This window comes from Pleurodeles waltl, chromosome 4_2 (genome assembly GCF_031143425.1).
Source record: "Pleurodeles waltl isolate 20211129_DDA chromosome 4_2, aPleWal1.hap1.20221129, whole genome shotgun sequence".
In the NCBI taxonomy this organism is placed as follows: domain Eukaryota; kingdom Metazoa; phylum Chordata; class Amphibia; order Caudata; family Salamandridae; genus Pleurodeles; species Pleurodeles waltl.
This window is the reverse complement of record NC_090443.1, coordinates 631,912,710-631,984,798: the sequence shown is the minus strand read 5'-3', so window position 1 is coordinate 631,984,798 and position 72,089 is coordinate 631,912,710.

Sequence of the window (72,089 nt, the reverse complement as noted above, 5' to 3'; positions counted from 1 at the left end):
AAATAACTGGACTTTGCCATGGACATTCCTCCACCATCACCCCTGACCATTTTACAACCCCCATAACTAATTTGCACTTAAATAAACACCCTTGAATCACAAAACAATTTGGAGTCAGTCTGTGCTTTCACAAATGTGTATTTGCAATAACTGAGGAAAATAGCAATGTCCATTGTCTTGTCAACATACCTATGTCACACAGCTCTAGTCCATGAGGTAACATAGCAGAGGTCACACAGTGGGACCCACATCTGTGAAATGGAAAGGCAAAGTGACAGGTCAGGGTCCATACACTGGGTGACAGTGAAAGACATATGATAGGTCTAACAATTGTATGAGATGTAGGAGGCAGTGATGTCTTCTTACCTGTGTCTCACTGGAAGTATTGCTGGATCACGTTATTTCTGTTGTCTATGATCTCTTCTTCTGCCTCCTCTTCTTCACTGTCCACAGGCTCCACAGCTGCCAAATACCTCCTTCTGGACCATCCTCCTGCAGAAAAGGCACCTGTCGTTGCAAAGCCAAGTTGTGCTGCATACAGCGGGCCATGATGATCTGGCACACCTTCTTTGGTGAGTAGTACAGAGAACCACCTGTCATATGGAGGCACCGGAACCTGGCCTTCAGGAGGCCGAAGGTTCTTTCTATAATCCTCCTAGTTTGCCCATGTGCCTCATTGTAGCATTCCTCTGCCCTTGTCCTTTGATTTCTCACTGTCAGTAGCCATGACAGGTTGGGGTACCCAGAGTCACCTGCAAATGTCGAGGGACAACTGTTAGACACACACTAACCCATAGGGACAAGGCCAGACCCTGACAAGTATTCACACTGTATAGGGTCCTTGTCCTCACCTATTAGCCACACACAGTGCCTCTGGAGTTGCCCGATCAAATAAGTGATGCTGCTATTCCTCACAATGTAAGCGTCATGGACTGAGCCAGGAAACTTGGCATTCACATGGGAAATGTACTGGTCGGCCAAACACACGATCTGCACATTCATTGAATGGTAGCTCTTCCGGTTTCTGTACACCTGTTCACTCCTGCGGGGGGTCCTAAGGCCACATGTGTCCCATCAATGGCCCCTATGATGTTGGAGATATGTCCCAGGGCATAGAAGTCACCTTTCACTGTGGGCAAATCCTCCACCTGAGGGAAAACGATGTAGCTGCGCATGTGTTTCAGTAGGGCAGACAACACTCTGGACAACACGTTTGAGAACATAGGCTGGGACATCCCTGATGCAATGGACACTGTTGTTTGAAAAGACCCACTTCCCAGGAAATGGAGTACTGACACGACCTGCACTAGAGGGGGGATTCCTGTGGGATGGAGGATAGCTGACATCAGGTCTTGCTCCAACTGGGCACACAGTTCCTAGATTGTGACACGATCAAGTCTGTAGGTGACTATTACATGTCTCTCTTCCGTTGTCAACAGGTCCACCAGCGGTCTGTACACCGGAGGATGCCGCCATCTCCTCACCTGCCCCAGCAGACGTGCCCTATGGACGAGAACAACGAGCACAGAGTCAGCCAACACTGACGTAGTAAAAAAATAATTTATTGCACACATTCGTTAATCCGCTATGTGCCTGTCTCTGTGTGTATGCAAGGCCTAGATATGTGTGACACATTTAAAAATAATGCCATGTGGCCCCCTGAAATGGTGGCTGCCTGACCTGTAATGTGGGACAAGGGAATATGACATAACTGCGCTGGCATTGTACATCGTTGCGGTAGGCGGTCGATGACCGCAGCACAATCCTGCATTGGTTAGCATTGGGCCGTATGGGTCTCAGGAGCCAATGACGATGTACGCTGGCGGTGACAGTGTGCCCAGCCGCGGACGTGACCACCATTTTCTGTCTATTCACTCACTTGATACCTGACCTTCGACAGGAGAGGACCTACACTGCAAGTCCTGCTGTGACCTGTGTCTGGAAGTGACGATGGCTCATGTGTCTGGGGAAAGGGCCCCTGCCTTCACTTCGGAGGAGTTGGAGAAGTTAGTGGATGGGGTCCTCCCCCAGTACACTTTACTCTACGGTCCTCCAGACAAACAGGTGAGTATACTGTGAACATGCTGTATGGGCAATGCCTGTTTGGAGTGGTGTGGAAGGAAGATACGGGGGGACTGAGGCCTGCATGAGCGGACAGTGAGTGTATGTGCGTCAGGGCAAGGGTGGGAACTTGGGCCAATGACTGTGATGGTCCAGACGGTTAAAGTTTTTCCTTTTACCCTGTACTATTCCTGTAGGTCAGCGCCCACCAGAAGAAGGATATTTGGGGGCATATTTATATTCCGTTTGCGCCGAATGTGCGTCAAAAATTTTGACGCACTTTCAGCGCAAACGTTGCCCCATATTTAAACCCTGACGCCCGATCCGGCGCACCAGGAAAATGGCGCTATGTGCGCCAGTTTTTGGAAGCGGCACCCCGCCCTGCGTTAATGACATGCAGGGTAGGCGTTCCCGTCCAAAAACAGACGCACATAGCGGTGCGTCGTATTTATGCTTCCGGGCAAAAATCACTCCCGAGCGGCAGGCGGCGCAAAAAAATCACGCAAAGCACGAATATCGTGAAATTTTAACGCCTGGGTCAGGGCAGGCGTTAAAATGGGGCAAACACACCTGTACTTAATCAGAACACACAGAACAAACAACAGAGCAGCAGAGCAGCAGAGCAGCAACAGGGAGACATGGAGGTGCTTTTTCTTCAGCGTGCACGTAGACGCAGAGCCCTGCAGCAACAACAGCAGCCACAACAACAACAGCAGGGACCCCAAAGACAGCGCAGAAGGCAGGAGAGGATATTCCGCCCAAGAACAACCCTGCATGGCCTCAGGGAACGAGACATCATCCAGAGGTACCGGTTGAACTGGCAGGCCATTCAGCAGCTGCTGACAAATATTGAACAGCAATTGGCCCCCACTTTAGTGACTCCACGCACTATCCCAACAGAAACAAAGCTGCTTGCCGTACTTCACATGCTGGCAAGTGGCTCCTTTCAGACAACTGGTGCCCTGGTTGGTGGAATCTCACAACCATCTTTCTCCGCATTCCTGCCTAAAGTCATGGATGCCGTCATTGGACTGACACCCCGCCACATCTGCTTCCTTAACACAGTGCAGAAGCAGCAGGAAACTAAACAGGGGTTCTACGCCATCAGTGGCTTTCCGCACATCCTTGGTGCAATCCACTGCACACACGTACGCCTTGTGCCACCTGCTGCGAGTGAACACCTCTACCGCAACAGGAAGCACACACATTCTATCAACGTGCAGGCCATAGTCGATCACCAAGGACTGATCAGCAACATTGTGGCTAAATATCCTGGGAGTGTACTTGACGCATTCATCTTCCGTCACTGCACCATCAACCAACACTTCCAGGATGGACGGTATGGCAATGGACTACTTGTTGGTAAGGACAAAAATCTACTTATATACTCACTGCACAGAAACCCTCTAGGATAAACAACCCATACACCACAATAGCAACACCTAGACAGGAACACACTGAGGTACTCACATCACTAGCCATGTTTCACAAGTCACCATTGAACCTCTCACACATTGGAATTTACTCTACAGCTTAGTGTGAAGACATTCATGACTGTGGTTGCCTAAATGTCACCTTGTAAATTGGAAGTCTCACAATAACCTGTACACTAATACAATGCATAAGTTTTAAGGGATGGGATGGCCTGGGTATGTTCAATTGAACGTTTCTAATACACTTTCATGTTTCAACTCTGCATGGAACTATCATCACACCCCCAGTGAGGACACACGGACACCTGTGTCACAAGTCACAATACAAGGGAGGGCACACTGTACTTGAGAAACCAATACATCCTGCTGACAAACAGTTAGCCAACAAACACTTGCTCAGCCAAGGAAAAAAAAAATTCCAAAGTTTCCACCAACAACCATAGGTTGTCACATTAGTACACAAAATAGTCACAGACAACACAACACAACTACTTCCATCAAAGATACGTACAACAGTGCCTCCTACATCTAATTGATACCATTCTGTGTTTCTCTTTCAGCTGATCAGGGGTATGGCATCCAGCCTTGGATAATGACACCATATGGGAACCCAAATACTGCTGCTGAGCGGGCATACAATGACGCCCACAAGAGGATACGCAGCATTGTGGAGCGGACCTTTGGGATCCTAAAGTCAAGGTTCCGCTGCCTTGACATCACTGGCGGAAGCCTACTATACTCCCCAGAGATGGTCTGTAAGATCATACTCACTTGTGCCATATTACACAATATTTGTGTAAAAAGGAACATTCCCCTCCTTGAACCGGACCCAGACATGCCTGAGGATGATGATGAGGAGGATGCTGGCCTGCAACAGGAGGGGGAACAACCTAACATGGCAGCAGGAGTGCGTAGGCGCCACCAGCTTGTGAACAATTTTTTAACTTAAGTTATTATAATCACTTGTATTCCACACTTGTAAATAAACACAGATAACAAACACCACATCATGCTTTGGCCTATTCATTTCTGACCACCTTTAGTTTGAAATAGCTGAAGATGAATGTCGTCTCATTGATCAAGAATGCCATTAAAATTCATCACACCAAAAATAAACATCACAACTGTATGCACAGAGGGTAGGATGTGACATGATACATTACCATACACAGAGCCCAACAAGAGTACAAATGTGACAATTACACATGCCGGATCCAAACAACTGAAACAGTCTCTCATCCAGCCCAAAATTGGAGATCATTTGAAAGTCACATTACACGTGTTCAGAGACTGGGTGGGACCATCCATGTGTACGTGACCATGTCATCAATGGCTTCTCTGAAGTGTGTGATATGAGCAATACACAATAGCTACAACATCAGCTGCCACTAACTCAGGAGGAGACCTTGAAGTTACAGTGACAACATACACCCAGACAGGTGATAGTGGATCCACATTCCCACACACATGTACACATATGTCATACAATCAATCTAATATTTGAAAGTAGACCATCACAGTTGTGTACCAGTTTGAACCTAGCAGGAAGATTGTAACATGACACTAAACCAGTTTATGCAGAAAGGGACACAGACAACCAAAATATTCTTCTCATTATCACATCGGGAACGCTGAGAGTCTTGCAAACATAGTCATAGGAAAATGGTATGCAAGTTAGCTCCAATTCATCATTACTGCAAACGTCAAATGGGCTAATGAGATCAATGAATGGTCAACAGTCATTCATACCATATGGCCTTACATTATCCCACTGCTGCAGGTTTGCCATGATATAATAAATATACTCCATGGATACAGTAGCTATTCTGGATGGTCAAATCCTAGGGTGCTGGGGGCCTAAGTCCACCTCTACCGCCCCCAAAACATACAAGAATCATGTACTTGTGAACTAAACACATGCATAAGGCACATGTGTGGCCTCCATGTCACAAGTCCAACACAAATCTGAAACACAAAATCATAATGGGACATGCTCAGCCCCATAAAAACTGAAAGTGACTCTCCCACTCCCTGTTAGGACTACAGATAAAAGCATCACCATCATAAATGTGGACACATTTTGGAGACGGAATACATAATGGCATCCCATCCATCATTTCAAAATAGCCATCAGCAATTACACCAAATATGTCGTCAAATATGGTCAATACATTAGTTAACGTATCCCAAACATTACAGTGTGAATGCCTTCTATACATAAAACAACGGACATGTGTCATATACAAACACATATGTGTATCACATCGCACCGTTTGACCATGACAAATCACCTTTCCAAAGCTAAAAACATGAAGACATAAGGATAAATTTGCTCCATATTCTACGCATACAGCATGGCCGTCATAATTTGTTCACGTACATGTGTGCACACAATGCAGAGTCAAATACAAATGTATCCACAAGTGTCTTAATATTTCGCCTTCAAAGTATAATTTACATCCACAATATTTTTGACTCTGCATCATGTGCACTACTGTACGTGTAAAAAAAATGACGCCCATGCTGTATGCGTGGTAAAATTGACGCTACATGGACAATATGTTGGTCATCTCATGTACATTATAAATTATTAATATTCATATCATATTTTTTCACTCCGCATCATGTGCTCTACTGACGTGTAAAAAAAATGACGCCCATGCTGTATGCGTGGTAAAATTGACGCTACATGGACAATATGTTGGTCATCTCATGTACATTATAAATTATTAATATTCATATCATATTTTTTCACTCCGCATCATGTGCACTACTGTACGTGTAAAAAAAATGACGCCCATGCTGTATGCGTAGTAAAATTGACGCTACATGGACAATATGTTGGTCATCTCATGTACATTATACATTATTAATATTCATATCATATTTTTTCACTCCGCATCATGTGCACTACTGTACGTGTAAAAAAAATGACGCCCATGCTGTATGCGTGGTAAAATTGACGCTACATGGACAATATGTTGGTCATCTCATGTACATTATGAATTATTAATATTCATATCATATTTTTTCACTCCGCATCATGTGCACTGTAATGCGTCAAAAAAAATGACGCACAACTGTGTATGCGTGAAAATATGACGCATAACGGGAAAATAAAAACGGCGGCCATTTTATGCAGGAAGTGATGTAATAGGATATCCTGTTTACAAAATCTGTACTGGGAGTTATCTTTCACTTTCACTTTGCAGTCTCAGATTTATCTAGACTGTGTGGTTGTGTGAAAGGTGTTGTCCTGTGTTTTACTGCTTTTGTGTCCTGTGTGCCTTGTATTTTGTCTTAGTGTCAATCTATTATTGTTGTATAACATTGTCTCAGTCTGTTTAGTGTTATTTTGTCTATACCTGTGATAGTTTGTATTGTCAGTGGGAGTCTGTTGTGGGTAGCATAGTTTGGGGGGTTAGTTGGGCTATTTTTCACCTTCTTCTTTTTCTTTCACACCTCTACCTTTCCCCATTTCCCACTTTTACTTTCATATTTATTTTGTCCATTATTAGTCCTCTCAATATGTCAGGTAGGCCTCGCCTGTCCAGGATGGGTGAAGACGAATTGGGGGGGTTCATATGGCTAGTAAGCCATTTCCTCCCACTAATGCTGGAAGCTGGGGGCCGTGTGATACAGGGGTATCACACGGAGGCGAGGAAAATCCGGTGGGAGAATGTGCGCCATTACCTGGTCCGGGTCTACGGGAGTCTGAGAAATGTACACCAACTCAAGCACCGCTGGGCAGATCTGATCACCAGGGAACAGGACCTGCTGGACCACCTGGGACTCCAGATTGGTGGCCATGTTGGTGAGTAAAAATCTATTAAATGGGAATGATAGAAATCTGTGTGTGAACATGTGATGATTGTTAGCCAATCTGCAAAATAAGTAGCTGACTGTGTGTAATGCTAGGGAAACCTAGGCCCATGGTTATACACATAAATCCCCATATTTTGCAACACATGTACACGCAATAACAGCATTAAAATCCAACATCTATTTGTATTTTGCTAAGTCGCCCCCTCTCTGAGTCACAAAATGTTGCAAATGCTGCGCTACAAAGGTATACATATGTGTCCTAATGTGTATTTGTTGCAGAATGTGTATGAAGACCTATGCTACCAGTCCGATGGCTCATTTTTGCAACACATACCAGATGCCTGTAGCTGCATGTAATGTAGTGTTGCATTTGTGTCAGAAAAGCAACACGTGAACTGCTCTATTTGTACTCCACTGGTCATAATGGCCAGTGAGTACGTCATGTAGAAACAACATACCTACATATGCAGACGCCATAGCTAGACAGAAAATTGGAAACACATGATGATGCTATACATGTGTGTTGCCTTCACGTCACATGAAGTTAGTCATGTTGTTCACACCTATGTCACAAGTGTGTCTGGTTGCTGTGTGTTGAACCTGTCCACATAGCCTATTTGATTGTGAGTGGTCATGCAGTCCTCATGGAACCAGTTTTGGAATGTCTCTCTGGGATGCACATGCTGAGATGTATGGTTAACATTATTGTTGGGGCATACTAATGGAGGATTAACTTGGACGACACATGACTGTCCTGGCCACTGCATGAGTGTAGTAGGGTGTGACACTGGAGCAGGAGACTCATCCAATGATAATGTTGAATACAAAGTCATCCATGCAGGATGAGCATGTGGGAAAGTCTATCATTACCATGTCATATTCACACATTGTCATTGTAACAGAAATTATTTGTCCGTTCACCCAGTCTGAGTATAATCTTTGTTTCATGCTTTACAGGTGGACCAGCCCCGTACACCGTGGGAGAGGTGGCCCATTTTGACGACCCCGATACCTACAGTGAGTGTCGCCTGAGTGCTATTTACATTGTTTGGTAATGAAGCATGATGGATTACTGTGTGTTCAAGAGAATTCATGATTTGATGTGCTGGCCATTCATTGGCTTTGTTGTTTTAGTGTGATATCAAATTTGAATAATGTTTCTGTAAAGCAATACCTAGTCATCTCTCAGATTGAGGGGTTGTAGCCCATTCAATTAGGGCGGCAATTGGGAATGGTATGACTCATTTGGAATACACTGGTCAATGTTAGACTTGGTCTGGGACTTGCCATCAACTGAGTCTGCATATCAGACTGACAGTCTCCCAGATAGCTTAGGCACATGGCTTTGATGACAAGTGTTTCTTCCTAGTTGAGGATGGACTGTGTACACTGTAGGTCGGATCTTCCGGGGCCATGTACTTCCACAAGGTGAACTCGAAGTGTATGTGACTTGAGTGCAATGGCCTAGGTGTTCAGTTGAATCATGTGAATGGGTGTTCTACCTCCTCTGTGTGTGTTGTTAAACATGCCTCACTAATAGTATGTTATGTTGGGCTAAGTCATATCATTTTGACATGTGTGGACCTGGGATGTGACAAGGTTGGGCTGACTACAACGTGTTGCTAGCCCTTCATAGGTGTTGTGTGTGAAGGCACATACTTTTTGAACTTTCTGTACACTCCTGGGTGTGCATTGAACATGGGATTGTTGGTTGTTCTTCCCACACCACCCACAAAGACTGGGATGTTACTGTGAAACAGGGTACCTAGGACTGTAGCAACCAGTATGTTACACGTACTTGACTCCTTTTGTGACTTGAGTTAGTACCTAGGGCCAGAGTGAGAAAAATTTCTTCACGTTGCAAATGGCATAAATATATGTTTGCGATTGGCAAACGTCTGTTTCCTATTCCAAAATGTATTTGGTGGTCATGTACATATTAGGAAAATGCTTTTCAAAATGGAAATGATAAAGGGGTTTACCAGACCTACTTGCAAATCACAGTGGTAGGCAATCCCATTTGCAACCGAGTACGTGGTTGCAAAGTGAGTAGCTGTTATCATCCAATTGAAGTGGATGGTAACCAACTTGCTGACTGGAAGGGGTCCTCATTGTAAACCTTCAACTTTGTGAGTGGACCAAAATAATCCTGCACAAAACAGCCAGTGGTCTAAGGGACCAATAATTACCGTGAAAATTTCCAAGTTGAATTGTTGTGTTTTTAAACTAATTGCAGCTCATTTTCCTTTCAGGTAAACGGCCTACACTTGGGGAAAAATTACTTGCTTCATTTAAAAGCAGTCACGTCTATGGATTTCTGCTGGTCCCAGCAGGCCTCCATCCCCGTGAGTGCCCATAGTCGCTACGGTGGGGCAACTTGGAACCCACATCATTGATGTTCATGAGGTGGGTTTTCGGGACCCCATAGCGACTCGCAGACGGTGTCAGAGACACCGTTCTGCTTTGCATAATTGCTAGTTGTTATTTCAAGATTCCTACATCTGACCCCTAGTGTGGACATATGATTCTGGGCCAGGGGTTCAATCTTAGCACACAACTAATTCCAAATGCCATTGAGTGAGGAGTGTGATTGTTATCACATAGAATGACATATGTAGTGAAGTCAGTATGCGGAAGAGCTGGTGCCATAATGTCTCATGCCTTAGGTATGATTTGGTTGAGTAGTTTAGGGTGATGTCATCCATCATGTAGAGACATGTATATGCTAGGTGTGATATGCCCTTAGGTATGCAGGATTCACATGTACTTCCTCTGAGCCTTTCCGTGAACTATGTTGTAACAATTGCTGCAAAAAATACATTTCTAGTAATGGACAAATGACCCATGGTGGTATTCAACTCACTGTAAATTCAATGCTCAATATTTCCCTTTTCTCTTCACAGCTGCAAACCTGAGTGCCGCAGAGCGCAACCATTTCGAGCGCCGTGCAATGAGGTACAGGCACATCCTGCAGGTGCAGTGTGGGTATCGGAGGATGGCCCGCAGATATAATTCGGATCGCGCCTCCGGGGCGTGGTATGCCACACCACAGGCTCCCCCAACGGTGCCACCAACAACCACCGCCACTACATCCACCAGGTCTGCCCAAGGGGACACAGCAACGGTCCAGGCATCTTCATCCAGACCTGGACCCAGCCGTGTGTTGGGAGCAGGGCTGTCCCGTGGCCACTCCACTCCAGCAACAACCTCCACCTCCACCGGCACCCAGACCAGCACTGACCCTCCTATTGACCCTGCAGCCTTCCAGGCATTGTCCAGAAAATTGGACAGGTTGATCCGCAAGGTTGACAACCTTGCGGAGGACATGAATGAGGTGAAGAAGAAGGTGCGCTCCATCCGGCGCACACTACAGAGGGCAAATCTGTAGTCATTTTGCCCTCCTGAACTTTTACCCCTCCCCTCTCACCTCTTTCCTTTTTCATACTGTTAGTTGGGTTTGGGGGGTTAGTTATAGGATAAGTATAGGAAATTAGCTTAGTTAGTGTTAGGTAAGAGGGTGGCGGGTCCTTATTATTTCTATCTAATATTTTTGTGTGGGTGGGTGGGTGCGGGGCAATGTTGGGATTCCTGTTTAATAAAAAAAAATATATATATATATATATGTTTGTTTAGGATAGTATAGTATGTGTGTAGGTTAGTAAGTGTTGTCCTGCATGTGTCTTGTCTCTTAATGGTGGGTGGGGGGTTGATGTTTAGATCGTTTCGTTACATGTGTAGAGTAAGTTTAGCTTAGGTTAGTTAGGGACAGTTGTGGGTTAGTAGTAGTCAGGTTAGATCAGTGTAGGTTTACCTTTCCCTTAGTTGCCTCTTTTATTACTACTTTGAAATAAAAAATTTGTTAACCCTTTACCTGATGCGTTAGTTGCTACCTTTTCATAGCCTTGACATCAGTGTAGCAGAAAGTTTTAGTATGACATTTGTGTTCCATGCTCGCTATCCCCAGGCTAATGAGGTTTAACATGCCAGCTACCCGTGTGCTAACTTGGTAAGTATCCACCATGTGGGAGAGCCAACATTGGTAGTGTGCATTGATCATCAAGGTTTGGGGTTGGTATGTATCCTACTTCACAAAGAGTGCTTCCCGACTTGTTATTGTAGGTAAATAGATAGGTCGGACAGCATTGTGAAGTTCAGGGAGAGCTTTGTAGATGAGGATTTGTTCACACTCTTGTCTTGTTGCTGTCATTGCTGACCTACATCATGTGTGTACTGATTCAGCATGACTTTCCTTCATGGAAGTATACGGAAGTAAGGGTGATTGATGCAGTGTAATTTGTTTATCATTCCTTTCATTTTACAGCATAATTTCCAATTTTAGTATCGCATGGTGCCTACATTTCTCAGCCACCATTAGTTGTCTAGAATAGCTGTAGATGGTGCATCATTCTGTCCAACACAGCATGATTGTGTGTGCTTAGTCCCTTCATCAGTTATTTTCCTCAGTATAGTAAAGCTATGATGCAATCCTGGCCACTGCACAGATGTTTCAGTATACATGAAATCAGGACAGTAGTATAGAGAATCGACATGGTTGCCACACAGCCACTTTGGAGTTATCTACTGCACAGTTGAAGTGTGAAATGACACAGAGACACAATAGGTGTGCAAGTGATATTTATTTGTAGGTGGTGTAATGCAAAATGTCCATTCACAATGTTAGCTGAGTCCGTTCTGGTGCATTCTTACATGGTGATCCTACAGACGGGGTGTGGATGATGCTCCTGACATGCTGGGGTGAGGTCACAGACGGTGCAGAGGAACATGAATTGCCAAATGGTAGGAGAGAGACATTCACTGGCAATGGGGACAAGTCATACAGTGGATTGCCGAACAGTCATTGAGGGTAGTTGTAGTGAGACTGGCATGTGTCAAAACGTAGGACCTTGGTCAGAGTAGGCCATGGTGCAGGGACTAGGGCTTCCGGGTACTCTTGCGTGTGAATGTTATCTGTTCCATGTCTTCTTCTTCTGATGTGTGTGTTGCCTGGTGTATCCTTGTTGTTGTTGGTTGTGAAGGGGCAACACACACCTCAGTGTTAGAAGACATGGAGGCAGACATCCCGGGGGCTGATTCCTGTCAAGTAATGAAGGGCAGTACTGCAGCAAGGAGGGCCTGCTGTTTTTTCAGAATGGCAGCCACATCCCGATGGTAGGCAGCCAGGTCGGCCCTGAGGGGTTCTATGTTGCATTTGTGCACACGTTGACTGGCTTGCAGTTGGAGTTGTTGTGTCAACTGGATGACAGCTGTGCAGATTTCCTTCTGTGTTTTTAAAAGTTCCTCCAAGAGCGATGTTCTGGCTTGCATTGCAGCTGCCTGATCAGCAGTTGACAACATGCACGAACGCACCCCCTCAAGGCTGGCTGCCATAGTTTGCATCCCCAACCGCACCTCCTTGGCCAGCTCCCGCTGGACCCCAACGACGGTTCTTTCGAAGCTGGTGCCAGTGTCGTCAGAGTCCTCAGCTGTGTTGGAGCTGGCAGGTCTTACAATTGGGGTGGCGGGTGGTTCTACTGTGGTGGCTGCTTCTTCTGTGCTCCTCCTTGTGACTGAAGGTGGGGTTCGGAGGCTTTCAAGGACCATGTCAAGGGTCTCTTGTGGGAGGTTGATGGTCTCGTCATCCATGTCATCAGGGAACTCATGGACAGGCATATCGGCAGGAGATCCGTGTTCCTCTGCAATGAAACAGGGTACAATTAGTGTGTCTGTGTTGTGACAATTTTGCTTTAAGATACAAGCCTTTGGATGCCTTAACTTTGTACTCTGTGTTTGTCTTGCTATCTGCTGTCCGTCATAGGGCATTGTTGTAGGCCTATGGCCCACCTTTGTGTCACATGTATGATATGGATCTTTCAGACATGTCTGCCAGGTCGCCTCTAGGTGTTGCTTTGTAATTATTTAGAAATAGGCGTTTTTTTGTCCTACTCCTCACTCGGTGTTTCACTATTGTTATGGAGGAACATTTTGTTGGGTGGGCTCTCATTATCCTACATGTGATTCTTGGCTTTCTAGGCAGCAGGATAGCTAATGGTGTGGGGGACTAAGTTTGACCCACTTGTATATAACTCTGTCACCCAGATATTCAATTTAGCTCAGACTAACTAGCAGTGCCTCTGGTCTCCCACATCACAGGAATGTTTAGACATCCGAGCGCATGACATCTTTGGAACTTCTCAGGGAAGTGGTGGTCACTCAGGTCCTACACATTTCTATCTTTTCCGGTATGTTCCCATACACAAATGACAAAGACAGTATTTGTTTGATATGAAGTTTCATTGTACAACTGACTTGTAGGAATTTAGGTGTGAGCACCAATAACCCAAACAATACACACTGTTAGAATTGAAATAGTCCGCAGGAGACTAATACATTAGTACACAACTATCATGGTGCCTAACAGTTTCTACTCTCCCTCTGCTTGTTCTATGTATAGCACAGCATGTTAAGTTTGGAGCTTGCCTGTCTGAATCACAGGGGAGACATCATCCCTCATATCAGAGGAATGGGCTGGGATTTGGTTGTGCATCAGCAGCAAGGCAGGCAACATCTAGTTGTGAATTTATGTTTGGAAACTCCCCCATGCGTGTCTTGGGACGAGGAAGTGAATTTAAAAGACATATATCATGGTGATGACAAGGTTTCCCTACGCAGGAATGCCAGACCTTCAACCCTACCACATCTATCAGCAACGTACCAGACGGTATCCTTGACTGGGGCACAGAGTGAATATGTTCTGGCAAACTCCAGTGCAGAAGTAGGCAAAACAGGGTGATTTGACTAATTAACAACACCCTAGGACTGACTATTTGCTACATTAACTGATAGGAAGGGCAATGTGAATCATTTAGTGCAAAGTGCTCTGAGGCTCTTAGATGTGAGCAAATGAGTATAAGTACATTCAGGGTAAGATGCACAAAGGCCTCCAGCCTGAGGCTAATGCGCAAAGTTTACGTTTCACTTGCCACACTACACTTTGACTGACTGTGGGTGTTGTGACTGCCCTGCCAGCACACTTGCCTCTCAGGCCCTGCCCCATACACTTTTTATTCACATTGCATGAACTGTACATGTTACGTGGCATTACCTATGCATGTCAATGTTAGGATGTGGTATGGATGTAAACATTGTTGATGTTTGTATATGATGGGGTATAATGTGTGTCTTACTGGATTGGCCTGTTTATCGTATGAATGTCCTATTTTTTTGTAAGACTGTGCAGATGTGTTTCAGTGACCAGTTGCCTGTGTCCCATCCTCAATGTTGTTGTCTGAGCAGTATGACATTAGTGATGTAGCCTTGTTAGCCAGGCATGTGAGGGACCCTGACGTATGCAGCATGTGTGTGTCGTTAGTGCTGTGTGGCTCCTATTGCTGTTTACTTAGGGTTATGTATGTGTCAGTTATGGACATTCGGCATTTGAGTGTACTGGTACCTTTGTCTTATTTCTAGGAGTAATTGCAGATGTCATCCTCACCCCCTATTTTAGGTATGTATGTTCCAGGGTGGGGTTCCTGCCATTTGGTGCTATAGCTGCACAGAGATGAGAGGTGTTATTGTCAACTGTGGTGGCAGTTAAGTTGCAGTTGTTGTATTTGCTACAGCATTACAGGTAGGGACCTAGTTGATGGGGAATAGATTTTGCAAGACAAGTGCCTGGATGTGGATTTGAGGTAGTGTCCTTCCCACCTGTCACTGCTTTCCCTTGGCTCTCTTGTTGTAATTACAGGATGTCCCCGTGGGACTGTTGTTGTTGCTGTATTTTGTCGTGCCCCAGCTTCGGTCAGTACTGGGCATGCCCCCCTGCCGTGCCCCTTTCCCCATGCCACTTCATATATGTGCTGACTTACATGCATTGTGTAGTAGGTATCCCCCCCTGCTTACAATCCTCATTATTGCATTTGAATTCCCCATGCGACTTACCCTGCATGTGCGTTGTGTCGTGGTAGTCTGCGCTGTCCAGTCCTTGAATCCCTGTGACGATCTCCTCCGGGATGACGGCTGCGACCATCTCCTCCATGTGGTCCAGGGCCTCCTGTTGTGCTGGACTCCCCCCTCCAGTCTGCATTGCTGCCTTCCTGTTCCTGGCCATTTTGTCTTTGGTCCTACGTTTGCAGTCATGCCAGCGTTTCTTACACTCTGTGACTGTCCGGCGTTCTTCAGCCACACTGTTAATCTTGTCCACAATTTGTTTCCAGATGGCCTCTCTCCTACTGAGTGGCAATTTTGAGGAGATGAAAAGTTGGTGCTGGTGTTCCGTCACCTCTTTCACCAGGATTTCCTGCTCCTCTGCACTGAAGCGACACTTTCTTTTTTTTTTTTAAATGTCCTGGTTCCTGTATGCTTCCTCCTGGCTGGTTCCTGGTCTGCTCTCATCCTCCTGGGGTCTGTTGGGGCATCTAGGATCCATTTTGGGTCTCCTCTCCTGAAAGGGCAGTTTTCGCGCAAAAATGTAACGCAATAGCGTGAAAAAAAACGGCGTTTTCACGATTGCGCTGTCGTAAATCGACCCACAGTGATGTGCGTCGCATTTACGTTGGTTTCCTTTACGACAGACCGACGCTGTGTGCGTCACGAAATAATGACTCCCACCTGTTGGTTGCGCCGCCGTACGTCAAAGTATAAATTTGACGCCCGCATGGCGCTTCCAAATGGCGTTAGACGGCGCAATTTGTTTTGATGCAAAACTGCGTTGGCGCAGTTTTGCGTCCAAAAATGTAAATATGGCCCTTGGTGCGCCATCGCCAAGGACGTCTGGACCCTGGGGGTCCACCACAGACGGAGCAACCACTGCCGGAAAAGATGGGAGGACATTCGCCGCTGGAGCAAGAAGACGGCGGAGGCCCAGCTGGGGATGGCCTCCCAATGTGGGAGGGGTGCCCGTCGCACCATGACCCCCCTGATGTTCCGGATCCTGGCGGTGGCGTATCCGGAGTTGGATGGGCGCTTGAGGGCATCACAGCAGCCACAAGGGGGTGAGTACCATCACATCCATCTGACTCTGCGCGCATTAGGAGGTGTTTGGTTGGGGGAGGTGGCCAGTGGGTTACCCTAGGCCAGGGTGAGCTTTGTAGGCAAGGACCCTTTGTGAGGCAGGCTATGTGGCAATCCAACCCCACCAGTGGTAAGAGCCATCTAAACCTAGTCAGGCTCCTGTGACTTCCGTGTGTGCAGCAATCGGGCATAGGCCTTTTACCCCATGTCTCTGTGATTAATTAGGGAACTCTAAGTGCATGGCGTAGTGCAGAGGGTTGCTGTGTCTGTAGTGTCCGCCAATGGTAGCGGTATTGCATGCACTGAACATGCCTTTCTTCTTTCTCTCCCCCTTTTTGTGGTCACCTGTTCTTGTGTGCCTTAGCATCATCAGGCAGAGGAGCAGTGCCACCAGAGCAGGAGGGAGCTGCATCCCACATGGCCCTGGAGGGCGAGACAACGGAGTCTGAAGTCCCCACTAGGACTGAGGGTGAGGGGAGCGCCACAGCGGGGACAGGAGCAGAGACCAGTGACACCGACTCCTCCTCTGATGGGAGCTCCCTTGCGGTGGCAGGCCCCTGTGTGCCCACCACATCTGCAGGTACAGCCACCACCCCCCTACCAGCACCGCCCTCCCAGCAGCCACTCACCGAGTAGGGTGGGCATCTCCTTCGCCCCAGGCACCTCAGGCCCTGCCCCAGTCAGCCCTGCTGCCCTCAGTGAGGAGGTCATTGACCTCCTGAGATCCCTCACTGTTGGGCGGTCTACCATTCTGAATGCCATCCAGGGTTTACAGAGGCAGTTGCAACAAACACATGAATACCTGGAGGGCATTCATTCTGGCCAGGCAGCCCAACAGAGAGCATTTCAGGCTCTGGCCTCAGCACTGATGGCCTCCCCCCTACAACTTCCTCCACCCAGACCCAATCCCCTGTACATCAGCCTATCCCAAGCACACCATCAGACCAGCATGCACACACATCAACACACAAGGGTGGCTCAGGAAAATATAAGCACCACACATTCCACAGGCTTCACACAAGTATCATACCCATGCACACATACCAACATCCACTGCCTCCACTGTGTCCCCCTCGTCCACGTCTCCCTCCTCCCTCCCTGTCACGTTTCCACTCATACCTGCATGCACTACGTCCTCAGCCACTACCTCCATCACAGCACACCCATCACCACACACCGCTCACGTGCACTCACCACCCAACTACCATTCACACATCCCCTGCGTCCTCTCCAAGTGTGTCTGTGAGCCCTCCTCCCAAAGTACACAAACGCAGTTACACACCCACCCAAAAGCCATCCATCTTACAACAGCCTCCAGCACATGCACCTTCACCTAAAGTCAGCAAACGTACACCTCCTACATCCACTACCTCTTCCTCCACTCCCAAACCCCCTCCATCTACCTGTCCCAGTGTGTCTAAAAAGCTTTTCCTATCAAATGCTGACCTCTTCCCTACTCCTCCCCCCCCGTCCATCCCCTAGGGCCCAACTTTCAAGGTCCCAACCCAGCACCTCAGCCACCACATCACCGGGCACAGTGGTGCCAGCAATAGCGGGATTATGGAGTGCGCCAAGCAACAGGGCTGTCAGTGTCCCAAGGAGTGAGGGCAAGGACACTCCCCCACCTCCAAAACAGAAAAAGTTGCCCACATCCCGGAGGGAGAAGGCGAAAACACCTGCCACCAAGGGCTCAGGCAAGACAAAAGTTGAAAGTGGCAAGACAGCTGAGCCACCATCCAAGGTGGGGAAGGGCCTGAAAATCAAAGGCAGGTCCACGTCGTCGCCAACCTGCACAGCGGATAAGACCGCCACCGCCACCTGCACGCCGCCACAGACACCGCCACCAGCACCCCAGACACTGAGCCCTTCACCAGCACCGTAGACACTGTGCCCTTCACCAGCACCGTAGTCAGTGAGCCCGACACCAGTACCTCCGCTACTGACACCGCGGCCAGCACCGCAGTCAGTGAGCCCGCTGCAAGCACCGCTGCTACTGACACCGCCGCCAGCGCTGCAAACAGTGAGGCCGCCACAAGCACCGCCGCTACTGACACCGCCCCCAGCACCGCCAGCGGTCCCGCAACCTCCTGAACCAGTGGCACCACCGCAGACATGGCTGCCATCCCCAGTGTTAAGTCGTACAAGGCTGGTGGTCAGTTCCAGGAGCCTGGGCAGTTTGCATGTTGCACCACCATCAATGGAGTATCACATCCACTACCTCAGTCCTTGGCAGGATGAAGCACTCTGGGCTCAAAGCCCCCTCCAGATCCAGTGGAGAAAGACATCTACTACCTCAGTCCTTGGCAGGATGAAGCACTCTGGGCACAAGTCCCCGCCAGAGCCAGTGGAGTATCACATCCACTACCTCAGTCCTTGGCAGGATGAAGACTGTTATCCACTTGAGAGACTGTGGCTTTGTACTCCCCAGGATAAAGCAGTGGGCAACCCACCCACTGGAGAGACTTGAGAGACTGTGGCTTTGCACTCCCCAGGATAAAGCAGTGGGCAACCCACCCACTGGAGAGACTTGAGAGACTGTGGCTTTGCACTCCCCAGGATAAAGCAGTGGGAAACCCACCCACTGGAGAGACTTGAGAGACTGTGGCTTTGCACTCCCCAGGATAAAACAGTGGGCAAACCACCCACTGGAGAGACTTGAGAGACTGTGGCTTTGCACTCCACAGGATAAAGCAGTGGGCAAACCTCCCACTGGAGAGACTTGAGAGACTATGGCTTTGCACTCCCCAGGATAAAGCAGTGGGCAGCCCACCCACTGGAGAGACTTGAGAGACTGTAGCTTTGCACTCCCCAGGATAAAGCAGTGGGCAAACCACCCACTGGAGAGACTTGAGAGACTGTTGCTTTGCACTCCCCAGGATAAAGCAGTGGGGAACCCACCCACTGGAGAGACTTGAGAGACTGTGGCTTTGCACTCCCCAGGATACATCAGTGGGCATGGAGCCTCCTCGTGGAGCTGGCGTTGTGCCCTCATCCGGCTAAGGTGCCTCCTCCCCTTACCCCTGAGGTGCCTGTTTCATTTCGATCTGATGCCCCCGCAGTGTTCTCTCCGTTTCGAGTCTGGTATTGAGTGTGGGCCTCACCCATGCATTGTGAGCCCAGTGGTCCACGGACTATGAATGGTGCACTACCCGGACTTGAATAGTTGGTGTACATAATTGTTTATACTGTATTTAAAGTTTTGACTAATGGATTTTTATTGATTACAATCGTTACAATAATTTCCTTTTGTCATTGTGTTCTACTGGGAGGGTTGGGGGGTGTAAATGTAATGTTGCAGCATGTATTTGTGTGTATGTTGTAGTGGGTGAGTGTGGGGGTGGGGGTGTTGGTGTTGCGTTTGTATGTCACTCTCTTTTCCCTCCCCCTCCCCTGTGTTGTAGGTGCAGTACTCACCGTGGTCGTCACCGCCGTCTTTCGTGCTCCTGGTAGAGGAGAATGAATACTATCGCAGGGAGTATTCGGAGTTCTGGCTCCATGGCATCCTGGTTCCTCGTGGGTTGTGTAGAGGTGAGTGTTTCCCCTTCCAAGTCCTGTTTCTGCCATGTTTCTGTTCACGTTGAATCCACCTCGAAAAAGGTGGCAGATTGGTCTCTCATAATAGTGTGGGCGGTACATTGTCTTCTGCCTGTCTGTTGGCGGTGACTGCCGCTGCGTTTGTTTCCACCACCGTGTCGGTCAGAGTGGTAAAGTGGCTGTCTATGTTGGCGGTTTCCGCCATGGTCGTGATTCAATTTTTTTTACTGCCGGCCTGTTGGCGGTCTTACCGCCGCTTTAACAGCATCTGCCAGGGTTGTAATGAGGGCCTTAATCTTCCCACGTCAATGTAAACCATTTGGGGAAGGTGTTGAAAACTGAAAAGATCAGATTTATTAGACCCACATTAATTTAAGCAACTTTGGGAAAGATGTTAGACAAAAAAAAATCTAAATTACTATTATCACTCTATTTTGGAGAAGGTGTTTGCCAGTGAAGGGAATGTGTTGGACCCCAGAGGGTTTAAAATTGCTACTCCTATTCCAAAATAAAATATCTTGGGAAAGGTATTATACACTAAAGAAAAATAATACCCCATTATAAACCATTCTATAAAAAATAACCTTAATAAAATACAATAGTTCCAATGTCACCCAAACATATATATATATATATATATATATATATATATATATATATATATATATATTAACAAGTAAAAAAATACTATAACCGGCTACATCCACCAAACGAGGCTGGTGCGAACACACGGTAGTGGTACCCGTTATAAATGTGAAAAAGATTTCTGCCACTTCATTAAAAAGCAGAAAAAGAGAGTCACACCCAACATGCCCACTTCTCAAGCACAAGGCTTTATTTAAAAAAAAAAATATTCCAGAAAGCAAGCTGAGACAAAAAGAAAAAATATATACTCCTAAAACGGCAACGTGTTTCAACACAGAAGTGTCTTCATCATGGCCAAATTGAAAAAACCTGCACACTTTCCCACCTAGACTGTTAAACCCCTTGTTAATAGACATAGAAAAAATACTACATTATACAGGATAATTCCAAATATACCATTAGGGACACCAAAGTAAATAATAAAGTGCATTTAAAATAAAATGCTCACAAAAATTAAAACATTATTAAAGTGTCCAGTATATTACTGGAATGATGCTAGTAATATTAATCCCTCTACTATTGAATCATATCATAAATTCCAGATAAGGACATACGATAACAGAATTAATTCCACTTAATAATACTGAATATATAAGAAAAGTGAGAGCAAATCACCCATAGTATATCACTTAAATACAAGATTTTTTTTCTTCTGTTTTTTATCAAACCATATTGCATTTTCAATGTCACATAATTGAAAATTCAAAAACAGAATAACAATTTAAGGGTGATGCTGAAACAATTTAAGGATAATACTCATAATGTGAATATCTGAATATCAGAAAATAGGAACCAATCATATCTAAACTTTAACTAATTAAAAATGTTTTACTAGTATCTGAGTGTTACAGGTTATAATCAATGCAGGAGCGCCTAACCGGAGAGAACAGAGAAGGATAGAGTGCACATTACCATTAATTCATACTCACATTTGTCCAACATGCACAAAAAGTTCCTCATCCTCATTGAGGTCCCCCGGTGTCTTAGTCCCATGAAGAACAATACATTCTGATTCCATTATCCTAAGGAGCCTCTCCCTGTCCCCTCCACATGAGTTCCTCTCAATTCTATCAATGCCAAGGTATGCCAAACAATCAGCATCTCTATTACGCATCTTTGACCAATGTCTCGCCACCTGATATGAAGTGTCATAATTCTTGATGACCCTGTAATGTTCCAAGATCCTCTTTTTAACTGGGCTAATAGTGCTGCCAACATACCGTAAACCACAAGGACATTGTAATACATAAATGCAGTAATCTGAGACACATGAAATGGCTTTATTCATTCTTCTAGTCTCACCAAAAACTGTTTTGTACATCATATCATTTCTGCTATTTCCACATGCCTTACATCTACCACACTTATAAAAACCCCTCTACTGATTGAACTAACCAATATTTTTTTTCTCTTGGTCATGTAGATAGCTGTGAACCAGGATATCTTGCAAGGATTTTGCCTTGCGATATGTGAATTGAGGACAAGGAGACAAAGTTTTCCCTATTATGGGATCATACTTAACCAAATGCCAATGTCTCATCACTATTCTCCTGACCATTGGGCTAGCCATATTATAAATTGTAATCATCCTCATTTCAGGGATTGAATTATGTTTCTTTTTTGTCTTCACCAATAAAGCGTCCCTATTAGTCTTAGTTACTTTCTCACTGGCCATTCGTAATACCTTATCTGGATAACCTCTTGCTTGCAGCCTCTTATTCACCCTACTCTCCTCCTCTTTATACAGTTCTAGAGTACTGCAGTTCCCTCTGATTCTGAGAAATTCACAATAAGGATTACTACTCTTCAGACTAGTAGGATGATGACTGGCTGCATGTAAAATACGATATAGCCTTGTCTGTAATGTATTATCAACAATTTCCAGTAAAACATACAAAAATTCCATTCTTGTTGGATGTATTTTCCGAGTGAATCTCAAATTAAGAGTATTTTGGGAAATATAATCCCAAAAAATCCTGACGCGGTCCCTCCCAATTAAAAAAAAGATCATCAATATATCGCATCCACATCGAAATACATCTAGTCCATTTTTCATTCTCCTCCACCCATACCCGAGTGGCCTCCCACCAACCCATGAAGATTCCAGCATAACTTGGGGCAAAGCAACTTCACATTGCAGTCCCGACCAACTGACGATGCCAAGTATCCTTGAATAAAAAGAAATTGTTATTTAAACAAAAATACAACATATCTAATAACAACATAGAGAGATCAAATTTGCTAAGTGGTCTATCGCGAAAAAAGAATCTACACGCTTGGATCCCCAAGTCATGCTGGATACAAGTATTTAAGGATTCTACATCTAAAGTAACCAAAAAGAAAATGTGATTCCCAAGGAATACCCTCAATCTTGGAAATAAAATCCATGGTGTCCCCACAATAGGAGGGTAAGGCCAACACATATGGTAGAAGGAAAAAATCTAGATAGATAGACGTACGTTCCAAAAGACTGCCATTTTCAGAGATTATAGGTCTCCCAGGAGTCTGATGATAATTCCTATGAACGTTTGGTAACATGTAAAAACATGGTGCAGTCGGCTTTTTAACAAAAAGAAACAGATATTCATCCATATTGAGTAACCCCCTGTCTCTCCAATTAAACAGTTTACTGTGATACTTGTCAATCGATCGATTATAATTAAACACAGTTGTTACCTCATAGTCCCCCGTATTGTTAAATTGTCTTTCTGCTTCCCTACAATATTGGTTCACATCCCAAAGAACAACATTACCCCTTTATCTGAGGGTTTTATCAAAATATTATGATCATCAATTAGACTCTTCAGTGCTATTTTTTTAACCTAGTTCAGGTTCGACTCACTTGCCCTCTTTTTTAATAGTATACAACATTTGAAACAGATCTCGAATAACAACTTCATGGAAGGTATCGATGGAATCATAAGTAGTGGACGGTGTAAACCTAGATTTTAACTTAAAATGTGTAAGCTCAGGTCTATCCAATTCTACATCCATCGACTCAAGAAATTCACGTTCACTCATACCAGAGGTATCCATTTCTTCCAAACCAGCCAAGGCCAATAATCCATCCATATCACTCAATGTTAATTCAGGGGTCACTGAGGTAATAATAGGCGAAATCTTACTTGAATCTATAAGACCCTTCTTAGTTTCTTGCTGTAAAAATAACTTCCTATGTTTCAATTTACGTACAGAAAGAAATAGGTCAATTCCAGTCCTATAAAAGTCAAAATCAGCAGTGGGGCAAAATGATAGGCCTAGTTCCAAAAGGGACCGCTCAACCGGAGTTAATTGATGTTCAGATTAGTTTTTAACTGTTGGGGAAACAGTTGTTATTGGTTTGCCTCATAAATGTGCCTCGTGTTGTCATGCCTTTGGCACTTCCAGTTGCCCCTAAGTGTCCTTGTTCTCCTTCGCTGCTTTCTCCTCTTCCTCTTGGTGGGCTGCCCCGACCAATCTGATTTCTCTGTAAATAACAATATTCTTCCAATGAAGTGAAAGGGATAGAGTCTTTACCAGATATTGCCTGAGTCTCATCATAATCTGAGGAATAATTATCAGACTAAATTCTGACGTTACCAATTCTTGTTGCCTCAAAGACCCAATTTGTTTATATTGTTTAATAGCCTCATCAAATCTACTCACAAAAGTCACAATTCTCCCCTGGGCATAGTCTTGCTTATCTCCCAAAAACTTCTGTTTCTTTCTCTGTTTAATCTCCTCTTCATACTTTTCAAACCTCTTATCCATCAGTGATAGAAAGTTTTTTATGAGTTCTTGTTCTGGATGTTTATCCAAAATTTCCTTCATTTTGATCAGTTTTGATCAGTTCTTTAGTCACCTGTTCTAAATCCTGGGCAGCATATTTGACCAATAACTTTAACATCGACTTACAGGTCTCTGCCATTAATTTTGACCAATCCTCTAGCAGTTTAGGATTTGGGTTTTGATAAGTTGGGGGGATAAGAATCCTCAGACCCCTTGGAACTCTGCCTACTTCAAGGTAATTCTCCAAAGAGATTACTTCCCAGCGTTTGCTTATTTCCTTTTTCATTAATTTTTCATAAGATGTCAGTTGTTGTTTAATTGTCTTGGCCAGTGGTTCACCCCCAGCAGTTGAAACCCCCCAAACCACTTTCGGTAATGTCAACATTTTCATCAAATAAATCTTTTGCAGCTTCCAATCGCTTCTGGCGAGTATCATTGTGAAGGATCGAGAGTAAGGCGCTCTCAAAAGAAAAATAATGATCAGATTGCAAAAAGAGAAATATATATAAGCTAAAAAAAGATAGTACTGAGACAGAATTCTAAATGCTCAATCTACAACCAAGGAATTTTATAAAATTCTCAATGAATTTCGGAAACCTACATGCATGGAAGGAAGTCATCCCACCACTCAAGATTTCACAAACAAATTGGCAACTCACTATACAACCAAGGCAAACACATTGGACTCCTATTTAAAACAGAAGAAAACCATCAGCACCAACCCCTTTACTAAAATACCCTTTAAGAATAAACCATCCCAACCTCTACAGTCCTTCAAACAAATATCCCAGGATGAATTTAGGGATTTGGTCAAAGCAAGCAGACCTTCTGGTTGCCCTTCTGACCCTTGCCCACCACAAATCTTCAAGAACATCCTGCTATCTACTTCTGCTGCCACACCTGTAAGAAGAATCATCAACAACTCTTTAACTTCAGGAACTTTTCCTGCAGACCTGAAAAAGGCATACATACGACCATTATTAAAGAAACCAAACCTAGACCCGCAAGACCCCAACAACTACAGACCAATCATAAATGGACCTTTCCTGGGAAAATTTATAGAAAGAGCAGCATTCCCCCAGATGTCACAATCCATTGAAGACAATTCTATACTTTCAGACTTCCAAACTGGATTCTGCCCAGGAAGAAACACTGAATCGGCACTCATGGCAATCTGGGACAATCTTAAAAACACAGTAGACCGAAATGGAGTTGCTGCACTACTTCTCTTGGACCTCTCAGCTGCCTTTGATACGGTTGACCATGACACCCTAACTCAAAGACTCCACGAAGCCGGCATACAAGGGATTGCTCTCGACTGGATTACTTCCTATCTCCAAAAAAGAGCAAATATCATCCACTCGCCCCCCTTCTCGTCCGAACCCTACCTCACAAAAGCAGGTGTCCCCCAAGGGTCAATCATCTCACCTTTGCTTTTCAACATCTACATGATATCTTTACCAGAACTGATCAATGATTTCCATCTCACATGCTACAACTATGCAGATGACACACAAATAAAATACTACTTAAATTAGAAGACCCCAAAAACATTGAAAACTCACAAATCTTCAGTTGCCTCAGAGCCGTTGATCAGTGGATGACCTGGAGCCATCTCAAACTAAATACCTCCAAAACAGAAATACTCATATGTGGTGACTGGAAAAATTATGACCCTCTGTGCGTCTGGCCTGACGATCTCGGACCACCTCCTCAATTATCCAAGGAAGTTAAAAACCTAGGAATCACCATGGATTCCAAGCTAACTATGGATGCCCAAGTAGACAAATTAGCACGCACAAGCTTCATCACCTTAAAGACTTTACAACGCATCTTCCCCCACCTCGGATTTCCACACAAGGTGCAAGCTACTATCTCACTTGTACTATCCAAACTGGATTATGCCAATAGCCTCTACCATGGATCATCTCTATCTGTTGTGAAAAAACTACAACGTATCCAGAATTCCGCAGCCAGGCTACTACTACATATAAAGCAGCAAGCCCACATCTCCCCTGCCTTGAGAGCACTACACTGGTTACCCGTTGCCAGAAAATGCACTTTCAAGCTGCTTTGTATCACCCACAAAGCTATACATGGAACAGGACAGCTTTTTATCAGAAAGAAAATTACCAAATACATCCAACAAAGAACCCTCCACTCAAGACTGGCACCCCGCCTTAGAACACCACCATACAAGAAAAAGACTGTAGGTGGTACATCCTTCTCCGTCCAAGCAGCCAAACTATGGAATTCATTACCCCCAACTATCAGAGCCACAGATAACTTTCTTGTCTTCAGAAAACTACTCAAGAGTTGGCTCTTTCCTTCATAACCACCTTTTTCAAACAACTATGAACTGCATATGTCTATGTGGATAAATACATTTTTTTCAGATTATATGTATATTTCTATTTATTTATAGCTTCTTTGGAAAATATGTATTGCTACTGTCATAACAATAAAATACACACACACTCTTTAAACCTGTCTGACTAAGTATTTTTTTACCCATGATTCTAATTATGTATTGTATGTGCATATGTGTGTGTATTCATGTGTGTGTGTGTGTGTGTGTGTGTGTGTGTGTATATAGATATATGTGTATGTATGTGTATATGTTGTTTCTGTGCTTGGCATGTTCGTGGATCATTGCATGGCTCCTGGTTTTTGGGTTGTTATACTAGATATCTATTAATTCCTGCTCTCATCTAATCACACTTATCTACTCATCACTCTTATGTCATGTCTCTATCAAACTATCCTCCATTCTCACTCTGACTCATCCCAAATCCCTTCTACCACTTTCATCTTCTAAATATCTCTGCCTAAGCTCTTACCTCCACATCTAACTCACCAAACCTCACTCTACCTCTGTGACCTCCCACACAACCCTACTAAATTCTCCTGCGTTCATCTCACCCTGCTACTATGCTCTCCCTAACCCTTCCACATACTCTTCCCCCTCCACCCCCCTTTATTCGTCCCAAGCCTTTGGGTTGAGTAAATGAAGGATATACTCCCAATTAACACTTCTGGATTTCTTTCCTCCTCCACCCCTCCATTACTCCAGTCAATCTAACTAACAAACTCTCATATCCGCAGCTCAAATTAACTCATAATAATATTAAAACTGTACTCATTATTAAACAATACTAATCAATCACTAATTCTTGTTGGGTTCCGGAGTAGCGTGCTACTCATCAAAAATCGCTTCGACGCCTCGTCAGGGGTAGTAAGCGCTATATAAATACGATTACAATACAATACAATACAATACAATATAGAAAAGTTAAAATGACATATGTCACCGCTAAAACTAAAGCGGTGATGCCTCTGCCGTTATCTGACACCAAAACTTCCATGGATGTCAAGTTCAGAGTGCCAGAGAAATGCGGACCATTAATCCGCCAATTAACATTAAGGTCATGAAAAAAGAAGAAGAAATTGTTCCTGCAAAAAGAAAACATACAATGGAAAGTTCATAAATATGGTCTCACCCGCGTTCTCAACTGCTCCGTGGCGGGCTCCAGATTATACACGCGGTTGTGCCAGATTAGCCGGAATCCTCCAACATCGACTGGCACTACATCAATGGTGTCCTGTGTTTACACCTCTTTCCGGAGGAAGGCACCGACGCGTCTCCACTCTCGCTACAGACTGCAACAACTCCACCTTCCAAAGAGCTGGAAAGACCTCAACGTGACATAAACAAAATCTACACGGAGCGAAATCAAAATCTGTCGTGCAACGCTCCCAATGAACGAGCATGAAACGTGGAAGGCATATTTGAATATCAAAAATCCAACGAGGAATAATGGCTCAACATAGAAAGAATAAACCAAAATAATAACAATGGCACAATTTCATACGGCGGCGGAAGCCATAAATAATATATTAACAAGTAAAAGACCACTATAACCGGCTACATCCACCAAACGAGGCTGGTGCGAACACATGGTGTTGCGTAGGCTCTCATTATTCTAATGAGACTACTGGATTTTGAGCTGCAAGATCATCCACTATGTGGGGGACTGAGTCTGACCCATGGTGGATGACGCTTGTCACTCCAAATCCGGGTTTTGCTCCGGCTAACTAGCAGTGCCTCATCTCTCCCAAATGGTAGAGACAATTGGGCAGCCAAGCGCATGACAAATCAGTACTTCTCAGGGAAGTCGTGGTCACTCAGGTCACAACCGGTTCTCTCATACACAGTACGGTCTCATATATAAATGACAATAAAGGCAGTATAAGTTTTAAAGATTGGTATAATAAAACTACTGCATTTTGGATAGCAAAGCGTAAACTGCAATAACGAGAACTACACAACACAGTAATATTAAAATAGTGACGATGAGAGTGAAGCACAAGACTAAGGCTATCATAGTGCTGTTAGAATTGATGGATTATTCCCTCTCTAAATTATATTTCAAGCACAGAATGTTAAGCTCTAAGCCTGCTTTTCAGGTTCCCCCGGGAGGACATCAACCCTCATACCTGAGCAAAGGCCTGTACTCTGCATCAGCATCTGCAACGGGGCATTCAGCATACAGTTGTGGTTCCCTGGCTGGAATCTCCCTCTTGACGTGTACTAGGACTAGAAAGTGTTTTTATAACTAACACAGCAAATGTTCTAAGAAAATGTCCCTATGTAATGATGTGTATTTTATATGAATGTTGGAGACTAAACTTCTACCACGTTTACCGGCAATGTACCAGACTGTAGCCTTGACTAAAGCACAGGGCGATCAAGAACGCATTGTTTGAGAACACAGTGCTGAACGAAGCTAAACAGTGTGATAGAAAAAATTTAAACAAGACCGTAAAAACTGGTTATTGTAAAATAACAGTAAGAAGCTGAATAAAATATATCTAGGGCAAAGTGCACAGCGGCCTAGTATGTTAAACTAACGTGCATGGAGCTATACTTAAAATGGATATACAACACCCTCCCCTTGTCGGTAGAAAGTGGTTCAAGCCAAAGCTAAAATACCCTAACCTAAGATATATATAAACCCTACTTAATTTTGACAAGTTAAGAGTTCACAATAGCATATTACTTGAGAATTTATAAGTGAGCATGCGGCTTAGAGCTGAATTCTAAGAAAAAAATGTAAATTTAGAACTGTTCTGAATTAATCACAAGTTATGGAAAGCAAGAGATCTTCCACTTTGCTAGATGACAAAACCGGTAAATCTGTGCTAAAAATGACTAAGGAGCAGGTGTGTTCCATAGCCCCAGTATCAACCAAGGCGGCATCCCGTGCAGTGTCCATGAACGAGTTGATGTCAACTTCCTCCAGGAAGGGTAGCTCGTAATCAGCTTCTCTTGGCAAATGCAACTGTAGTGCACATGTCTGGTAATGAACCCTCAATGAGAACATCAACAGATCAGCATCAATCACTGAGGGGCGTTACTGTGAAAGACAAACTTCCAGTGCATGTTCAAAAGAGCACCAACGGCACCGAAACACGGGCTGCACACAATCCAAAACCGGTCTGAATGACAAAGACCAGTCACACCCCACATGTTCTAGGAGTGTTTCTCCAAATTGCTGCATCATGCGTTCACGACACAGCTGTACTGATGGGAGCACCTTCATTTGTCCTTGTTGCAGTGGGACAGCCATTGCGGAAAAACAACAGCAACAGCAAAATGCTGGCTAATAATGCCAAAGTTAGTGGAAATCCCCCCAAAATACTTCCGAAAATTGAGTGAATAGCTGAAGGTATCAAACTGAATATAGAGGAGAAGGTGTGAACAAAACCAATACCAACAGCTTTGAAAAAATGTGTTAATCCAGTTGTGCCGGACGCATTAAATATACGTCCCACGAGTTCACCAAAGTGTCTTGGAAGGTTCGTATTTAACAGGGACTGTATTTCTGCTGACGACCTTGCCACTTGAAGTGCGTAGGTCTTGCGTGTAGATGTAAGGGCCACATGCTTCTGAAACAATAATGCCTTGAGTCTACTCAACTTGTCAAAATTCACCTTGGAAGTAGCAATATGAGGCCAGATATCAGCTTCCTCCCTTAATTTAGTGGGGGGAAACAACACGTTCCTGCAGCATATAACGTCCTTAGAGACCGAAACAACGTAAACTATTCCGGCCCACATGCCACAACAGTCTTCACTATTGAGAAGGACGTAGCTGCCATTTGAAAGCACCTGGAACGTGTGTTTAATCAAGGGGGCTGGAACTCCCTTCAGATAGCAAGCCAAGTTTACCACTGAGGCATTGCACGCCCCATGCAAGTACAGCTGCTTACAAATCATTGATTGGCTGACTGAAGTCTCGCATTCACTACCGCTAAGAAAGACCTCTTTCATGCCATTGAGGCACTTGTACGAGAAAGGAAGCTCCCACACCTCATGGATGTAACTATCTCCCAACTTTTCATATCTGCCTACCAGAACGTGTTTCAAACAAGAAGTGAATTGTAATGTTGAAATGGGCAGATTAATAACCCCGTGTATTAACCACTCTGCCGAAGGAACCTCGGCCACGGTAAAAGGCAGTCTTTCTATTTTCTCAATGTTAAGCATGACATAAGCCGCTTCTTTCTTTGCCATTAGTTGTTGCCGTGTTAAATTAAAGAAAAAAATATTTCACTGGCACTGATGTGCTGCCACGGAACGCGACCCGCCTTCAAAGTTTGAAGTGTCCAACCCAACTGCATAATGGACCTGGTCTGACTCTGTCCATGGTAAAAGGAAGACATATCCGATTGTATAATGTCTATAGCAGAAGAAACAATGTTGTTAATTGTATATATCTGGTCGGACAAAGTATGAATCCCATTCTCCACAACAGCTAATGCCTTTTTCAAATTTTCCTGGTCTATTTGCCTTAATCAGGCTGCAGCCTCTTGTTAAGAAAGTTTCCATATTTCATTGTATACTTCATACAAGAAAAGTTTCCTACGTGGTATCTTGGGGCCTTACAAAAAATCTTGTAAGTCAGTGTTGTTAGACAGGAGATTGAGGTGTGCTTTAACCACATCAAGTGAGGATGATTTTAGCCACTGCTGGCACAATTTTCCTACACTATATGTTGTAATGATATCAGCATGTTCTGGTGATATATAGCGAGGGTTTGGCCTACTCATCCGGAAACCCCCCGAGGAGGTGACAAACCCGTTGGTATCTATGGGCCACAATAATCACCCGCCTGGACGTGTCAGTGAAGCATTAAACGCACCATTCTGGACCCACTAATTGAGCTCGTGTATGGTTGCAATTGTGTACTTTTTGTTGCACAGTTTCATTCAAAAAGATCTTTTGAACAGGAATGAGACATGCTCTAAACAATGTTCCTGTACCCTTGGTCTGCCAATTTTTTGTTCCCCTAACACTTTTCAAATCAATATATTTGGACCAGTATTCATAACCTTCTATTGATAACCGGGAAACAAAAGATTCCGAATATATACATTTTGTGTTGGTCAATAACATATGTATATCCTTAGTAGGAGTTACTTTAACCCCTTCTGTGCCGCAGACGTAATGGTTACGTCCTGCGGCACAGTGTTCGTGTGTCCAGGACGTAACAATTACGTCCTGGGTACAGAGCCCAGAGGGAATGCTAGCATTCCCTCTGTGTTCTTCCCTCCCACCCCCCAAAGGCAGGGATGGAAGGGGAAGCCCTTCCCCGTCTACCCCCGACAGCCCCCGACCCCCCACCCCCTCCGTGACGTCAGCGCGCGATCGTGCACTGACTATCACAGAGGCCTCCGCCCATCGCGCTGGAAGCTCAGCTTCCTGCGCAATCGGAAGAGAAATGCTCAGCATTCATCTTCCAATCACGTGGAGGAGGCCTAAGAGGCTTCAAAGGGAAGGAAAGGAATTTCCTTCCCATTGAAGTCTCTCTGAGCATTTTAGCAGCAGGATTGTGAAGCAATCTGGCTGCTAAAATGGCCACTAGACACCAGGGATTTATTTTCTGTATGAAACTGGCAAGAGAGGAGCGACCCCTTGGGCAAGGGTCGCTCCCCAGGGGGGCATTTTTTTTAAGGCCTTTTCTGCCCCCTCGGGGGCAGATTGGCCGATTACTAGGCCGATCTGCCCCCAGGGGGCCAGAAACCTCTAGGCACCAGGGATAAAAAAAAAAAAAAATTGAGGTTTTTTTTAGGCAAGGGTCGCTCCCCTAGGGGGGCAAATTATATTTAGGCCATTTCTGCCCCCTTGGGGGCAGATTGGCCTATTTTTATGAGGCCAATCTGCCCCCCAAGGGGGACAGAAACCACTAGACACCAGTGAGTTTTTTTTGTTTTTTTTGTGAATTTCACTCAAGGGGAGCGACCCCTTAGGCAAGGGTCGCTCCGCTGGGGGACAAATTTATTTTAGGCCATTTCTGTCCCCCTGGGGGGCAGATCGGTCGATTTTAGGTCAATCTGCCCCCAAGGGGAGCAGAAACCACTAGGCACCGGGGATCTTTCTTATTGCGCCAATGTCACGCAAGGGGAGAGACCCTGGAGGCAAGGGTCGCTTCATGGGGGGGGGGCGGGGGAGCAGGGGGCCAAATTTATTTTAGGCCATTTCTGCCCCTATTGTTATTAGGCCGATCTGCCCCCGGAGGGCAGAAACCTCTAGGCACAAGGGCTAATTTTGTTTTGTGTTTTTTTGTTTGTTTGTTTGTTTTTTTAGAGATGGGGAGCGACCCATTAGGCAAGGGTCGCTCCCCTGGGGGGCAAATTGTATTTAGACTGATTTTAGGTCAATCTACCCCCAAGGGGGGCAGAAACCACTAGGCACTGGGGATCTTTTTTTTGCGCCAATGTCATGCAAGGGGAGCGATCCCGTAGGCAAGGGTTGCTCCCCGAGGGGGTGGAGGGGCAGGGGGGCAAATTAATTTTAGGCCATTTCTGCCCCCCCTCGGGGGCAGATCGCACTATTGTTATTAGGCCGATCTGCCTCCCAGGGGGGCAGAAGCCTCTAGGCGCCAGGGATAATTTTTGGGGGGATTCGTTTTTTTTGTTTTGTTTTGTTTTTTAGAGGTGGGGAGCGACCCCTTAGTCAAGAGTCACTCCCCTGGGGGGCAAGTTGTATTTAGGCCATTTCTGCCCCCCTTGGGGGCAGATCGGCGATTTTTGTTAGGCCAATCTACCCCCATGGGGTCAGAAACCACTTAGGCACCAGGGATTGGTGTGTGTGTATGCGTGTGTTTTCTTTAGGGGGACAGCCCCTTGGGTAAGGGTCGCTCCCCATGGGGGCACATTACTGTTGGCGATATATGCCCCCCATTGGGGGCAGATGGGCCTATTTTTGGAAGGCCTATCTGCCCCTAAGGGGGGGCAGAAAGCCCAGCATAGGCCAGGGAAGTTTTATTTAAAAAATGAGAGGGCCCCACCCCAAATAAATGGGGCCAAAGTTGTTCTGCCCACCAGTGGGCAGATGGGGCAATTACCCCTGATCCATACCCCAGGGGGCAGAAAGTCTACTAGATGCCAGGGAATTAAAATATATATATATATATATATATATATATACATATATATATATATATATATATTGGGGTGGTGGCTACCAACCAGTATGGGCCTGGTTACGCCCCCACCTCAACTGAAGGAGGGAACAGTATTTCAGCTCTTCCCCGCACTCTGAAACATCTTATCCCACAGCAAGCAAGAAGGCATTTGATTAATTTGGGTTTTAGTTTTACATTTGGACCATGAGAGCTTGGCTTACTCTCAAAATCGTCCTACTTGGAATGGTGAGGGCTGCAATTTATGGACTTTGGGACGCTGCAATGTAGAAAAATCCACAAGACCTAGACACATCTGAAAACTAAACGTCTGAGTGATTCCAGGGTGGTGTGTTTCACATGCACCCTGCACCATTTTTGTACCCACAATGCCCTGCAAACCTCCAACTTTGTTGGAAATCACACATTTTTCCCACGTTTTTGTGATGAAACCTTCCGTAATCTGCATGAATCCACAAAATTCCTACCACCCAGCATTGTCTCATCTATACCGGTAAAAATTGTGCTGCACTTGTCAGCCTAAAAATGTTTTTTTGGGAAACTGCCCTTTTGGACCCCTTTTGGTGCCCCCTCAATATGGACATGTTTTTGGCTCTTCCCTTTCACAAGCACTTGACCCACCTACACAAATGAGGTATAATTTTTATCGGGAGACTGAGGGGAACATTGGGTGGTATGAAATGTGTCCCAGTGTGGTGATCCCACACAGAAATGTGGGAAAGATTTGATTTTTTAGCTAAATTTGAGATTTGCTGAGGAATGTGGGTAAAAATACATTGGGGGATCCACGCAAGTCACACCTCACTGGACTCACTCAGGTGTCTAGTTTTCAGAAATGTCTGGGTTTGTTAGGTTTCCCTAGAAGGCTGCTGAGCCCAGGACCGAAAACGCAGACGCCCTCCGCAAAAACAGGTAGTTTTGTATTTGATCATTTTGATGTGTCCAGATAGTGTTTTGGGGCATTTCCTTTCGTGGGCATTAGGCCCACCCACAAAAGTGAGGTACCATTTTTATCAGGAGACTTGGAGGAACGCTGGGTGAAAGGAAATTTGTGGCTCCTCTCTGAGTCCAGAACTTTCTGTCACCGAAATAAGAGGAAAAAGAGTTTTTTTGGCCAAATTGTGAGGTTTGCAAAGGATTCTGGGTAACAGAACCTGGTCAGAGCCCCACAAGTCACCCCGTCTTGGATTCCCCTAGGTGTCTAGTTTTCAATAATGTGCTGGTTTGCTAGGTTTCCCCAGGTGCCGGCTGAGCTAGAGGCCGAAATCCACAGGTAGGCACTTTGTAAAAAAAACACCTCTGTTTTCTGTGAAAAAATGTGATGTGTCCATGTTGTGTTTTGGGCCATTTCCTTTCGTGGGCGCTAGGCTTACCCACACAAGTGAGGTACCATTTTTATCGGGAGACTTGGGGGAATGCTGGGTGGAAGGAAATTTGAGGCTCCTCTCTGGTTCCAGAACTTTCTGTCACCGAAATGAGAGGAAAAAGCGTTTTTTTTGGCCAAATTGTGAGGTTTGCAAAGGATTCTGGGTACCAAACCTGGTAAGAGCTCCACAAGTCACCCCTTTATGGATTCCCTTAGGTGTCTAGTTTTCAGAAATGCACTGGTTTGCTAGGTTTCTCCAGGTGTCGGCTGAGGTAGAGACCAAAATCCACAGGTAGGCACTTTGTAAAAAACACCTCTGTTTTCTGTGAAAAAATGTGATGTGTCCACGTTGTGTTTTGGGCCATTTCCTTTTGTGAGCGCTACCCTACCCACACAAGTGAGGTACCATATGTATCGGGAGACTTGGCTGAACGCTGGGTGGAATGAAATGTGTGGCTCCTCTCAGAATCCAGAACTTTCTGTCACCGAAATAAGGGGAAAAAGTGTTTTTTGGCCATATTTTGAGGTTTGCAAAGGATTTTGGGTAACAGAACCTGGTCTGAGCTCCACAAGTCACCCCATTTTGGATTCCCCTAGGTCTCTAGTTTTCAAAAATGTTCTGGTTTGCTAGGTTTCCACAAGTGAAGAGCTAGAGGCCAAAATCCACAGGTAGGCACTTTGTAAAAAACACATCTGTTTTCTGTGGAAAAATGTGATGTGTCCACGTTGTGTTTTGGCCCATTTCCTTTCGTGGGCGCTAGGCCTACCCACACAAGTGAGGTACCGTTTTTATGAGGAGACATGGGGGAACACAGAATAGCAAAACAAGTGTTATTGCCCCTTGTCTTTCTCTACATTTTTTCCTTCCAAATGTAAGACAGTGTGTAAAAAAGACGTCTATTTGAGAAATGCCCTGTAATTCACATGCTATTATGGGCACCCTGGAATTCAAAGATGTGCAAATAACCACTGCTTCTCAACACCTTATCCTGTGGCCATTTTGGAAATATAAATGTTTTCTTGATACATATTTTCCACTTTTATATTTCAGCAAATTAATTGCTGTATACCCGGTATAGGATAAAAACCCATTGCAAGGTGCAGCTCATTTATTGGCTCTGGGTACCTGGGGTCCTTGATCATTCTACAAGCCCTATATATCCCCGCAACCAGAAGAGTCCAGCTGATGAAACGGTATATTGCTTTTCAAAAATTTGACATTGCAGGAAAAAGTTACAGAGTAAAACGTGGAGAAAAATGGCTCGTTTTTTTACCTCAATTTCAATATTTTTTTATTTCAGCTGTTATTTCCTGTAGGAAACACCTGTGGGATCTACACAAATGACCCCTTGCTGAATTTTGCCTACTTTTCAGAAATGTTTAGCTTTCTGGGATCCAGCATTGGTTTCTCACCCATTTTGGTCACTAACTGGAAGGAGGCTGAGGCACAAAAATAGTAAAAATGGGGTATGTCCCAGTAAAATGTCAAAATTTTATTGAAAAATTGGGTTTTCCAATTTAAGTCTGCCTATTCCTGAAAGCTGGGAAGATGGTGATCTTGCCACTACAAACCCTTTGTTGATGTCATTTTCAGGGAAAAAACCACAAGCTGCCTTCTGCAGCCCTTTTTTCCTATTTTTTTGAAAAAAACTAAATTTCCACTGTATTTTGGCTAATTTCTTGGTCTCCTTGAGGGGAACACACAAAGTCTGGGTACCTCTAGAATCCCTAGGATGTTGGAAAAAAAAGGACGCAAATTTGGCGTGGGCAGCTTATGTGAACAAAAAGTTATGAGGGCCTAAGCGCAAACTGGCCCTAATAACCAAAAAAAGGATCTGCAGAGGAGGGGAAAAGGCCTGTCCGCGAAGGGGTTCAAATAATATGACTCAGTATTTTTTTGACGATGCCCAGAAAAATACGCAAATTCGTCACTATAAGTTTTTGACCTCCCTTGCTGTGGAGTTGGACAATGTTCCCATTGCATGTAATTTAATATCGTTTTTGGACTACTCGCTCTATGTATGAAGTGGTGCCCATAATTATTATAGCAAAACATATCATATATATAATTTTTTTTACTTTGGTAAACATCTTCGTTTTCATATACAGTATAATACTGCAACTCTGTCATCATAGAATCAACTGTTTTCACATCCAAATCATCAGATACAATGCCTGGTATGCCTATATCATTCATTGATAATCTTAACACATACGGTATTTGAATAATTTCCGTGGGACCATATATATTGAGCATTACTTTGTCCCAAACAATCCCATCAGGAATTGGCACTGCGAGAATGTTCACAAAAGAAAAGTCTCTTCGGATCTTATGTGATGAAAAATGTGGTTTCAAAACCTCCTCCAACTGTTCAACCGCTGATCTCTCAGGAAGAAAATGACCATGTATTGACAAGAAAAAGGTAATAAGAAAACAAATCCAAAGTAGAAAGGCTAGGACAGTCAAGGAAAGCCATACATAGTTCCATGGAAAAATGAAATATGTTTCTGTAAGCCACAGTATTAGCTTACGTGCACCTGACAGGTCAGCTATCGAAGAGGCAAATTAGTCCGATAGACCGTCATTAAAGTCAGCAAAGTAACCAGAGGCAGTTTCTGCAAATGGCGTAGCCGTGGTCAATGGTGGAGTTGGTTTTTCCTGTGGTGGCACACTGTAGACAGCACCATCTGTCTGACTTGTAGTCGTGACTTGATCAAATGTTTCTAAATTGCTTGTTGTTAGTGGAACTAATGCAAGATCATCATCATCCACCCTCCCCAAGCTCGGAGAGGTATCAGTGTTGGTATAAACAACTAGTAGCGGAACTTATTCTCCAGTAGTGAGAGGGATTCAGGAACTACTGGATGTTCCTCTTGGTTGGCTGGGCAGAAACGGCCACATGTTGTAGTTTGACATTGTCAATTGAAACAAAACCTGGCACCTGGCAACAGTGGTAGAATAACAGTTTTAGTACCGTGTATCCCCAATACAAGGAGTGGTGCCCTATAAGAAGGGCCAAGTTCTTTTTTTACTGCAACATTTTCACGTACAAGATCCCCAATCTTGGGAATCCAGCTGGTAGATGTTACAGGCACATCCTTAATTCCTGTGGAGGCAGCACTTTTAGAAGAATTATCTTCACTAAACTGTTGTAATTCCTGTAAAACAGTGATACGATCATTTCTATCAAAAGGTGTTTCTGCTGCCTCCACGCCAGGACCATCAAGATCTGGAACAAACATTTGTGTTCCAAACAGGCACTCATATGAAGTACGACCCCCCCGGGGCCTTCTAGGCAGGTTATTTAGTGCTCTCTGAACTCCATACAGGTGTGTTAGCCATCTACGACCTGTACCTAAGACTCTGGCTGTTAAGGATTGCTTTAAATAGCGGTTTAATTGCTCCACAACACTATTTCCCTCGGGATGAAATGGAGACGAGTACTGCAGTTGGACCCCCAATGAAGCCATGGTATCCCTGAATGCCCTTGAGGCAGAAGCAGGGCCCTTGTCTGAATTGAATGCCGCAACAGCATATGTACCAATAAAGACTCGCAATTCTTTAATAACAGTCCGAGCGTCAGCCGAGCGTTGTGGCCACACCCATACAAATCTGGAGCATGAATCAACAGCTACTAATATGTATTTGTGTGCACTATGAGGTGGTAGTGGACAGCAATGGTCCAAGTACACACACTGTAACTGTCTGTTAGAAATTAAGAGGGGTGTCTGCGGTGTGCGATTGGCCGTAGAAACTTTAATTTATTGATAGATGTCTCCACAAAGGACATACTGCTTAGTCTCTTTGTAGAGACCGGGGCACCAATAATGGGCCTGTAAGAGTGAAATTGTAGCCGCCACACCAGCATGTGCAGATGCCACTCCCTCATGCACTGCTTTGATCAATTGTGGTCTTATATCTTTATTGGGGATGTCACGTACACCTACGCCTGGAATTTTAACTTCAGCGTTCAGCATACTTCCCATATAGTATTGATATTTGTTAGGAAATCCTTTAGGATAAGGCGTACCATCAATCATACCTTTTATGGGAGCCAAAGTGTCTGTGTCTGGTTTGGAACTCGAATGAGTCACTGCAGCTGCAGTGGCTACTGCCACCGCTGACTTTGCGGCTTCATCAGCCAAAGTATTTCCAGCAACGTGTATTCCAACACGCTGGTGTCCAAGTGTATGCACAACATGGACTTTCATTAGCGTCTCTTTCAGGTCTGCTACCTTCCCCCACAGGAGTCTGTGTTTTATGGTGTTGCCTTTGGAATCTCTGAACCCATTCTGACGTCAGTAATGCAGATATTCATTAAAGGACTGGACACAGTAATATGAATCACAAACAATCAGTGTGGGCTGCTCTGGATCCATATGTTCTAGTGCCATCAGTAGAGCTTTTAGCTCAGCCAATTGTGCTGTACAATCCCCTAAGGTCTGTGTATAGATATGTAGGGGACAAAATTTCACCCCCTCCATATAGCCGCTTACGACTGCGCAAGCAGTAGAGTATTGATGTTTAGTTCCAATCGCTGGTTGCGCAGAGCCATTGGTGTACATGACTCTATGATATTGATCAATAGGCAAAGTATTCGCTGGAACTGGGTATTCTACTTCATATTGTAGAAATTCTTGAGTTTGTAACTTTGGATCAAAAATGTAGTCTACATCAATGGCTGTTAGAGACGTAGCCCATTGTATCCAACATGGATGGAGTGCAGGATGTGGTGTGTATGTGGCCAATAAAGGCCAGGTAGGATCATAATTACTTAGTGGACCTTACCTAACTGGTAATATTGTATGGGGTAGGGTGCCATCAAGCCAATTATTATGTTCTTGAAATTGAGATATCTCTAAATATGCGTACGCTCTGTATTGTCCAGGCGCGTTCGCAACTGTATATGTGTGAAATGTATTTGTTTTCCCATCAACCGCTGGAAATGTGGCCCAAGAGTAAAAAAGCTCTGTTCTATATGCTGCGTGGGCATCCACCACAAACGTAACTGGACCTCTCTGGGCCGTGAGGCCATTTGCTAGTAAGTGTGCTGTGAGAGGCTGTCTCATGTTAACAGCTGTTTGTACAACCTGGGGATTCGCCATCAGAGAAGCACTAAGTGTTCAGAGAAGGCACACCAAGATGGCGTTTTTCCTTTTAAAGTTCAAGCTTGAACAACTGCCTGTGGTGGAAATCCTCAGTACCATGGACGTCTCCATATATGGAACTGAGGTGTCATTATATAAAATGAGGCCTTATATTCTGGCAGAAAAACCCATTTGAGATGTCTAAATGTGTTTTGCATTATTTTCGCACAATGTTGCTCATCAGTGCAGTGCTATGTGAATTTGGTATTGCATATGTACGTGTATGTCTATTTAAATGTCTGTAGTCTAAGACTATTCTGTATGAATTATCTGGCTTAGCTACAGGGAATAAAGGGTTATTCATCGGTGAGACACAGTGTTCAATCACACCCTGGTATTCCAATTGTGTGAGTATCTCTCGCACAGGTGCCCTTGCTTCATCTTTTATGGGATGCTGCGGTTGTGGCTGAGGTTCACTTGTAATAGGAATAACATGGTAGGGAGAGTCCCTATCCCACCCCACGTGATTTCTATATAATGCAGGTGCTTGTGCTACAGCCCATTCTATAGTATAGGACTCGGCGAGTTCCTCCGGAACAAGGGGCGAGAAAGAAGGTTTAATGACCTCTTCTCAATGTGGGCAGGTGCAGAAAAAATCAGGCGGACAATCTTGTTCAGCCAACACGATATCATATACTTTAACTACACGGTCCCAAAAGATTGCGTGTATCGTGCGTTCAATGTGCCCTTCTAATTGTAGTGTTACTTTGTACACTCTATCAGGCTTGGAGACACGCATGTCCGCAGTTTCTACTTGTATAAAGTCATCGGTTGCTTTCACCTCCAGATGCTCTAGAAGATTCCGACGAACTATTGTGACCTCTGCTGCGCTGTCTAGCAGTGTTAGAGCCCAGTTCTTGTTCTTCACGAGGACCCTCTTCCTGTGTGGCATGTCGAACTGAGACTGCTGCCACTTTTTTCTTTTTAAATTGTTGTTTTTGTTGTACAGGTTTCTCTTCCATTTTAACAGAAACCTCCGAAGAGCGTTGTTATTCCTGTCTCGGTTTCACATACTCTGTTCTTCACTCTGATTGCCCACCTCTCTCATTTCTTTTTTTCCGATGAGTCCTGAAAGGAACAAGATTGGCGTGTATCAGTATATTGATACCTATCAGGTGTTTTTATATTATCCCCTTTCCTGAGATTATATCCATTCTGTGGGGTCTCCATACGTGGAGATTCTCCCCTTTTTTTTTAGGTGTTTGTTGCTTTTTATCCCATTGTTTCTTATTACCATCAGGTTGTTGTTTAGTATTATCTTTATTAATTTTACCCTGAAATTGAAGTTCTCGACCGATACTTGAATATGTTTCAGCTATTATTTTAGGCAGCTCTCATTCCTGATCTTGTTGCGGAACATCACGGAGCCGCATGCGCACTGCAAGTGCAACTGCTTCCCCTTTAAGATTACTTAGGATGATTGAAGAAACTGTGGCAAAATTGCCCATCAGTTGCATTCCCAAATCTAGGGCCGGGGCAGCCTCGTATTCATCTTGAATTTGTTTAAGTACTTCTGGTAAGTTGGCAAGTGTCGGTGTACCGTATGCTGTTGTATAGAGCGCGGCAAATAACGTGCCCATGTATTACAGTTTTCAACTGTAGGGACCATCCCAAAGGGCAAGCACATTCGAACCTCAGCTACTGCTAAATTCGCAACCGCAGGATGTGGTGTGTATGTGGCCAATAAAGGCCAGGTAGGACCATAATTACTTAGTGGACCTTACCTAACTGGTAATATCGTATGGGGTGGGGTGCCATCAAGCCAATTATTATGTTCTTGATATTGAGATATCTCTAAATATGCGTACGCTCTGTATTGTCCAGGCGCTTTCGCAACTGTATATGTGTGAAATGTATTTGTGTTCCCATCAACCACTGGAAATGTGGCCAAGAGTAAAAAAGCTCTGTTCTATATGCTGCATGGGCGTCCACCACAAACGTAACTGGACCTCTCTGGGCCGTGAGGCCATTTGCTAGTAAGTGTGCTGTGAGAGGCTGTCTCATGTTAACAGCTGTTTGTACAACCTGGGGATTCGCCATCAGAGAAGCACTAAGAGTTCAGAGAAGGCACCCCAAGATGGCGTTTTTCCTTTTAAAGTTCAAGCTTGAATAACTGCCTGTGGTGGAAATCCTCAGTACCATGGACGTCTCCATATACGGAACTGAGGTGTCATTATATAAAATGAGACTGAGATATTCCGGTGGACCTGAAAATTAGCGCTTGACCAAACGTTGGTGGTACCATGTCGCGTAGGCTCTCATTATTCTAATGAGACTACTGGATTTTGAGCAGCAAAATCGTCCACTATGTGGGGGACTGAGTCTGACCCACGGTGGATGACGCTTGTCACTCCAAATCCGGGTTTTGCTCCGGCTAACTAGCAGTGCCTCATCTCTCCCAAATGGTAGAGACAATTGCGCATGACAAATCAGTTCTTCTCAGGGAAGTCGTGGTCACTCAAGCCACAACCAGTTCTCTCATACACAGTACGGTCTCATATATAACTGACAATAAAGGCAGTATAAGTTTTAAAGATTAGTTTAATAAAACAACTGCATTTTGAATATCAGAGCGTGAACTGCGATAACCAGAGCTACCTGACACAGTAATATTAAAATAGTGACAATGAGAGTGAAGCACAAGAATAAGGCTATCATAGTGCTGTTAGTATTGATGGATTATTCCCTCTCTAAACTATATTTCGAGCACAGCATGTTAAGCTCTAAGCCTGCCTTTCAGGTTCTCCCGGGAGGGCATCAACCCTCATACCTGAGCAAAGGCCTTTACTCTGCATCAGCATCTGCAATGGGGCATTCAGCAAACAGTTGTGGTTCCCTGGCTGGAATCTCCCTCTTGACGTGTACTAGGACTAGAAAGTGTTTTTATAACTAACACAGAAAATGTTCTAAGAAAATGTCCCTACGTAAGGATGTGTATTTTCTGCGAATGTTGGAGACTAAACTTCTACCATACCATGTTTATCGGCAAGGTACCAGACTGTAGCCTTGACTGAAGCACAGGACGATCAAGAATGCATTGTTTGAGAACACAGTGCTGAACGAAGCTAAACAGTGTGATAGAAGAAATTAAAACAAGACCGTAAAAACAGGTTATTGTAAAATAACAGTAAGAAGCTGAATAAAATATATCTAGGGCAAAGTGCACAGTGCCTAGTATGTTAAACTAACATGCATGGAGCTATACTTAAAATGGCTACACAACAACGGTAGTGGTACCCGTTATAAATGTGAAAAATATTTCTGGCACTTCATTAAAAAGCAGAAAAAGAGAGTCGGACCCAACATGCCCACTTCTCAAGCACAAGGCTTTATTTAAAAAATAAAAAAAAATCCAGAAATATCTATAGATATATCTTTCTATGTGTATATATATATATATATATAAATATATATATATAAAAGATACAAAAATATCACATCTAAAATAAAAGCTACAAATATTACTGTTAAGCACTATACACCAAAATCCAAATACAATTTGACTAAAATAAATTTTACAAATATATATACATTAAATAAAAGTTCTTTAAACAATAAAATTATATAGAAATCTTTAAACTATTAATTACAAAAATATATATTTTTAAATAATGCAACATATTAAATATAATGTAAATATGAGTTTCCATATTTTGTGCTACGTAATTATGCATAAGAAATAGGCAAAATTAAATTATCTTTATATGTAATAAAATGATTGAAGAATATGAGTTTAAATTATAAGTAAATCGTTTTAATATAAAAATATAAAATATAAAGAGAAAATACGATACAAAAGTAAACAAAAAATAACATTTTTAAAATATTCATAGTATATTATCTAACAAATTAGAGCCAAAATAGTAAATATTAAATTAATTGTAAATATATACATTATACATTTCAATCTTCAATATACATTTTGAATTAAAGCATATATATATATATATATATATATATATATATATATATCTCTCTCTAAAACATAATCCTCATACTGGAGTCCTGGACCCTCGAGGGGTGAAACGCTGAAATCAGTGGAGCAGCTGAACATTATTTCTAGAATAGAAAAGGAATGAAATGCTCCCTCAGGAAACGCAGTGAAGAAGCACTTTACTGCACGCTGTTCATTACGCATTTCGCCCGCCGAACGAGCTTGATCACATGAACAGAATAACTTTGAGTGTGCATTTGAACATTTCAGGCTTAAAAAAGATGTAGGTAGTGTATGTCCTAGAGTTTCCCTACCATCTGAGGTATGGGGGTAGCATTATGCACATGGTGAAGAAAAGAGTGATGAAGCATATGAGGGCAATCAGAAATGATGATCCTCTTTACCATATGGCTAGACATTTTAAGGAGCAGTTATGACAATATGATTTAGAATAATGTTGTATTTTTGATGCTGAACATGTCCAAATTGGCTGTGCCAGAATCTTTAAAAGGTTGAAAAAATTATATATTCACTACGCAACAAAGAATATTTAGTGATTTTATACAAATGCACTGGTGACCCCTCTAGTCCACAATCCCTTAACAGACAAGGGACAGAAGGAGAGCACCAACCCTGCTGTCTCTCCAGCCACAAAAGGTTTGAGTCCTGTATGCAGTCTTTCAAACAATCAGAAATCACTCCTAATGGGCTTCAGCAGCTCATGCGATGAATTGTGTCATGGAGAGTATAAATTCAATGTTTTGGTATCCGAAAGCTCAAACCGTCCATGAGACCATCCCCTGGACAATATGTCAAAGTGAATTAAATCACAATAATTGTTGCTCTACAACACAATAAATATCCCACAATAACAACACTAAAAGGCAGCTGAAAACCAAACCAGGCTGTACATGCAAGTGAATCGCCCACTTATAAGGCACCCCAAAAACAGCCTACATGAACCCCTATCTAAAATGTGCATTTTTCAAATCATTTTAACATGCAACACCAAATTTACATCTTAAAACATTACATATTTATTTTTGAATGAAAGTCTTGTAAACTATTAAAAGTAAAAAAGAACAATTGAAATAAAATTTCACTAAAACAAACACAAACATTACAAACACATATAAATAATATTACTTACAACAATACTTTTATTAGTGATTCTTTTTGGAACAATATTAACAACCACACAATATTCTTATCTTCTTGATATTTTTGTCCACTTTATTTTCCACATCACAATATTATAGCAATAATATTTTGTTAACACAATATAAAAAACTCAATATTTTGCCCAAAAATCTTGTTTACTCTATTAAAGGTTATGTTTTTTTAAAATGAGACCAACAAATCTGTAATTTCTTTTGCAATTTATAGGAGAGAAGATTGCTTATGTACCTCTGAAAGCTATTTATGTTAATAAATGGAATGTGGAGGAGGGAAGGCCTTATGTTCATCACCTAAGAGCCCAACTAATGTATTATGTTGTTCTTTGTAAGTTCGATTAAAGTAAAAGAGTACTAACTGCTCAAAAAGTGGTAAAGCATGAAAAATTTGAAGCATTTTATATGATTTTCATTACTCTAATTTCCAGATGTACGAGACTCATTCTTCCCAACAGAAGAATGTTCTTATGCCTATGAAAAAACTGCCTGGATTATTTTTGGGTCTCTAATTTGTGACTATTAGCTCTGTTGGCCACTGCATGGTCTTCCCTCAAGCTTTGTGCCATTTTTTCTCAATTTTTCATGGGATTTATGTTTGTTGATCTCCTGACTATATGCACTTTACCGCTGCTAGCCAGTGCTACAGTGCTTCCTTCTCTGAAAATGGTAAAATTGGCTAGCACCTAATTGACATATACTGTAATTTAAATGCTACTAGTGGGCCTTCAACACATATTGCACCACACCTATAAGTAGCCAAGGGCAGGGGAGTCAGGAAATTCCAAGCACTTAAATGGGAATTCTCTAGAAGCTTCTTCTACTTAAAATACAGCACTAGGTATTAAGACCCTTTGACCCACTCTTCAGTTCACTTTCTGGACCTGGGGAAGGACTCTCAAAGGACTGCTTGATGCTGTGGTCTGCTTTGTACTTAAAATGACTACTTTGCTGCTTTTGGAAGGACTCATTTCTTGCTCAGAGCCTGCCTTGAACCTTTCGGAGCCACAGGGATATAACAAGCTTCCATCATCTTGAACCCACCCCAAGACCCATTTTGAGTAGGTGCTAACCCCCCAGGTGTTGCCCCACCAGACCTGGACCCTTGGCGGTGGCAATAAAGGTGCCCAGATAGTCAAAATACAAATCTTGGGAGTTTCCATTTTGCATATTGTGAGCAAGACCCAAAGGTAGTCGAGCACTTTATAGCAGGATAGTTACCATACATAAACACTGAGATTTGTTGATACATTATACATAGGTTACAACCCACAGGACAGGTAAGTGAATAAATAATCAGCCAGTTAAGAAAGCCCATTCTGGAGTGAGCCCTTGGCATATAGCTGGCAAAAAGCTATATGACAGGTGGTGCCAAACAACTAATCTGCCCCTTTATGTTGTGGAAAATGTGTACTCCCATAGAGCTGCTGTCAGTACTTTTCAGGCTCATCTACTTCCCCAGATTTCAAGAATGAGGTAAATCCAACATGGTTTTAATTGTAATGCATCCCTATTTCTATAGTTCCATGATCATGCCTTGACAAAAGTGTTTTGTTGCTTTCTTAACATTTCCTATCAAAAACTCCTTATCCACCTATTGAGATGTCAATATCATAGAGGCAAACAGGCAATCAGCCACATTTCTTTGAACATGGCTGCCACCATACAAGACAGGATTAAATAATGCAGGTCAGCTGTCTACTTGATGGAATTATAGCTGTCACGCATGAGACTAGGGGTGCCCCGCAAGAAAGGATGTTGCAAGGACTTAAACTTCCCAGTTCTACGGTCTTTGGGTCTGCTCAATAAGTAGTGTCCAGATCTTAATGGACCTGCTCCCGTCCAGCCATCTTCAATTTGTGTTTGAATACTAAGGGCCTCATTACGAGGGTGGGAGCAATTGGAATTGCCCTGTTTGTAAGAGCAGGGGCTTGTAAACTAAAGTCTGCTCTCAGTCTGCTCTGACCCGATGCACTTGTGGGCAGGGAAACAGTTTCAGAGGAATGGACTTCCGAGGATGCATTTTTCGTCTTGATGGCCTCCAGAACTGCCCAGAACACCTTGGGGCACTTTTTGGGGGTGACACTGGACACCTGGAGCACTGCTCAGACAAATATGCACATTTTTCACAAGAGTCTCTGCCTTGTCAGGAACTCCTTCCGCCTGCTGTAATTTTCATTATTTACACCTTGGGAAAGGATTTCAATGCACTCTACTTTACCTGTATTTTCTTTTCATACAGGATTTCCCTGCCTCCGTGGATGGGTCATATGTGTGGCCTTGAAGGACAGAATGAGAGCCCACACCCAAATAGCTAGCTGGTTTCCAGTCCAGCTCAGGCACTAATCTCACTGCTGGTGGAGAACCTGGAAACTGGTTCATTCTGCTGCTTCTCCTACGATCTAGTCTGTGGCCTTAGGACCCCTTGTCAAGCATATCACTCCTGGCAGTCAATAGGTCTCTCCTAGGCCTGGCCTTTCTGAGGCACAATCTATAAATACAGAGTTCAGTTTGCTCAGTCTTTTGACTTCCAAAATTCTACTTTACCCTAAAATGTGTGGGGATGCCATAGACACTGGTCCTTGGGACACATGTGCAACAAAATCCAATGTTTCACACAGGGTAGAGGGAAGATTAAGCTCTCTATCAATCTGCCTAGTTTCACAATAATACAAAATAAGTACAAATATTATTAGGGCCCTCCAGTTATTTCTGCGCAATCATCTTCAAGTATGCAAATGGTGCAGAGACATAATGCTCCTGTAACAGTTGTTGAAAATCTGAAAACCTAGGACATAAATGTATGCAGAGGCTTGTTAAAAACTTAGGGCCTCCCTTAAAAACATTCGGCGAAGGGCAATGCCTCAAGCCTTTCAGCAGCAATACCATATGCCAAACTGCAGCCAATGCGGGCACACTTGCAATATAGTGCAGGGGTGTCTGTGGTGTTGGCAGAATTGTTTTTGTGCAAAAAGGGGCACCTTCCTGCACAAAAAACAATCACAAGACATTTTCCTCATTCTATGTATGCTGCAGAATGCAACACATATGGAATTGAGGAGGAATATAAACATTCTGCCTCATTACGCCTGCTTTGGAGAGGTGTACGTTTTTGCAACTGCCCATGATATACGCTATGTTGTAAATCTGGGGCAGTGTCAAAAGACCATGGGTGTTGAGTGGGAACAACCACAGCAACACTCATGGCACACCTTCCCAAAGCACTGTGAGGTATTGCAGAGACTTGCGTCCGTTTCTTTACACCATATCTACTAGGCCATGTAAAGACACGCAGAGTGGCTATGCATGGCCTTTAAAATATGAGCACCACTAGTGTAAAAAAGTGATGCCCCTGTGTTGCGGGGGGCTTGTAATTAAGCCCCTTGAGTTCTAAGGTAATAAAAAATAATCCTTCAGCTTCCACTTGGTGTTCTCCTCAAGCACACATGGTGGAAATCTTGGGAGTGGGGTGTGTACACAGCAAAAGCAACAGACACAGCAAATGTGGTAACATGTGATAGCTTATCTCACTCTGATTCACTCCACCTTCTTTCTGTTCTGTTACTCTTCCTGAAGAGGAGGGCACTTCCTTGTAGCCACACTATTAAGAGGGTACATCATTATTTCTGTTTCAATATTTTGACTAATGCATAAATATTATGGGCCTGATTTAGAGTTTGGCAGAGGAGTTACTCCGTCACAAATGTGACAGATATCCCATCTGCCGCATTATGCATTCCATAGGCCATGATGGGATTGTAATATGGCAGACAGGACATACTTCACATGTGTGATGGAGTAATCCCCTCAGCCCAACTCTAAATCAGGCCCCAGTTCTCATTAGTTGCTGAGCAGTTATTTGGTTTAAATATGGTTAATCTTAGACACACAACAACAACAAAAACATGGAGGGCCTACCAACAAAGAAGAAATGTCTCATATTCAGGCTGGTCATTGTACTTGGATGTTTGTATGTGTTTAGCCACAAAGACAGCATAAAACAAAGCAAAAAGATGCTTTAAATTGACTATTTCAGGAAGTTTCAATCAAGATTGTCAAGCATGTGTTTCAATCATTTCTTATGCGTGGCTTGGCAAAGGTCAATAATGTCTGACTTGCTTGAAATGAGTCATTGTGATGTAAAATCATACCTGTATCATACAGCAAACAAACACACACGTAGCCTTGACATTTATGCCACACGTAGTGCACATGTTGGTTGTAAACGTATAGGAATTAGAGGATATATTCTGTACCAATATTCCTATCTGCTAATGAAAGGGTTCATTGCTGCTACCTTAGCTAGAAGGTCCTATTTTCCACAGCATTGATGACCGCTTAATCATTCTTTTTAGTTAATATTTGAGATGCGTGCTCACAAGTCCACGTCTCAAGTGTTGTGGTGTGTGTAGTCATGTGGTCACGTGCCAAAATCAGCTCATGGTCACTGGAAATGCTGAGACATGTGGTCCCTTGTTATCGGGACGTGATATTGATTTAATTATTCAAAACTGACTGTCAATTGTGATAATTAAAAATGTTAATAATTATAATCCATGTGAAATTCTAAATACCCATTTGGTATGGTATTAGTAATTAAATACAGGTTGAATATGTATTTTTTCCCATCAAGTTTCCCTTCATACTTTTACAAGTAGTGGGTTGTGCACTTGAACTAAAATGTTAGGGTTTTTGTTGAGGGTGTGATAAACCCTAAATTTTGATATGACCACACTGTAACTGGGTCTCAATTATCATGTGTTTATATCTGTAGGAACCTCGCAATTAATGGGCAATCTCAACTCAAGCATTTGTATTTTTAGGTGAGATGTGGGTCCATCATATATCATGTCAAAAAAACAGGCATCTGATCTTACACCTTGGTCATGTAGTGTTAGCTTGGATAGGTTCTTCACATCTGTGTCATCTTGTCAGTTGTAGTGACAGTACAAAGGTATCAGTGACCCACTGTGTTTAAAGATTTACTGTTAAAATTGTGCCAATGTTAGTTATGCATTTAGACCAACGTGACCATTTGAGATCATTTCCAGAGTGATTATTTAGTCCCTGCTTCCAAAACCTCAAGGGAAAGCTCCTTCTGTGGATTGTGTTGGAGGTCTAGCTGCCTCGTCTTGTTTCTCTATGAAAGGGCTAACCCAGGTTTGTCAGCAAATGTAGGTTAATTAGCCCATGAGGGTTTGTACCCACGGTCTTTATTTCTCAGATGATGGCAGACAGAACTATTGGGTGAAGATTGGTTTGAGCCTCTTTCTGGCCAGAAAAGCAATTAACATGACCCAGCAGGGTGGGTCAAATCCTGAATCTCTTTAGGGAATGACTCAGAAAAATACTGCCACAAGAAAACTACATGAAGGTGTAAAGTCAGGGCAAATGAGTATTATATTTTCACTTTCAATGTTTTTAACATATAGAAAGAGGTGTTAATCTTTCCTCTGGGTTGAGCCAATGAGAAGTTGTTATTTTGGTGCAGCTGTCACCTGGAGTATGAATGCAGTAAACCACTATAAACCTGCAGTAAAACAGGTGCTAATTTTATGGTCAAAAAAGGGCAAAATTTATTTTTGAATTCTCAATTACCTCGTAAGAACTGTGCAGGCCATAGCCAAATCATTAAATGGTCCACAACCACAGGCTGAGGTAGACATTAGTGCCACTCACTCAGCCTGCACAGTGGTTGATATGGGTGTTCAAAATGTAATGAAAACAAAGGGCCTTATCACCAGTTTGGCTGTCTTGTGACAGCCAAACTCGTGGTGGTGGTGCACTCCTGGTGGGCCGCCTGCCAGATTACAACCTTGGCACTGCTACTGACAGGGGACTGCCACCACCTCCAGGATCAGGGATCCTGACGGTTTGGTGGTGGTTGAAGTCATGGTCAGCCACAGTGGCGCTGCGGTCAGCACCGCCTTGATGATCACAACTTCCTTTTTCACCAGCCTTTTCATGGCTTGGCCCTGCCATGAAAAGCCTGGAGGAAAGGCAGTGCTGGAGGCCACAGTGGGCCCCCACATGTGGGCAGTGCAGGGCCCCCCCGCCCAGCACCCTCAGAATGCACACTGTCTGCTACAGCAGACAGTGTGCATTCTGAGGGTGCTGGTGGCACCCACTGTGGGACGGAATCGGCCTTTGCTCCGTGAGGAGCTGAGACCAATGGCTCTGCACTGTTTCCAAAGGGCTGACCGGCAGAAACCTCCTAATATGGAGGTTACTGCTGGTCAGCTGGTGGAAACAATGCTATTGGGTTGGAGGCGGGGAGATCGCCAGTTCCACGGCAGTCTCCTCTCCACAGGTATGCCGGGCTGATGGTTGGCCCACTAAAATCATATTCAGGTCCAAAGACTCTTACACCAGATGTGCAGCAGCAGACATTATTTATAAATTGATGGGGCCGGTATACCTCTATATGTACAGAGTCTCCACTATGAGTGTGTATTCTCTGCATGCATACAATTACTATTAGTAAAGTTAAATGTGTAGTTTGTGACTACCCAAACAACAGTAAACTTACACAAAAATGTAAGCTTACCTTTGTGAATTAGACCCTGAAACTCCAGAACCTTCTCTATGTTGCCACAGATTTCATAGTGCAACTTGAAAAATAGGAATACAGTAGGAAGTATTTGGAGAATCCTAAGCAACGATCTTACCTTAATCACAATTGGATCCATGAATGATTTTATGTTTATTATTCTATCTCCAATTAGCCTCTTCCGGGAAGCATTTGGAGGTCAACAGGAGTGACACTTTGACTGGGAGTATATATGAAGTACAACTCTAATTAATACTATTAGGGTACCATGTTCCGAGCCCACAGGTTTAATTTTGAAAGCACATTAATTTGGAAATGTGTGAGTATGTTTGACTTCCATCGAACGTTTCATAAGGACCAGGAATGGATACACAGTTTTTCTGTAGATATGGATCAATATGGATCGGTCATCTCCTGGGTGTCTTCCACTCAAACTAGAGACGGTTTGGGTGCTTTTCTTTACTGTTTGAAGCAAGAAGGAACTGGCCATGTAATTGCATAACATAGAACTACATATTTGTATTTTGTGACAAGGAAGCTGTCGCCCCCTTTGTGGGGAGGGGGGTCTTCAATGACCGTGACTCTGTATTCTCTGCTGCCTCGTGCAACTTTCAAGTCATAAGTTTAACACCTAATTTAAAATTAATTTTCAGTTATGTTTTATATATTTTTTTATCTACACACTGCTATTCCATCAAATGAAAGGTTTGTGTGCTTTATGTCTTTTGACAATACTAGTGACACGTCCAGGTGTGGATACTCTCTTCTCCGGCTTGATGAGGCCCTAGCATTATGTAATATAAGGGTCCAAGGATGTATGATGTCATTTCAACGTGCATGTACCCTTCTGAAGTGCTCCTTTTGTATCCGTGTTCTCAGCAGTGCTCCTTTAATGTTGGTTTTCACTGCTCATTTGCTACTTCCTAAATCTGGAACATAAGAATTAATAAATTATTCTGTTCTCCCACGTTTGTTGTTGTCTTATAGGAATCTTTTGGCAGCACAACAATAACATAGGGTATAGTTAGCTTCCACTTGGTGTTCTCCTCAAGCACACATGGTGGAAATCTTGGGAGTGGGGTGTGTACACAGCAAAAGCAACAGACACAGCAAATGTGGTAACATGTGATAGCTTATCTCACTCTGATTCACTCCACCTTCTTTCTGTTCTGTTACTCTTCCTGAAGAGGAGGGCACTTCCTTGTAGCCACACTATTAAGAGGGTACATCATTATTTCTGTTTCAATATTTTGACTAATGCATAAATATTATGGGCCTGATTTAGAGTTTGGCAGAGGAGTTACTCCGTCACAAATGTGACAGATATCCCATCTGCCGCATTATGCATTCCATAGGCCATGATGGGATTGTAATATGGCAGACAGGACATACTTCACATGTGTGATGGAGTAATCCCCTCAGCCCAACTCTAAATCAGGCCCCAGTTCTCATTAGTTGCTGGGCAGTTATTTGGTTTAAATATGGTTAATCTTAGACACACAACAACAACAAAAACATGGAGGGCCTACCAACAAAGAAGAAATGTCTCATATTCAGGCTGGTCATTGTACTTGGATGTTTGTATGTGTTTAGCCACAAAGACAACATAAAACAAAGCAAAAAGATGCTTTAAATTGACTATTTCAGGAAGTTTCAATCAAGATTGTCAAGCATGTGTTTTTCAATCATTTCTTATCCTTGGCTTGGCAAAGGTCAATAATGTCTGACTTGCTTGAAATGAGTCATTGTGATGTAAAATCATACCTGTATCATACAGCAAACAAACACACACGTAGCCTTGACATTTATGCCACACGTAGTGCACATGTTGGTTGTAAACGTATAGGAATTAGAGGATATATTCTGTACCAATATTCCTATCTGCTAATAAAGGGTTCATTGCTGCTACCTTAGCTAGAAGGTCCCATTTTCCACAGCATTGATGACCGCTTAATCATTCTTTTTAGTTAATATTTGAGATGCGTGCTCACAAGTCCACGTCTCAAGTGTTGTGGTGTGTGTAGTCATGTGGTCACGTGCCAAAATCAGCTCATGGTCACTGGAAATGCTGAGACATGTGGTCCCTTGTTATCAGGACGTGATATTGATTTAATTATTCAAAACTGACTGTCAATTGTGATAATTAAAAATGTTAATAATTATAATCCATGTGAAATTCTAAATACCCATTTGGTATGGTATTAGTAATTAAATACAGGTTGAATATGTATTTTTTCCCATCAAGTTTCCCTTCATACTTTTACAAGTAGTGGGTTGTGCACTTGAACTAAAATGTTAGGGTTTTTGTTGAGGGTGTGATAAACCCTAAATTTTGATATGACCACACTGTAACTGGGTCTCAATTATCATGTGTTTATATCTGTAGGAACCTCGCAATTAATGGGCAATCTCAACTCAAGCATTTGTATTTTTAGGTGAGATGTGGGTCCATCATATATCATGTCAAAAAAACAGGCATCTGATCTTACACCTTGGTCATGTAGTGTTAGCTTGTATAGGTTCTTCACATCTGTGTCATCTTGTCAGTTGTAGTGACAGTACAAAGGTATCAGTGACCCACTGTGTTTAAAGATTTACTGTTAAAATTGTGCCAATGTTAGTTATGCATTTAGACCAACGTGACCATTTGAGATCATTTCCAGAGTGATTATTTAGTCCCTGCTTCCAAAACCTCAAGGGAAAGCTCCTTCTGTGGATTGTGTTGGAGGTCTAGCTGCCTCGTCTTGTTTCTCTATGAAAGGGCTAACCGAGGTTTGTCAGCAAATGTAGGTTAATTAGCCCATGAGGGTTTGTACCCACGGTCTTTATTTCTCAGATGATGGCAGACAGAACTATTGGGTGAAGATTGGTTTGAGCCTCTTTCTGGCCAGAAAAGCAATTAACATGACCCAGCAGGGTGGGTCAAATCCTGAATCTCTTTAGGGAATGACTCAGAAAAATACTGCCACAAGAAAACTACATGAAGGTGTAAAGTCAGGGCAAATGAGTATTATATTTTCACTTTCAATGTTTTTAACATATAGAAAGAGGTGTTAATCTTTCCTCTGGGTTGAGCCAATGAGAAGTTGTTATTTTGGTGCAGCTGTCACCTGGAGTATGAATGCAGTAAAGCACTATAAACCTGCAGTAAAACAGGTGCTAATTTTATGGTCAAAAAAGGGCAAAATTTATTTTTGAATTCTCAATTACCTCGTAAGAACTGTGCAGGCCATAGCCAAATCATTAAATGGTCCACAACCACAGGCTGAGGTAGACATTAGTGCCACTCACTCAGCCTGCACAGTGGTTGATATGGGTGTTCAAAATGTAATGAAAACAAAGGGCCTTATCACCAGTTTGGCTGTCTTGTGACAGCCAAACTCGTGGTGGTGGTGCACTCCTGGTGGGCTGCCTGCCAGATTACAACCTTGGCACTGCTACTGACAGGGGACTGCCACCACCTCCAGGATCAGGGATCCTGACGGGTTGGTGGTGGTTGAAGTCATGGTCAGCCACAGTGGCGCTGCGGTCAGCACCGCCTTGATGATCACAACTTCCTTTTTCACCAGCCTTTTCATGGCTTGGCCCTGCCATGAAAAGCCTGGAGGAAAGGCAGTGCTGGAGGCCACAGTGGGCCCCCACATGTGGGCAGTGCAGGGCCCCCCCGCCCAGCACCCTCAGAATGCACACTGTCTGCTACAGCAGACAGTGTGCATTCTGAGGGTGCTGGTGGCACCCACTGTGGGACGGAATCGGCCTTTGCTCCGTGAGGAGCTGAGACCAATGGCTCTGCACTGTTTCCAAAGGGCTGACCGGCAGAAACCTCCTAATATGGAGGTTACTGCTGGTCAGCTGGTGGAAACAATGCTATTGGGTTGGGGGCGGGGAGACCGCCAGTTCCACGGCAGTCTCCTCTCCACAGGTATGCCGGGCTGATGGTTGGCCCGCTAAAATCATATTCAGGTCCAAAGACTCTTACACCAGATGTGAAGCAGCAGACATTATTTATAAATTGATGGGGCCGGTATACCTCTATATGTACAGAGTCTCCACTATGAGTGTGTATTCTCTGCATGCATATAATTACTATTAGTAAAGTTAAATGTGTAGTTTGTGACTACCCAAACAACAGTAAACTTACACAAAAATGTAAGCTTACCTTTGTGAATTAGACCCTGAAACTCCAGAACCTTCTCTATGTTGCCACAGATTTCATAGTGCAACTTGAAAAAATAGGAATACAGTAGGAAGTATTTGGAGAATCCTAAGCAACGATCTTACCTTAATCACAATTGGATCCATGAATGATTTTATCTTTATTATTCTATCTCCAATTAGCCTCTTCCGGGAAGCATTTGGAGGTCAACAGGAGTGACACTTTGACTGGGAGTATATATGAAGTACAACTCTAATTAATACTATTAGGGTACCATGTTCCGAGCCCACAGATTTAATTTTGAAAGCACATTAATTTGGAAATGTGTGAGTATGTTTGACTTCCATCGAACGTTTCATAAGGACCAGGAATGGATACACAGTTTTTCTGTAGATATGGATCAATATGGATCGGTCATCTCCTGGGTGTCTTCCACTCAAACTAGAGACGGTTTGGGTGCTTTTCTTTACTGTTTGAAGCAAGAAGGAACTGGCCATGTAATTGCATAACATAGAACTACATATTTGTATTTTGTGACAAGGAAGCTGTCGCCCCCTTTGTGGGGAGGGGGGTCTTCAATGACCGTGACTCTGTATTCTCTGCTGCCTCGTGCAACTTTCAAGTCATAAGTTTAACACCTAATTTAAAATTAATTTTCAGTTATGTTTTATATATTTTTTTATCTACACACTGCTATTCCATCAAATGAAAGGTTTGTGTGCTTTATGTCTTTTGACAATACTAGTGACACGTCCAGATGTGGATACTCTCTTCTACGGCTTGATGAGGCCCTAGCATTATGTAATATAAGGGTCCAAGGATGTATGATGTCATTTCAACGTGCATGTACCCTTCTGAAGTGCTCCTTTTGTATCCGTGTTCTCAGCAGTGCTCCTTTAATGTTGGTTTTCACTGCTCATTTGCTACTTCCTAAATCTGGAACATAAGAATTAATAAATTATTCTGTTCTCCCACGTTTGTTGTTGTCTTATAGGAATCTTTTGGCAGCACAACAATAACATAGGGTATAGTTATTATTCCCCATTCTTCCTCTAGATGATACCATCAATTAAAAAACAACTAAAAAAGATGTTGTCATTAGTGTACATATGCCATAGTAATAAAAGGAGTAATTAATGAGTAATATCATTCTTAAACCTTCCAGACTGCACATAAATGCAACCACACATTTAATTTACTGTAACAAAAGTTATCTGAATGGTTTCTCTAATGCAAACCTTGACTAACAACAGGAAAACATGTTTTCCATGCTTCATTAGAAGCACAAGTAGTTAATGTTTATAGAATATCAATAATGCAGTTTATAGTGCTGCATAATTAAAGACACCCTATGCTAATAAAATAACCTGAAAAGGAAGCACAGACGTGGAATAGTGGGAATGAATCTGATGTATTTGGCTCCCTTTCAGGCAAGCTTAATTACATTAAATATGTAACACCCTATCCCTATAAAAATATATTTTGTCACTTAGAGCTCACATACCTCACACCCATTTATTGAATTAGCTGGGATGAGAAAATGACAACATTATGGCCCACAAGTGAATACTTCTGGAACCTGGATGTCTAGACTACGCAATGGCAAATAACAGAATGCTGGAAAAACATTAATATAACACATGAGGCAGGCTTTTAAGAAGGCACAAATCAATACACTAAATGTAAGCCACAATGAAATATACGAGAGCTTCAAACACGAATCTTCAAGATTGTGCATAATCACAGGGACGTGCAGTATATTTTCAGCTGAAATCTTAATATTGCTTAAACATGGGTTTTGCTGAGGGGTTCACTTTCAAATGTCCCATACTTTGACTTCATGTATCTATAATTTGTCACAGCGCCTAATCAATTCATAGACTTTTTACACAGTTTGCTAGACGTTTTATTTCTATTTCATTGCTCTGACTGTCTTGTTCGAATATCCCTAGCAACATTTCTAACATTAATTAAACAGAGCTACGTGCACGTTTCACCCTATTTGTCAATGGTATTTGCGGACTTGACAGTTGTTACTCCCATACAGTGCATAATTTGCAGGTTCGGGGACAGGAATTCTAAAAAAAAATACACTAAGAAGGCAATGCCAACCTTTGATCATGTTTGACTTCATTGGGAAATTTGGTATTAAAGAATGGGGAAAAGGTAAGATCCATACAGTGTTAGCAGGGGGGATAGCACTGTTCAAATTAGGTGCAGGTTGACATTTGAAAAGGCTGGTGAAGGACGTGCCACAGTGCAGCACTAAGAGGCGGCCTGCAATACGCATCGTAGAACAATCCCACAAGGCGGTGCAGCGGGACAGAGGGGCACTGCATGGTCCAGTTACTCAGGGTGCTGTCAGAGACTGTAATGCCTCTACCAGGACTTTCTTGCCTCATTACAAAGGGAGAATCGAGGTTGCACTGCAGAGATAATAATAATGGGAAAGGGATTGTGATATGACTTCCTGTGCATGAGAACCCTGCACCCTGGCCCCTTAGATGAGGTTGGGTTGAAGGTCCCCCCACAGTGGCTGCAGTGTCTGACTACTCCCTCCCTTTTTATGTCTTCTGAGCACCAATTAAGTTCAAAGAAGGTACATGCTCAAGCCCACAAAAGAGGGAATGTGCATGTGTAAATAAGGGACTTGTAGTCCCCTACTGAAATCTGTATATAATACAACATTTACTAGATAATGACTCAATTTTATCAATGCAGACCATTGTTCTGTCATCGGTGCCATTAAATGAATGCTTACTGTGCCAGAAAATGACTGAGTCAGAGTGGCAGAGAGAGATTAGAGCTTAAAGTATTTTTGGGCCTTTCGGAAGAATCACAGGGAGGAAAAATATCTGGGGAAGCGCTTGCAGCCGGGGACTCTGACGAGGGCAGGAGCCCTTTAAATTTTCATCGCGCTCCCGCCGTCGCGGGAAGCGTTTGCAGCCGGGGACTCTGACGAGGGCAGGAGCCCTTTAAATTTTCATCGCGCTCCCGCCGTCGCGGGAAGCGCTTGCAGCTGGGGACTCTGACGAGGGCAGGAGCCCTTTAAATTTTCAGCGCGGGCCCGTCCTTGCCCGTCATTGCCAGGAAGAGGCTGGGCTGGGCCCCCCCTCTTTCATCTGCTTTCCGAGGGCCCTAGCCTATAAAGGAAAGAGAAATACTTACCGGAATTGAGAAGACAAAGGAACTATCGTCCATCTTGACCTGGCCAGTGGCTTCTTTGGGAAACCTTGGGATTTGCCTTCAGCCCCGGTGGGACACCAAGTGTAGGAATATCCCAGGAGCTACCATACAAGGGACAAACAAGTGACAATTTATCCTTTTATCTTTTTATCTTTTCTTTCTTTTACCTTCTTCCTTTTTTAAATTCTAACTTACATTCAAACAGATTGCTACCTGTCGGCAAAGTGTTCTCTATACATTTTACTCTCTGCCAATTCGTTTAATTATCTTAGATAAGCTGGTGCTATTCTGGTGCACACAATTAATTAAGTGTAACTTACCTTATATATAAATACCCCATTTTCCTCATACCGGATTTAGAGTGACATCACATAAAATATGGGGAAAAGGAAGCACTCAAAATTGAGTCACCCCCCAAGCTTAAAAGACAGCACCTCTATTTTAAAATACATTTCAGGGGCCATGGGTATGATTGATGAACAAATTGCCAATGTAGAGGGAAAAATTCTGACATCCAAAGAACACAACACCCGATCTCCAACGGACGTGGTGATAACTGATGATTCTACAAGGTGTAATAATGAAGTACTGAACAGAGATGCAACAGATAAAAATGGATGCATTCAAAATATCTCAGACTCAATTCTCTCATTAGATGACCTTTCACCTGTAGCTAAACGCCAAAGGAAGCCGGCGCCAGAGAAGGCAGACAACACCCCTAAAAAATCTCTTAAGAATGATTTGGTACCCACACTCGATAGAAAGCCCCTAAGGAAGTCATCTCGGAAGAAACTTCCAATTAAACCAGTAGATACGACTAGATCTCTCCTAGCCAACCTCTGTGACCTAATAAATAGCATGAAATCATCATTCGGGGCCAAACTGGATTCCCTGTTGGAACACCTAAAAGTAGTGGAGTGCAGGGTCGAGGCAGGCATGGGATTTGTAAAGTCCTTACATCCAGAGGCCTTACACGACCCAAAACAAAACCCAAGCCTAATATCGCCAAATTCGAATTTCGAGCGAAATTCTCAATCCATACCCCTAGATAAGGTTAATGACCCACACTCATTCTCAAAGCTCTTGACTAAACCACAGGTACCATTCATGTCAGCAAGTACTAGCCATACACACTCTACTCACAAGCCTCTAAGCAGTATACAATCATTCCCACCAGTACCAATTACTAATCATAAACAAGTTTCCACATTGCCCAATACTCCTTCACTAACTAGGACAAATATGCCCCAAACAGACAAAGGAAGGTCCCATTTTATTGAAACAAGACCCCCGAACTCTACATACATACCTAGTGACCATTTACATCTTCCTCCGGAGGCAACTCCATACGTAGTGGTCCTGACAAATGTTCCCCCTATAGGTGACCAACACCGGGAAACGTGGCCGGCATTGAGGAACAAGGCCCTGAATTGGATAGGAACACGACTGGGTCCTGGGGGGGTGGGGGTCCTATTTAACGATATAAAAATGGTAAAAAGAGTCAAGTGGATAGGAAACAGGGATAAAGTAGTGGAAGGAGACTGTGTGGTTCTTTCATTCAAGACCCCAGACTTGGTGCATAGTATCATCTACAAATTAGGTGCTAGACAAGCCACTTGTCAAGGAATTTCACTGCTACCCTTAGGTTTCTTTTATCCAAGATCTCCGGGGCGCAATGTTAGGAATCTACAACCCGTAAATGAACAAATACCAAATACCCTGGACCACAATCCTCTTAGGAATAGATTTCAACCTCTTACAACGCTAGAAGATTTGGATTGACTAAATAGGAACAGGATAGATTTTCCATATGATCCTGCACTGGATGTAAATAAAGTAAGGCCTACCGAGAATAGGGGAGACGTATTCCGCGAGAAGGTACTTGATAGGAACATCATAGATCTCCATTTGAATCAGGGAAACCAACTCCCCACAATAATCTTTACTCAAGATGATGCACCACACTTACCATCTATAGAGGAGGCGCACCCCCAATCCTATCAATATATGGGAACAACTATACTTTACTGGAATGTGGCAGGCCTAACTAATAAGATCAATAACGATCTTTGGGTGAATTTCACTGGGGATTTTCCTTGTATCTGTCTTCAGGAGACTTGGACATTAAATCCAGTCCACATAAATGGGTACAAGACATTCCATACACCAGCTGTACAGGCCAATCACAGCAGGCCAAAGGGAGGCCTATGCACATATATCTCAAACAAGGCATGGCTACGTAACCCAAAAATGCAAATCACAAAAACCTATTATCAAATGATTGAATGTAATTTGGATCAGAACACGCACCTAGTACTCATCAACTTCTATAATAATGCAACGCATAGAGAAGTCCCCAAAATGTTAACAGAGATGGGTGAGGACCTGGAGGAAATATGTGCGAGTAACAGACGTGAGACTCTTATTATATGGGGGGGCGATTTTAATGTACATCTTTGCAAGGAACCCACAGGAAAGGTGTGTGGTTGGGATACTGAAGACATCGGCGTAGGACCGCACTTTTCACATACCATTCAAGGAGAGGCAATGAATTCAGTGGCCCAAAAACATAATTTGTCTCTTGTAAATTAACTACTTCCCAAAGAACTACAGCTTAAACCAACTTTTAATGGAAGGGGCGCAAATACAGTTATTGACTATATTTTAATGTCAACACATTTTGTTCACTATTTTACTAATTACATAATCCACGACATCGCAATAAGTGACCATTTCCCTCAAAGCCTGGAACTCTCATTAATTCCTGCCACACAGGCCAATGCCAGAGAGGCAACGATGGTAAATGATATTGCACTAGCCCCGTGTAATGGTTATATACTGAGATGGACTCATATATATTACGTGAACATACCCAAGTGTTCCTTGATTGCCTTAGTGATGACACGGCCCCAGGACAATGTCTAAGTGCTTTCCAACAGATAACCTACGCCGTAAAAAAAGCCCTCACGTCTAGGACAGGAGGGGCAGGGGACAAGAAAAGGGAAACCGGCTGGTTTGACCACGACTGTACGAAAGCGCACACAAGACTAAAAAAAGCCCTAAGTGCCCCCATAAGATGTCAGACAGAAATACGCACCTGCAGACTGGCATACAAGACAGCCACAAAAAAGAGGAAACTCGCTTTGAGAGGGAAGCTATGGGACAATCTACACAGAGCTAGTCTGACGAAAGACAATGCCCTCTTCTGGAAAATAATAAATACTCCCGTTCTAGGGGACAATAATACCCCTAGAATGGAAATTGCAATCTCGGAAGAGGACTGGATCACGTACTTTTCCAAGATATACTGCCAACCCAATGACAGAGTTCCTCTGGACCTTCCAAAAGTCCCAGACTCAGAGGAAGATCGACACCTAGCAGTATCACCTCAGTTTACCTTAGAGGAGGTAGTAGAAGCTATAAACACTAGCAAAGCCGGGAAAGCGCCAGGGCCCGATGGTGTTCCAATTGACCTATATAAAACCAACACCGACTTATGGGGCCCTCTATTGACGCAGGTACTGAGGGCCATTAGCACACAAGGCCCACCATCAACATGGCGCCACTCTATCATCATACCCATATACAAAAAGGGGGATCGCCTTAACCCAGCCTGTTATAGGCCAATTTCTCTCCTCAATACATCAGCCAAATTAGCGGGGAGAATAATCCTAAATAGACTCCAAATATGGTCGGAAGAAAATAACATTCTATCCCCAGTGCAGTATGGCTTCCGCACAGGACTAGGTACAGTGGAACAGGCTCTGAACTTAACTATCCTAGTGGGGAAGTATACGAAGACCAGAGAGGGCAATTTGCACCTGGCCTTTATAGATTTGTCCTCAGCATTTGACTGTGTTTTGCATGAAAAGTTATGGGATATCCTAATAAGCATGGGGGTCGAACTAACGATAGTCCATTTCATAAGAGATCTGTATACTGGGTGCAGAGCAAGTGTAAGGTACGGGATGAGAGGGGAATGCACTAAGTCTTTTGGCATATACAGAGGGGTGCGCCAAGGCTGTGTTCTCGCACCACTTCTATTTTCACTATACATAAACATTCTAGAAAGTGAATTGACAAGCAAGTGTAAAGACCTTCCACAAATAGGCAATCGCCCCGTCCCTGCACTCCTTTACGCAGATGATGCAGTACTCATGGCCAGGACACCGCTAGCCCTCCAGAAACTCCTAACCACTTGTATAAATTACATGACAGCCCTGGGCCTCACAGTCAACCGTTCGAAAATGTTCATAATGAACTGTGGCAGGAAACTGAGCAAGTCCTATAAAATCACTATTCACGAGGACAAGGTGAAGATAGCTCCCACCTTCTCATATTTGGGCATAATGTTCGACAAACAGGCCACTTGGGCACACTGCGTGAAAACAAAAAAAGACCAGATTATTAAAACAACGGCGGCCTTGAAGATTGTTTCCAAAAAACTAGGGGGGATCTCCCCGTCAAATATGGTAAAAATCTACAAGGCCAAATGTATCCCGGCGGCTACTTATGGAGCATGTATCTGGGGGTACACGAACTGGCATGTGATTCAGTTGGTGGAAAATGACTTCCTGAGATACCTGCTAATGGCACCAAATAGCACGTCATCATATATTAGCCATTCGGAACTAGGGGTCCACTTTGTAACTGATCTAATTAAGATACAGCCTCTATTATTATGGCATAAAGTGTGGACCTCTGAGCATACCGGATTAAACCAGGCCATACTATCCGACTGCATGAATCTAACACACTCGCTTAGAGTCCCCTGGCTAAGATATATTATGACCTTTTTTTAAAATATGGGCTGCGAAGCATATTACCAAAACCCACAATCACTGGGAAAAATAACCAGGAGAGATTTGAGGGCTCTGACTTTGAAGTACTTGGATGAACAGAGATGGGAAGTGGAATCAAAAAAATCTACTGTAATGTCTAACCAACTAATTCTGTCGACGGATGCAGTCCAGCCCTACTTAGTAAGCGTGGCAAATCCCCGACATCGATTTGTCCTTACAAGATTCCGCTTAAATATCTTCCATCGACTAGTAACCTTTCCGATTATGTGCGACTGGAGTACAGTCTTAAGAGTATGTCCATGTGATGCAAAAGCTCCCCAATCTACAATGCATGTGGTCCTCTTTTGTAAATTTGATGATATCCCAAGAAAACGTATTTTATTGCCTTTTTTAAGATCGACTAATTTGCGTCAGTGCCGCGACGTGTATTTTAGCTTACAGATTTTATCCTCTATTGAAATGTGTGGAATTTTAGCAAACTTTTTATGTACAGTACTCTCTGTAAGGAAGTCTATGGGCGTACTGAACTAATTTTATTTGAAAAATTTGAATTTCCGATAAACTCCTCACTTTCCAGAAAATACTGTAATTGATCTCGATTTTGCACTGATGTAAATTTATCAAGTTTTATATATCTGTCCTTGATGATTTAACGATGTGTTTTATTATCTTCCCTATTTATTTATAATTTTTTCTATTTTTTACATATTTATCAATGTACTATTACTTGATACTTTTATGGCCTGCTGAAAGCCGAATAAAGTCTGTTTGATGATGATGATGATATCTGCCATTCAATGGAAGATTATTCCAGAGACCATAAGTTGCACATAAAATATTCTTTCTATCTTTCCCACACAAAGAGGTTGGCAGCCCGGAAGAGCCTGGATACCCTATTCGGTGATTAGTGGCGGATTATAAATCCTGATTGATTGACTGATTAAGTAGTTTGCTTTTTGTGTAAATACTTTGTGATGCACCCAATTTACACTGAACAATAGCACATTAAATTACTTCTTAATATTTGTGAGAATCAAGACAATGAACAGAAAAGGCAAAAGAAAAACTGAGTTGTGTCTTCTGAAACTGCACAACATTCAGTGAGCATTGTTATGGCCTCCATTTAAGCCACATATATTGATACAACCTAAAATTGAATGTAGAGTATTAGTATCAAGAAGCTGCCATGCAAAGAAACCTACATAATGCGCTACTCTACTTAATACTCTTTTTAACTGGGAGTTCATTCTAAGGGCACCATCATATTGAACTCCCTATGTTTTATCTCTTCTGCACATGCATTTTTGTGTACCAACATCTCAGTAAGGATTAGACATAGCTACACTGTTTATAAAGTGAAGGCAGTCGATCATGAGAAACATGGAGGCGCTGCTTTCCATTACTTTTCGTCAAGGGGGCATTACATGGGCATTTCCATGCAACCACCCACCCTATTTGATGCAAAACCTATCTGCCAAAAATGTGAGACAGAGTTTTGCATCACAAATTCACGCCTTTTAAAACCGGGCGTTAAAAGGAGAAATTTTGTCATTTCTCCTTTCTTTTCCTACTTTGCATGTGTGCTGCACTGTGCAGCACACATACAAAGTAGGGAAAGTTTTAGAAGTTGTCTAGGCCTAGTATTTTCTACTGGAATGGTACTCTACACTAAGGTGCAATGGTGTGTGTGTGTGCACAGCAGATTAAATCAGTGCCGGTGCTAAGGAAAGGGGAGGAGAGAGCCATAGCTCTGCAGATATGGTGCTCCTCTGCTGCCTACTTCTTGCGCAATGCAGTGCAGATTTTTTGGCTCCTGCGCTGCGTTGCTGGGAAAGATGGTAAATTTGCCCAGAAATGTTCACCTCTTTTGTGAAATAATATCCATTTCGCCAAACTCTAAGGCCCATAGTCAGCCAATCTCTCTCACTTCTTCCATTCCCCTCACCCTCTCAGTCCCCGCAGCCCAAGTCACTGTCATTTGAAATTAATCACATACTGAATGACCACCAAGAATACAAATGTACAAATGCCTCGATAACAAACGCAGAGCTAAATTCTGTGTTGGCACAGCCATTGGTTTTAAGAGTTATGTGATAATTAGCATACCTTTGCAGTTTTTCTGATAAATTCCGGTAGGTCAAACCGTTGACCTTTATCTGAGGGAAAGGCCCTTTAAAAAGGAAAAATGTGTGAAAATTGTGTTTGAAATACTGACTTGGCATGCTATTCTTCATTTTAAAGGGCACAACTTGAAAGCTGTAATAATTATTTCACCTCTTAAATTACAATACCCTTGGTATCGGATTTTAAAAGGTGTGATAAAATTCACCTTCCAAGTCAATACAGAAATTACATGAAATAACCTGTGTGTCATTTTTGCCACTGAATAAATGCAACTTTGTCTCAGTGTAGAGTCTATTCAATTCATAAAAATGATTTCCATTCTCCTAAAACTTACATCAGTACTGCCCTCATTAAGCTGATTGTGTTCTGATTGACTACTTGTTATGAACCAACTACACACCTCTATGATTATCGAAGTCACACATACAGAAAAAGACTAGCTGAGGGATATACATGTGAATGAATTTAGGTTTCATAGCAATACAGCATTTGCTGCCGTACTAAATAGATTGCTGAAATAATGGAACACATGGAAAAAACAAAAGTCAACAAACGGCTAAGAATTCAACAGGTAAAATTTATTTTCAGTGAAAAATCTCCTTAGTGTGATTAAAGCCACTGCAGGACTGCCCCAGCCTGGCCTGCTGATGCCCGGCTAACTGACAGCAAACCAGCCCTGATTGACTGAAGACACAGCTCCCCAGTGTTAGTAGGGAGATGAGTCAGGAAGAGGAGGCAGATTCTCACGATCAATGTAAATGATCTGTTCCTGCCAGCGCTAATGATAACAAGAGTGATTGCAGTGTAGTAATGGGTAAAGACAACCACTTGGTTTAGAGCAATTCACCTTTGATGCCCCACACTACAAATTTAACTAATGTAGTACATTTTAAGAGGAAAGGTAAATTACCTGTAGGGAACCCACTTAGACTCCATGTTCACCTCCTGCAATCGAGTTTATTCATCAAAGAAAAAATAAACTGATGCACCGCTTGCAGGGCTTTTTTACTGAATCATGTGGAAGAGAAAAACCTTCACACTGACCGCAGTTAAATTCCTCCCAAACAAATGAGCAGAGTCAACAAGAACATTTTTGCATATTCAAAAAGCATTTTGTCAGACTGCAAGACTGAATTAATGAAACACACACACACACAAAACACACACACACCCTTTCCTAACGTCCCCACGCCCTCCCCCTTTCAAAACTCACTGAAAAAAACTAAGATTATAGGGGTGGTATAGATGAAAATGTCAATACGAACAAAGTTGTAGAAGATCACCAGTTATGGTTAAGTAACTATGGGCCAGATGTATCATCACGGCCCTTTGCGATTCGGAAATAGCGATTTTTAAGAAATCGCTATTTCCGACTCGCAAAGTGCCATGTATCACATTTGCGAATCGGTAATAGCGATTTCTTAAAAATCGCAAATGCTATTACCGAATCGCAAATTGCGATTCCCGCACCATTCGCACCGTTTGCAAATGCAAAATGCTTTCACACATCTGGCCCTATATATTGTGCCCTAAAATAACCTGTAACTGACATGCACAGTATTGCCATCAATGGTTTAATTTTAGATAGTGCGCCAATGCTATCAATGATTTCATCAAAATTATCATGAGTGAATTAATATGGGATGTAATTAGAACTACATGGCGAGTTACAGTTATAATTTCAGTGTTTTCTAAAGCTTAAAACTTTATGTTTCACCGAACTATAACGTCACTGTAAACTTCGTTTTTTTTTTTGGGTGATTTTCTATGCATTAGAACTGACATTCTTTCCGTGTTATTCCCCCAAACTTTTCGTCTTCACGCCTCCTGTTTGCTGATGTTGTTTTTGTTGGACTTAGGGCGCTATGCACTTTACCCCTGGTAACCAGTGCAAAAGTGCATGTGCTCTCTCCTTCAAAGATGGTAAAATTGGACTACACCTAATTAACACATTTATTGACATATTTATACTCTGCCTGCACCACATTCGCGTCAAACATTTTCGCGCAAATTCGGCGCAAACCCTACACCACACGTTTTGGATGCGTGAACCCGTCTTGCTTTAATGACATGCAAAGTAGGCATTCTTGTCCCAAAAATGACTTAAACACCTGTGCACCATATTCATCCTACCGCACAAAAATCCCACACGGCTGGGAGGACGAGGCGGAAAATGACGCACAGCCCGATTTGCATCAAAAAATAACACCTGGGTCAGGGCAAGCGTTAAAATGGGGCAAACACACCAGTACGTAAGGAGAACACACAGAAGCAACACCAGAGATAAAAAAGGAAGACATGGAGGTGCTATTCATCCAGCATGCACGAAGACGCAGAGCACAGGACCTAAAGCAGCAGCTTCCACCACACCAGCAGGGACCCCAAAGGCAGCACAAAAGGCAGGAGAGGATTTTCAGGGCCAGGACAACCCTTCTGGGACTCAGGCAACAAGACATTCAGCAGCTGCTGCGCAACATTGAGCCACAGTTGGCACCCAGCTTGCAGACACCCCACACCATTCCACCAGAGACCAAGCTGCTAGCTGTCCTCCACATGTTGGCAAATGGCTTGTTTCAAGCCACTGGTGCCCTAGTTGCCAGGATGTCACAGCCCTCATTCTCTGCCTTCCTACCCAAGGTATTGGATGCCATCATCTACCTCACACCCGCCACATCAGCTTCCCCAACACACAGCAGAAACAGCAGGAGACCAAACAGGGCTTCTACCAAGTCAACGGCTTCCCACACATGCTTGGTGCCATTGACTGCACACATGTACGGATTGTGCCACCTGCTGCAACCAAGAATCTAAACCACAACAGGAAGCACACACACTCCATCAATGTGCAGGCCATTGTGTGTCACCGGGGTTTGATCACCAACATCGTGGCAAAGTATCCTGGGAGTGTACATGATTCATTCATCTTCCGCCACTGCACCATCAATCAACACTTCCAGGATGGACGATATGGCAATGGCCTTCTTGTTGGTAAGTACAGAAACCTACTTATATACACACAGCACAGCAACCCTGTAGGACACACAAAACATACACCACTACATTGACACGTGGCCAGGAAGACACTGAGGTTGTGACACTGCTAGGCATGTTTAATATCCTGACCCAATTGGATACACACCTAGGGACAAATGACAGATGCAAATAACAACAGATGCCAGGCCCCAGACACAAGGGAACAATTTAAAACCACACAGTGACAATGACTCGGCCTTAACTGCCAGTACAACTTGGAAGATTAATCTTACAATATCACATAAATAACACTCAATCACACACCCTTCCAAACAATATGTACGGTGTAAGAGGTATGCAATGTGTTTCGCTGCAGGTATAATACCATGACACACATAGCATGGTGACTCTAATGAATGGGACATGGAATCATGAAGGCTGTACCAATATCTCACATCACTCCTGGTCTGACATTGCCCACTACCAATAAGCAAGTGGACTGTGCTAAGAACACATATCGATGTGAAAATATTGCAAAGTGCACATTCCTACACATACGGTTTGAGACAATTACACATGTGCACAACAGATGTACAGGCATTTGGACCTTCTGACACTTAAACTGTCAACGCCACAACAAAGTTAGCCAGCTGAACTGGACCAGGTTCAGCAGTGTAGGTACACGTTTGAGCATGAGTCAACTTGGCAAGGGCAGATAAATAGGACTGCAGAGAACGTGTCATACATGGGATATTTGTGCATTGTCAATTGTCAACACATCAGTGCTGCCAATTTATGGAGATGTGTTGTACATTGTCACCTAGCCAAATCAAAGTGCCTCACTGATGTTTAACAAATTCTATTTCACATGTTAAATTGGATGGGATGTCCAGTACATATAGATGCAAAGATGCAACCATGTTACGACCACAGTGGAATTGATTCTGTGTATGGAAGTATCATGTCACCCCCCAGTTAAGACACATGGATACCTCTTTCACATGACATAACGCATGGGAGTACACAATGTACTGCAAGTCTACAAAAATACCGTTGACACATCCGGTCAATCAGCCAAACACCAGTTAATATAATGAAACATCCCAATGCCGATGGTACATCCTAGAAGCCTAGGATGCCACACAATAACACAGATGAGTCACAGACAACATAAGAGAACAACTGCCATGCAAAGCAATAATCATGGTGCAAGCTCCCTTAAAAATGTTCACTCATTTTCTTTTTCAGCTGATCAGGGGTATGGGATCCAGCCATGGATCATGACCCCATTTGCAAACCCAAGCACAGCATCAGAGCGTGCCTATAATGATGCACATCGAAGGACAAGCACCATAGTAGAGAGGACCTTTGGAATCAAGATTCAGGTGCCTCGATATCACCGGAGGCAGCCTCCTATACTCACCCGAAATGATCTGCAAGATCATTTTGACCTGTGCCGTCCTGCACAACATGTGTGTAAGGAGGAACATTCCCCTCTATGACCCAGACCCACAACTGCCTGAAGAGGAGGAAGAGGAGGATGTTGTCCATCAACATGAGGTGGACCATCCAAACACTGCAGCAGGATTGCGTCGGAGACAACATATTGCACAAGACATCTTTTAACTATAGTCACCATCACCACTGTCTTACCATGTGTCATTAAGCACCTATTCTAATCACTATATCATAGTCCGGGTAATTATTTATGCATCACATTATCCCTAGGATTCATAATCAGAGTTTAGCCTCATGTAGCATTGCAGATATACAGATTAGGATGCTGAAAAATCCACATCACATTTGATGGGTATGAATGTACACCCAACTTCACACACACTGTAAATGACATATATCCTGTTCATTTCACATTTGAAGGTCAATATATGAGGGCCACAGCTATGCACACACACATGTTGGCAAAATGGTTCATTGCAGCATATGGCACACAACTAAGACACCATCATTCATAAGGTAAAACACTGCCTCAGACATGAGGCAGTGGATGTGCTATTGCATTGGTAACAGGAATGTATGACCAGACCCTTGACAGCAGTAAGTGTGACATTGGCGATTTCTACAAGGAGTATGTGTGACAAGAAGACCATGTAAGCTGGAAATGGACATGCCCTCTGCATGCCATCTCAGGTGATAAGTCCTGCCACTGCCATGTTTTCAGTCCCTCCCCACCCTTCTCTATGGGGCCCTGGAAATGGACTATTTGTACCCAGATAATCATTTATCAACACACACCAGACTCACATTCTGACTCCAGTGTGCTTCCCTATTTAGTATGGCATGCCGTAGTCATAGTTCATCTGTCTGCATGGACTTCAGGTCAGATAATGCACTGCCTGGTAGTCTGTAGGAACTGTAATCATCTGTCCATTGCTTCCCATGTGAAAGGTACTGTTGGCCCTTTGAACTTGATTCTCACCTACAGGACTTGTGAGAGACTGAAGCTGCACACATCTGTGAGCACTTCCATGCAGACCAGCTATTTGAACCTTCACCGCCCTTGCTGCTGGTCGGAACGGCTTAGAAGCTGCCATTATATGTATATCCTTGTTATGGATTGCTGTATAAATCACTTGTGTAACACAGGCTTTGGGTGATCGTGTAACGTTGCAGCCCACAGGACAAATACAGTTTTCATTTTCCACAGTGTTGTTCCAGCTTTTCCCAGTCTCAGTCTGCTCACTGTGTATTTGCCTTGTTCATGTTAGTTCCTGACAGAGCCTCCAGCCTGTTAGCCTGATTGGCGCCTGTCTTTCTGTTACCATAAAGGTTCCCTGTGGCTACTTTTGTCTCATAGTTGCTTTCCATGCCCTCACTTTCTTCCTGGGGTATTGTGTCCGGTAGGTCTACGAAGAATCTTCAAATAGATTGTATACCGTAATCAGTTTATTTATCGTA